This window comes from Hibiscus syriacus, unplaced genomic scaffold, assembly GCF_006381635.1.
Source record: "Hibiscus syriacus cultivar Baekdansim isolate YM2019G1 unplaced genomic scaffold, ASM638163v2 tig00110514_pilon, whole genome shotgun sequence".
NCBI lineage: Eukaryota > Viridiplantae > Streptophyta > Magnoliopsida > Malvales > Malvaceae > Hibiscus > Hibiscus syriacus.
The window spans coordinates 572,993-645,081 of record NW_024062768.1 but is presented as its reverse complement, the minus strand read 5'-3'; the positions used below and the strand labels follow the sequence as shown (position 1 = coordinate 645,081).

At 32.9% G+C, this 72,089-nt stretch overlaps 4 protein-coding genes across 5 annotated transcripts; 3 read left to right on the top strand and 1 right to left on the bottom strand.

Moving 5' to 3' along the window:
- The first annotated feature begins 13,978 nt into the window (after positions 1-13,978).
- LOC120130127 (homeobox protein knotted-1-like 2) lies at positions 13,979-17,909 on the top strand. Its single transcript, XM_039147451.1, is given in 6 exon segments — positions 13,979-14,481; positions 14,556-14,678; positions 14,838-14,973; positions 17,264-17,517; positions 17,600-17,663; positions 17,666-17,909. Coding segments are annotated over 6 exon segments (1,104 nt in total). The 5' UTR covers positions 13,979-14,091; the 3' UTR covers positions 17,803-17,909.
- A 2,518-nt stretch (positions 17,910-20,427) lies between these two features.
- On the top strand, positions 20,428-23,514 carry LOC120130130 (branched-chain-amino-acid aminotransferase 5, chloroplastic-like). Its single transcript, XM_039147452.1, has 8 exons — positions 20,428-20,493; positions 21,151-21,327; positions 21,383-21,514; positions 21,750-21,848; positions 22,477-22,593; positions 22,919-23,014; positions 23,284-23,398; positions 23,510-23,514. Exons 1-8 carry the CDS (start codon positions 20,428-20,430, stop codon positions 23,512-23,514), a joined length of 807 nt encoding a protein of 268 aa, XP_039003383.1.
- An 11,976-nt stretch (positions 23,515-35,490) lies between these two features.
- Positions 35,491-38,546, top strand: LOC120130134. Of its 2 annotated transcripts, XM_039147454.1 has the most exons (7): positions 35,491-35,785; positions 36,044-36,085; positions 36,601-36,720; positions 37,252-37,487; positions 37,598-37,634; positions 38,257-38,314; positions 38,418-38,546. In XM_039147454.1, exons 1-7 carry the CDS (start codon positions 35,645-35,647, stop codon positions 38,495-38,497), a joined length of 714 nt encoding a protein of 237 aa, XP_039003385.1. In that variant the 5' UTR covers positions 35,491-35,644; the 3' UTR covers positions 38,498-38,546. The 2 variants fall into 2 exon arrangements, with proteins under 2 accessions (XP_039003385.1, XP_039003386.1); XM_039147455.1 differs by lacking the exon at positions 36,044-36,085 and having other exon boundaries at positions 35,492-35,785.
- A 334-nt stretch (positions 38,547-38,880) lies between these two features.
- LOC120130132 (squalene monooxygenase SE1-like) lies at positions 38,881-42,507 on the bottom strand. The gene is made up of 8 exons (XM_039147453.1): positions 42,080-42,507; positions 41,132-41,243; positions 40,844-41,018; positions 40,526-40,694; positions 40,165-40,383; positions 39,774-40,049; positions 39,393-39,671; positions 38,881-39,130 (listed from the first exon to the last, which is right to left on the bottom strand). The coding sequence occupies exons 1-8, from the start codon at positions 42,317-42,319 to the stop codon at positions 39,023-39,025; spliced, it is 1,578 nt and encodes a 525-aa protein (XP_039003384.1). The 5' UTR covers positions 42,320-42,507; the 3' UTR covers positions 38,881-39,022.
- Positions 42,508-72,089: the final 29,582 nt, after the last annotated feature.

The following is a 72,089-nucleotide window of genomic DNA, read 5'->3' as shown; positions in this document are numbered from 1 at the left end:
GGACCATTCTCAACTGTTCTTCCATAGGCTGAATGTTTTCAGGATTCACCATCGGGATGTTATCATTTACTCAACCGCTTCTCCACTGCCGTACTCTTGAGATAACTCGAGATCATAAGTGAAAAGATTCACACGATGAGTTTGCTTCCAGGCCTCAGCAACCCCTTTAACTTTACCTTATACTATCTCCTTGAATGCAAAATCTGACCCTACTGTCTTGACCCATACTGTATGGAAACTAGTAGCGGTGCATACCCAAAAGAACCCCATATACCTGGCAAAGGAACCAATCTCGCTCTCCACATCGGTAAAGTATATCCGAAGAGACATTCCACGAAGCTCGCAACAAAATATCACCATCTTGATATCCTTGAAGATGACCATCCATTTTTCTTCGGTGAAACCCCAGGCCATTCTTTAGAAAGAAAAATCCTTCAAAGGCGAAAACCCATCAAGAAACATCGTCCTGGTGCCCTTTCAACATGTTTGAAATGACTGAATCCACTAGCAACAATGGTGCACACCCATAAAGCGTCCTTCTCCCTCGCACCTACAAGAACTCAAAGACGGAACGTCTAAGTTAAAATGGCTAGAACAGGATCCACGCGCTTGTCTAATCTTCAAACAGGTCAATGACTGATAAGTCTACATATCCTAGCACCTTTGGAAAAATAACGAGCCCATAAATCCCTAAAGCAAACAAGTCAGGCTTTCTCTTATCAGGGTGATGGTCAATACTTCTTTCAGAGCAGCCCAAGAGATGCACTCACTGTCTCCCTTTTTCTTAATGTTTCTGACTACCCAATCTTCACTCATTATGGTCATCAATAGTAATTTCTTCTTAAATGAAGAAGTGACTGGCAGCTTGGTATATATTATATCTATTTGGGACCGCGGACAACGGACCAAAGCTTGTATCTCTATTGTTGGTGTCAGATCCACTACCAAATGTGAAACAGCTATAAGCGGATTCCAGAACTGTACCAACTCTCTAAACAGATTTCGATCAAAGGAACATCCAGAAGATAAGGAATATCGCCATGCAACTGATAAAACATCTCTTTGTCGACTGCTTCCCATCTTCCCCAAACCTCTTTTAGTTCACTCAGATCATTCGACGTAGTGATGTGAGTGTAACCAAATAACTCCGATATATCCAGGCATCACTTGTCCCCATTGGTCAATTGGGATGTTTCGACCACCGTAGAACATCTGCATTATTCTCAACCTCTCTTGAACCATTCGTTCCATATTACTGGCCTTCTATAGGACATCGATCCCAAATCAACCATGTAATGGATATTGTAATGCAAAACAAAAGAAATAAAGCAAAGACAACAAAAGATCGGTTAATAAACATAAAGTAATTAAGTGGGGATAATAATTTGTTCAAGAATCCTACCCATACATGCTGGCTACCCAATCATGCTTTATCAGATCCTACCCAATATGATATCCCCATGCTTTGTTATTCACAAAAAGAAATCCTAACCGTATGATATCTAATTGCATGCTGTTCGAAAAATAAACATAACCGTATGATATCTAGTTCACATGCATTTATTCGAAAAACGAAAATAAATGACTCAAAAAAGCTTTTCCTGTGTACCCTCCTCACGGGATTCTTAAGGTTCGGGTTGGCTCAACCTAAGTTCAGGCTATATATTCACTATATGCTGGGTTCGGCTCTAAAGTAAGAGGTTCTCGAACTATCCTTGTCGGTGCCGTTGGGCTGTCAAACCCTCAATCCTAGCCCATCATAGGCTTTAGGGGATCGAGTTCAATTTTGAGGGAACACACTGTCCATGTGGAGGTGATTACCAACGAGGACCATAAACAGGAGCGATCCATCCCATGCAGAGGTGAAAACACACGAGGGCATAGTCTCTCACTCCTACTTAAATAGGATGGAGCGGGGTTTTAGCTGATGTTATGATAATACAGTTGTGCTGTGTGTGAGGAAAAGCGAAAAGGCACACAATAAAAACTCTCAAATTTCCTAAATTCACACAATCAGTTTGAAATCATTAGCAAACAAATTAGTAAAACTATTTAATTGTTAATCGAATTAAATAAAAAAATCAAAATACAAACAAAATTATTAAAAACAAAACAAGGATCGAAAACCAAATTAAAAAGAATTTATAATTTTCAATTGCAAAGACAATTAATTAATCGACTATCAGCTTGACTCTCTAAAAACAAAATCCCCAGCAGAGTTGCCAATTGTCGAAATGATTTTTTTCTTAAAAGTGAGAAAAGTGAGATTTTGAAAACCACATTAATTCTTAATTATCCTCTTTTTCATTCAAAAACAAATGCGATTTAAAGACCTCCTGTTTCAAAAAATTTTGGATTTCCTTTACGATCGAAAAAATACGGTTCGAAGGGTCGCCACCAATCTTTGATTAGGGTGTGATTGGGCACCCAAAAACGCTTTTTCATTTTAAATAAAAATTAATTTTAATCAAAACAACAAATTGAGGTCTGCGTTATAAAAAAATGAGTTCGGAATCGATTACGTGGGGAAGGATTAGCACCCCCACAACGCCCTAAATCAGTACCTAGTCGATTAATAACGTCTTTGCAATGAACTTTACAAATTCGAACTTAATTTAATTTTGATCCATAAAATAAAGATGTAAATTTAAAAACATTCAAAAGCACTCAAATAAATTAAATTTAAATTACCGAGTCGGTTTAGAAAGATAAAAATGTTCAATTATTTACAAATATCGAGACTAGATCTTAAAAGCTATAACAACCTTTTCTCGATAAATTTAAATACCCGAACATTTCTTTTTCTTCCATTCCCAAATTTAAAGTGATTGATCAATTTTAGGCGTCACTAATGGGATACACTTTTATTTTAAAATCATTAAAAGCGGATCTCAAATGCGTTATGACAACCCACTTAAAACAATTTTAAATTAAATTGTATTACCCTTAATCCAATTATAAATATGTCGAGTTATGCAAATGAAGATATCATACAAATTGTGCAAAAAGTATGTCATGCCAAAAATTAATTAAACAAAATTTAAAATATACAATGTGACATATAGAAAATTACATACATGCATCTAAAATTAAAAAACTATAAACCATGCATATTAACATATAATGTACACATGTAACCTAAATATAAAAATAAAAACATGTCATGCTAAACTACAAATTTTTAGAAAAACATGTATATACATATTTAAAAATAATATGACTAAATTTAAATAAATGTAAAATCAAATCTATAAAATCAAAAATAATTCAATGACCTAAAGATAAAATGCGCATAAACTAAGATCATATATGTAATTTCTCCTATTTAGTTTAAACTAAAATGAAATGTAAAATAACATAATAGTGCCTGCACATTCGAAAAAAAACAAAAAATTGAAACAAACAGGGGACTGCTCTGTAGAATGCGTCTAAATTGAAAGGGTCTAAACATAATTTACCCCTAAAGTCATGGTGGCTAAAAACTAATTAAACCAAATGTCTAAATATAAATCCTAAACTAAAATACCTAAGCTAAACTCAATTCACGTACACCCTGCCTCACGTTCACTCTTCTCTCAACCCCCTTTCATTTTCACACACACTGCAGACCAGAAAAGGAGACCAGCTGCCGTTCTCTCTCGCATGATCACCGGCCACTTTACACTCCCTTCTCCTTTCTCTCACAACGCCGTTCTCATGAATCAACAACTAAATACCACTGGCCACCGTTCTATGGTGAATCTAACCATTCAGTCGGTACTAAAACGAGCAGTGAACACAACCCAAAAATCTAAAGAATAAAAAAAATGACTCTATCCCTTCGATTAAGAGTCATGAATGCTCGACAACACCCCAATCGACCCCTAACTTCGAAAGTCAACAACTTAGACTCTAAACCCCACGCATTATAAGGTAAACTATCGAGACCATCTTTCTATTTATAATGAATCTATTTCCAACTAACACACCCTTTTATTTTAACAGTGTAGACTTGAACGACCAGGAGGCACAACGAGACAACTAAGGAAAGCGTTTAAACTAACTCCTTTATTTTGAATTGGTTTCGGTTCAAAGCATATGAACATACAAGAAAATAATGAAAGCAATTGAGAACTGAAATTGAAAATAAATACCCTTTTGATATTATGTGTTGCTTTGATTCAATGAAAAATGGAGTTCCACTGTTTCCCTTGATTTTTGAATAAGAGGAAAAAATCCCCTCCTTGTACAATGCTTTTTCTTCTCTGTAAAAAAGAACCAACAGGCCCCCTTTCTCTTTCGTTACAGTGGTTTTCTAGAAAACCTTTTTTTTCAAAAAAAACTCCCCCTTTCCTTAGTGGTTAATTGAAAATTAAAACCCCATTTACAGTTTCTAGGGTTAATTCCTGATAACTTTTTTTAGTTTTCCAGCACTTCAAGTGGGCTGCTCTGTCGGGTCATTGGTTTGGGCCTCCAACTGCTTGCTTCGGGTCTGATCGACCTACCCGGACAAATCGAGTATCTACAATAGTCTCATGAGGAACAAAATGTTCCATGGTACTGTAGGGCGTGGCGGAAAGAATATATTTGTCAGAAAAAACAGGATTCAGTCATTGAGATCTAGTAAGAAAAACTTGGGGTAAGTTGATACAAGTATTTTTTGCCAAAGGTCACTGCATTTGTGTAGTCTATTATGATGTGTATTGTGGTTTTCAGTGCAGCGTTGCATAGGGGGAAGGAAGGGTTGGCAGTGATCCTACGTTTAGATCTCTCTTGGTTTATCATAAGTCTTTATTTGGTTACAAGCTGATAGACAGCTGAATGCGTTGGGGGACTGGAGTGGTCTAGATGAGGTTTCATATTGGTCGTGTTGGGTCCCATTTTTCTCTAGTAAGTTTTCTATAGGCCTTTCCACGTTGAATTTAGGCTTATCAGTATCATTCCATGTACATCTGTTGCCTCCATGGTTTGGGTTTGCGGGCATTGGTCATCCTCGTTGGCATCTTGTGTGGTGACATTAGAGTTGTAAGTCTCTTACCGAAGTGTTAGATTATGCAAGGTTTTGGAGGGGCCTAGGGAGGGGAGCCATACGTCATCCCAAAATTTCATATCGGTGCCATCTAGGAAGCCATGGCAGATCGGCACGTAGAGTGTCCTAGGTGTTCACTAGGGCCTTTCACAAGGGGGTGCATGGTGGTCGGGTTATGGAGATAGGGCATAATTCTGTGAGCTTGTATTTTTGTCTCAATGTTTTGATCTAGTATGCGTTTGGTTGGGAGACTAAGGAGACGCCAATTTTAAGGAGGAATGTAGTATTGTGTTCGTATGAGTGGTGAATATCGAGGCCTCCTCTTAGGGTTGGTTGGCATACTGAGTCCTATTTGACGAGTGAAAGTTTGTCCCAATGAATTGTATGGTTATTTTGTCCACCTCTGAGCGAACTTGGGTTGGTAATCTCGTTATTTGCATGAAGTAGACTGAGGTTTCTATTAGCATTGATTTGGCAAGGGTTATGCGACCTACCAGGGATAGAATTTTGGTCGACCAATCCGTGAGCTTATTCCTTATTCTATCAAGTATGAACTCATAATCCAAGCATCAAAATTTTTGGTGGATTACAAGGGCTCCGAGGCATTTACTCAAGGTTTTAACTTGTTGAAACCCCATTGCAGAGCATATGGTGTCTCTATAGATAGTTCTTCGAGCTATTCACCTCGGTAGATTCCTTCAGAGGTGAATGGTCCAATTAAGGAGTTGTTCCGTTATATCTGCATTGATAAAGAGGTTATGCGATTCATTATAAGTCGGGTTATGCCCGGTAGAAATCTATTATCTCAAAGGTATCTTTGATGAATTTCCTCCAGAGTTTGTCAAAAGCTTTGTCTAAATCCACTTTTATTGCCATCCATCCTTGTTAGAGTCTTTTCTCTCTCATAGTATGGATGATTTATTAGTTTAATATACAGTTTTCTGTGATTGATTTGCCCATGATAAAATTGGTTTGGTTCATGTTAATTAGTATTGACATCAAATGTATTAGGCATTGAACAATGATTTTGGTGATGAGTTTGTAGAGAATGGAGCACATGTTTTTCACTCAAAAGTCCACGAATGTTTGAGGGATATCCACCTTTGGAATAGGACAAGTGATGTTCTTTATGTATGGTTCTATTAGGGCACCATTGAAGAATTTTTGATCATGAGGTACGTCTTTGCCAAGTTCCCATTATTTATGGAAAAATTCTGCATTAAGGCCATTGGGTCTCGGGTCATTAAGGGAGCCATATCAAGGAGGGATTTATGAATTTTAGTGTCTGTGGGGTTTATCTAGGAGTTGGGTGGCTAATTGTGGTAGTTTAAGAAAATAATATATTATAAGGTAGGTGCCTTGGGTTGGTTTTGAATTAACAAACAAGGATTTGAAGTAGGATATGACTTCATTTTGGAGTGTCTCATTGTCCATACACCAATCTCTGATTGGTAGTTTTAGCAATTTAACTTTGTTTTGTGCTTTCCTTTGGATGACTTTCTGGTGGAATTACTCTGTATTTCTATCTTCAAATAAAATCCAATTGATGAGAGATTTCTGCTGCCATAGGAGTTCCTCATGGTCTAGCAGTGCTTCTAATTCGATTTGGAGTTTCACTTTGAGCTCTCATAAGAACGTGGAGTGCTTGATTTTAAGCACATGTTGGGTCCAACTAAGTCTTGCCATGATCATTTTTTCTTTGTGGCGATATATTCAACAATCGTTTTGTTTCAAACTCTATGACTTTAGTGAATTTAAAGATTGTTTCAAAGAGGGTCAGTGATGGCTTCTAGTTATCTTGGGTCATCCTAGAAAATTCTTCATGGGAAGTCATCCTATGAAGTAATAGAATTGTTTGGACCATCTAGAGTTTAGAAGTTTACCCACGTAGATTATGAGAAGTTTGTGGTTAAATCTCATTCAAAAAAGGTGGAATACGGTTGAATCGGGGTATTGTTCATTCTAGTATGAGTTAAAAATAATATGATTGTGTCTGACATATGCTTTCCATGGTTTCAGGTGTACTCAGGCCCCTAGAAGCCCATGTAATGGAGGTCTTGGTCAATGATGAGTTGCTGAAAGTTTTTGCTTAATTTTGAGGTTGAGACATTCCTTTTATGTTTGATGATGTAGAGGGTAGCGTTAAAATCTCCTAGTAGGGTCCAAGGGTATAGATTATTTTGCAAGGGCATGCAGGTGTTGTTAGAGGGATTTTCTTTTATAGAGTTGGGGTTGTCATAGACAAGGGTGGCCAAAGAGGTGAACCTTTCATTAGAGTTTGTGATATGAAAGAGTAAGAAAGGGAAGTGGTTTAGGAGGATTTATAACTGAGTTTTACCAACATAGCCATATACCTCTACAGAAACAAGGGGATTCTATTATGAAAGAGCGAGGGAATTCAAGTGTTGTAATAACTTTTTCAGCTTTTTGTCCATTTAATCGTGATTATATTGAACTAGCTATATCGAGTTTGTTGTCTCTGTGAAATTGTTTAGCTATGGGTGTACAATTAAGGTTTCCATAACCTTATACATTACAATAGAAAAATTTAATCATCTTTAGGTAAGGGGTGAGCAGTCGATGTTAATCGGGCACTGACATTATTGTGTTTTACTAGGATAGGTAAGGTTGACAAAAGGGGTATGTGTCTTGTTAACTTTATCGAGTTGCATGGTTTGAGGTTGAGGTGATTGGTATTGAATTTCTACATCGGGGCCATGATATGTATGGTATCATGTGGGACTCCCACCATTGGATGAGGGTGGGTATAACAACCTTTGTTGATGTGAGGATGCACGCTTGGAAGCGATGTTACCGAGTATGTATATGATTGTTTTCCCAACCTTTGAATCCAAGTAAGCAATATCCTTGGTGATTCCCATTTTGGAAGAAATAATAATTTGGCAAGGGTAAAAGATGATAGGTGTATATGTTATGTTTGGAAGGTGGTGAAGGATTGGTGATAGAATGATGGTTTAAAGATGATAATGGTGATGGTGATGGTGATGTTGATAGAATGATTTAGGGTCAAGGAAGAACCAATGCTATAGAAAGTAAAGACCCGAACCTTATATGATCTTTAATCAAAAGGATTTGGACCCACTAGCTATGATACTAGGACCCACTAGCTATGATACTAGGAACCATAAGTATCAAATAAAAGGGTTGATACCACAAGAAATGCTGATAGGAGATGGCATCGGAGTGATGAACATTGCTCGTAGTTGAAGAATTAAGCCTAGGGGTCCAGACTCAATCAAAGAAATAAATGAATGATAGATTTGAGTGTTGTCACATTTTAAGGTTTTGAATGGGAATAAAGTTGCTAGAAAATTATGATGAGACACAAGAATTAGATTAAGACAATGAAGATTAAAATAATGTAGATAAACAAAAGATAAAGAAGAAAAAACAAAGACGATGAATGAGTAAAGGTAGGAATACTTAGCCAAAATTAGAGTTTTAGTGGTGATGGGCGATAATGAAGATTTTGATGATTTTGATGATGATGACAATGATGGTGATTGATATATAGTTGTCCTATGAACCTTCATAACTGTAATTGAATATGCAAACTCGATAATCGACTCTAACCAGCCCACCAAATAGCAATGAGAAGGAAAACTGGAATGTGAAGATCTCCCTCAGTAAGAACTTGACGAACTTAATAATGAAGAAAGCTTCTTAAGCACAAGGAAATCAAAACTTATAAAAATATCCTCACATGGTATTATTAATCCAAAGAAATCTGATTTACAATGGTGAATGGAGCCGCATTTACATAGGAGAGGAGTTCCAAAGTCCTTGGTAACTAATGAATAAAATAATAATAACTAGAGGTAATGTTTCATTCTAATTCATCATAAAATAAAAAATATAGTATTAAACTATAATACAACTTCCTATATTAAATTATATTAAATTATATTACAAATAATCAATAAAATATTGAAAATTTGTAATATTTACAAAATCATGTATTGATCACATATAGAAATTTCTGCATGTGTTTTCTTCACTAAAATGGACGTATCTTGAGTTTTCAACATTGGATTGACACATTCAAGTACCGTTGGAAATTTAAGAGATAGACGGTCATATCTCTAGGAGATATATCGACCAATAACACCTAGATACCATTCAAAAAGTTGTCACGAGTCTGTTCTTGTTCTAGTCTTCTTATCCTTGGACGTGTGGATATCAATTGGAAGAGTTAGTCCATCTTCTTTTGATGTGAGCCTTGAGGAGAATGTATCATCTTCTCTCTCTTTAAAAAGATTTGAACTCGAATCTAAAACATCAAAGAGAGAAACATTAGAACCTTTTAAGAATTCACTCACATTATACTTATAGAGTAAATATGCTTTGTATCTTCGAAACTTTGTTCTTTTAATAGGTTAAAGAAGAAACATAGCTCCAAAGAAGCATGCATTATCATTATGGACTCTAGATCATGTATCATTTCCCTCTCTTAAAAGGATTCATTCACAAATATGAAAATCCAAAAGAAAGAGAATTAGATGTGTTGGAAGGAATTTTTGTGAAACACTTACCCGAATCAATATGATGTGTATTTATGTGCTTTAGTAGAGGTTTCTTCCTTGTTGGAATTGATTTTTTGTTCTCTTAAAAAAAAATTTGCATACAAGTCTTGTAATCCAATATTTAGGCTGAAATTAAACATGACGCCAACCGTTGTTGCTGTTTATGATTGTTTCATATGTTCTCTCCCTAGTTTTACTCGTGTGTGACGAAAAGAAGTGTTTAAAAACCATATCAAGTGGTTAAAAAATCCATGAAGTCTCCTATGTGTGGTTCTTGAACTAAGAATTCTTGTAAGAAGCTTTGTGGAATGCATAACTTGTTTAGTTGAAAAATAAACCCATCTACAAAATAGAACTCATTAAAAACACTTTTAAAAATAATAAGTATATATATATATCAGAAATTTTTGAATTATCATGATACATCTTTTATTGTTTGATTCTTGAAATAGTAGTATACTTTTGAGAGATAATAATATAACTTCATGATAGTGCATCTTCTACTATGTTTTTTTACCTCAGTTTTTTAACCACTTAAAGGATTTGTGGTTAGTATAGATGAAAACTTCAAGTGCCTTAAACTGCACAAAATGAGTAACAACAAATTCACCTTTAGATTCTTGTAAATCGTGATTTATCACTAAGATGAATCAATGATTAAGGCTTTTTGATTGTAACCCGTCAGGTGGATCATCTAACATCATTCTACAACTCAGTCAAATATCAACAAAAATACTAAGCAAGCTAGTGTTATTATCAGAAATTGAAACTAGTGGTTATCTAAAGTGGACAAGAATGCAGGGCTCTTTGTGAAGAAAGTTCTCCTCAATTCTTTTGTGCTTATATATGTATTTTGAGTAACTCTTTTCTTCTCACAATTAGGTTCACTCACTTCTGTTGGTTAATTATTCTTTCGACTTTTGTAACTAGTGACCTCTTTTATTTTTGCCTTTTTTTCATTGTCTGTTTTTTTTTTTTTTGTGTTTCCCTATCATCCTCAAAATGTTATCATTTTACTTTCGAGTTTATTTTGTTTCCAATAGTGTAAAGATAAGTGTCTGAAGATTGATATATTCCATTACAATGCTACTGACATCTATTCATCCCTTTCATTGTCAGATTCATTATTTATGACTATATTGTTATATGGTCGGGATAATTTGTTTCCAATTTCGATGAATGAGCATCATCATCACATATAAGTGAATATCTCAAATTGGGAAATTTGAAACTAATATGACCATTTCCTTTGCATGTAAGGCAATGAATATATTGTTTTGGCCTTTTTAGGGTTTTCAGTCATATCATTTTTAGCCATTCGTGACTAGTATGACCATGTCCTAGGTGAAGGATAAGTAGTAAAAGGAAACATATACCTTTGAATCATTTAGCGGAGATGACTATTGGTCATTCAAGGTCAGCAATTGTAGCCATTAATTTGGTTCTTGGGTTGTCTTCGTTCCATATTAGTTGAATCTTTAGTTCTTTTTCTTTTTCCTATTGTTGATTTTCGATCGATGGCGATGACTTTTTGTAATGCATCCGTAAGGTTTATGTAGTCTTTTCTATTAAGTTCATCAAGGATCTTTAGATTGAAGCCTAACACGAACTTGGTTTAGATGACAACTTCATTCATATGGCTATTTGCTCGTCTTATTAAAGACTCCATCTCTTTTAAATAATCCTCCAAAAATCTACTACTTTTTTTGTTTTCCTCAATGTAAAAATTAAAAATAACCATTCTTTCATCTCGATTTGAGATCATCTCAGGAATTGAGTTGATATATTCTATACTGAAGTTGGTTTCGTTGGACTTGTATCTACCATATTAGTGCATAGTCTCTAAATTTCAATGCTATTAAAGGTAAATTTTCTTTTGGAGGGTAATTATAGTAGGAGAAAATTAAGTCAATTTTTCTTTCCCAGTGAATGTAGTCGTTTAGATCCTCGGAAAGGTGGAATTGTGATTTTTGGTTCCACTCTTTGTGTAATACGAAATATCTTGAGAAACACAACACTCAAGAAACATGTAAAGTGGGAAAAGAAAATCAAAGAAAATAAGAAACCTCACAAATCAAACCAATGAAGTAATACACCGAGAGGAAAGTTATTCGATCTTTTACTTTTAAAACTCTCTTACCAAGAAGTATTTCAATGTTCGTGTCAAATTTCAATCTCTAACAAAGACGAAGAAGAAACACTTAGTAGCTCTAAGAAGTGAAACAAAGGGTAAGAATCCAATTGAAAGAGCATCCACGGAAGCATAAATATGAAAACACTTTTGGTCCTACTAAAAAAAGAATAAAAATGTGTTAGATGATGTAAAGCAACAGGTATAAGAATAAAAAATAGGAAAACTAAACCTGTAAAACCTAGAAAACGTGTGATCAACTTGAGCAACATGTTGAATGGGTTGATGTTGTCTAAACGACCTGAAATTTTATGTGAAGTCTTTGGGTGTAGAAATAGCTTGTAAAAGTTCAGCTAAAAATACATTCATTAGTATCTTGGGTAAATACTTGAATAGATGAATCCTAATTTTGTTAATTATTTTTTATCAACAAGTTTGAAGGGGTTGTTGATGTCAAAATGGTATGATTTTTTACTGGAAACTATTCTTGTGATGAGTAATATTCTATAAAATTTCATATCAAAATTCTTTCATTATAAGTTTATGGAAATATTTCGATGAAGAACCCTAAATTTACCAAACAAATTTGAATAACGCTTTTGATAGATCTTTTGATGATCGATTAACCTAAATTTTTTACTAGATATCACTATTAGAATGAAGAATGTACTTGTAAAAATCATCTCCAAATTCCTTCGTTTTCTTTTTCTAGGATTTTATAAAAAAAAAATTGACTTTTATCCTTTTTTATTTTTATTTGTTTCTTTTATTTTTGATTTGAAACATCAAAATAAGAAGAAGGAATTGAAACAAAATTGAAAAATGCAAAAGAACAGAAATCAATCAATCATTGTGAACTAGCTCCGTTGGCATACCTTGGCGGTTTATGCATGCAAAAAAAAAAGCAATATTGCTTGATTCTCTTCAAGAATTGATCCAAATCTAATACCAATTAATAGGAGATGGAAGTTGAGTGATGAACATTGCTTGTAGTTGAAGAATCAAGCCTAGGAGTCTATACTCGATCAAGAATGAGACGGAAAATGGATTAGATTGTTGTCGCAATCTAGGATTTTGAATGGGAAATAAAGTTGCTAGAAAATTAAGATAAGACACAATCTTTAAGGGAAAATTGCACATTGTAGCCTCTCCACATGGAAGATGAAAGGTGTGTGTCTCAGGCCTCCACCTCTCAATCAATGCAGAAATTAGACAGATTCGAGTTTGCAACCGCCAATAATTGTTGCAATATACCCAAACCCAGCAGAAGACAAATATGGCAAAATACGTTGCGGTGTCGGTATACGTGAGTTTTTAATAAAAGTCTCTAAAATATGATCAGTTTCCTAAATAATATGCATTATAAAAATTTATAATTAATATAAATTCATGATAAATCTAAATTAAATAATAATAAATATTAACATTAATTATAAAAATATATCATATCACTAAAATGTCTGGAGATATGGTTTGCATCCAATCGCAGTAGCATTTCACTTTTATTATAACTGCAGACAAAAAATATAATTAGTTTAAAAATAATTAATTAATTAATTTAAATAAATAATAATTATATAAATATTATTTTAATAAAAAATAATATTTATATAATTATATTAATATAAAATATAAAAACTATTTAAAAAAATACTAACTTAAAAATAAATTTCTTACCAATAATAAAAATTTAAAACAAATAGTTGGAGAATTTGAGTTATATAAGATATGAGAATATGACTTTGGTGTGAAGAATAAGGGGGTTGAGGGGTTTATATAGGGGGAGGAGGGGTAGTTAGGGGAAACGGATTGAGTATTTATGGCATTTAATGGAAGACGCGTTCCGGGGATGCACCTTCCGTACATGACAGTTGAGTCATCAGAATTCCGTGAAAGCGCATCCTCGGAATGTGCTTTTGTGCCACTCAGCCAATAGGTGTTATTTCAGGAAATAATGGTCAACGAGTGTTAAATAGAGAATATTATGGACAAAATGTGTCAGTAAATGCGCCCCCGGATCCACCTTACTTTTTCTGCTCTCTTCTTCTTCGTCATAGTTCAACTCCTTCCGCAGTTCATCGCTGTTTTTCTTTTTATCTTCTACAGGTGCAATTTCCCCTTAAAGATCCCTTGGCTTAAAACTTCAGAGAATTTCAATAGTTTCCCATTTATCTGATGTTAAGTTATCTTCTATTGATACGAAATTGGACGACTTTGTTGCAGTAAACCATCAGTAGGTGTCCTAGCTATACGAAATTGGACGACTTTGTTGCAGTAAACCATCAGTAGGTGTCCTAGCTATACGAAATTATGGTTTCATTTTTCTCATATCACTTCTTTCTTTAGGGTTTATACGATATTCTTTTTCCTTGCTTGTTTGGCTTTGTTGATAACAAGGGAAGAAACTAATGGAAGAATACAATCAGATAAACGAAAATGGTACTCCTAGGGGAAATTTCTTGTACGCATCTCAAGTTCTTGCTTCAAATTCTTCCCCATATGGGAGAGCAAGCAGTGGCTCAAACGTGAGTGATCAGCAAACCCAAACACCTTTAACCTCTTTCCATCTTCAATCAAGTGAACGCTATCAATCTGAGGGACACCCAATTGTGAAAACTGAAGCTAGTACTTCACAACATGGCCAAAAATTTCACTACTCTTTGTTGAGAGGGCATCAAACAATTCATCAACAACAAGAAGGGAACCAAAGCTCCAATGAACTGGAAGCTATCAAATCGAAGATCATAACTCATCCTCAATACTCTAATCTCCTTGAAGCTTACATGGATTGCCAAAAGGTGAATCACCCGTGCAAAACAAAAACTTGCTTCAAACTCTAGAAATTTGATAAACTTAATACTATTTTATATAGGTAGGAGCTCCGCCCGAAGTGGTGGCACGGCTAGCAGCTGGTCGACAAGAGTTCGAGGCAAGGCAGCGATCTTCAGTGACATCAAAAGATAACTCAAAAGACCCGGAACTTGATCAGTTTATGGTATTGTGTTCTCTTTACGCTACTGGAAAATTTTTGTTCTTTTTGTTTTTCATCAACGTTCTTCTCTTTGGCTTCTTAGCAGTTTGGGGGTTTAATGGCGACCCTTTGTTTCGTTCAGTACTTTTCCTTTGACAAAAAGTTGTGCATCTGTAAACCCAGGAAGCTTACTATGACATGCTGGTGAAATATAGAGAGGAACTAACAAGGCCAATACAAGAAGCTTGGGATTTCATGCGGAGGATCGAAGCTCAACTTAACATGCTCGGCAATGGTCCCGTGCGGATCTTTAATCCTGGTACTTTCCCCCCTCCTTTCTTCGCATATTCAGCATGCTTTCGTGTATATTCGTGCTTTTCTTTTTCTTTTTGTTTTGCCAACGTCTAGGCCGGAAATTTGTGTCGATGTTTGCAGAGATGAGGTTAACTGTACCGTTTTCAACTGTCATAGAAACCTGATAGTCCAATTTGCTTGGATTCCTTTGGAAATTGTAGACTTGAGCCTCTCTTTCGTTCATTCATTAGTCATTGGTTCTCTTTCCTAATGAAGTAAAGAAAATGAGAACTTTGACCCAAATCACGTCTTCCAATAATGAATGAAAAACCCACAGAACATAAAATAAATCGTTATAAATGGAGAAGAAGGCCAACAGCTATGGTAAATGGTACGAAGTGTGTTTATCCTGCAAAACCCTAGCTAATCATGCATCTATTTGTAAATCTATTGCAGTGTCTTAGCAAAATATTACATTTGAAAAGAACGAGGGCAAAATGCACTTGGGGTTGCGGTTAAACAATAAAAACCACACGTTCTGGCTTTTCTGTAACGGGGGTTACCCTAGCGAATCATTCCTTATTTTAGGGTTTGTTTTGTTTTCCTTAACAAAACCTGGCTACTGTATTCTATTTAGCTCTGCTGAATCTAATTCTAGATATGTGTGTTTTTGTACATAAATATATATATATATATATACCTAGAGAGACGAATGGAATCATTAGTGCCGTCTTTTCCCTTCTTGCTCTTCGTTTAAAATAATAGTTTGCCTTGGTATTTTTTTACCGAGAAGTTTTATTTGGAATAAGAAATTTACAGAACATAGGATGCTGTTCAAATCAGTGCTACCCCATATAGCCTGTACGGCTTTGGCAGAAAATATAGTAATGTTGGCTGTATTGGTTCCTCTTTATAAATTTGCTTTCTGCTTTGTCAGAATCTGCTTTTCTAAGCTTTTAGGCTGCTTAAACTATGTAGGACTATCTGCTAAATCAGCTTCATTTCAAGTTTCTAGAGTGAAACTCCAGTAGGTTTTCTTTTGTAGCTTTTGTTGTTTGTAAAAGAATGGGGAAAGATTCTGATTTCTGGGGATGCATGTCAGAGCAATTTTGGCACATGACGTCTACGTTTATGGTAAATTCGTCTATGATCTATGATTATAGAAGCATTGGTAATTTGCCCTTGCATTCAGTTTGTGGTTATTAATTATTAAATATTAGTATCTGTCTGATGAGCTGAATCTGTATGGTACTGCTGTCATTCTGCATTCAAAGTGCATATTTTCTTCGTTAATCTTGTCGCCTCTTTTAGCTAATCTTATTGGATGGAGGCCTTGTTTTCTCTCTGGATAGCATTTGTGATCTTTCTTACATTTCAAAACTTATTTTCTTGAACTCATTTAATGGTCTCAGTGATTAAAGGGAGTATTGTTCTCTTTAGAGGTCACGGATTCGAGCAGTTGTGCCTGCGGAGTGTGTGTACTAACTTGTGTTCAAGCTCACGTAATGGAATTATACAAGTTCTTGCTATAAGATAGCTTTGAGCCTTCGACATCCTTGACTGCAGCAATTTGAATTTGGATGGTGATAATGGTATTAAAGCTTATATGGTTTTGAACAAGCTTTATATGAAGTGAATCATAGGAGGAGCAAAGTGTAATGCTTTTACTGATTGGTGTGAATATAAGCCTAGAATATGTGATTTTTGTTGGTTTAATTTGCTTTCACTTATGGAATATGAATTCACACTTATGGTTTAATTCAACATGATCTAGTTTGCACGAATCAAGTGATCTCGGCAGTTAAGGAATGGTTATTTCTAGAGGTCCCGAATTCAAACATGATGTATGCAAGGATGTTTGAGCACTCATTCTTAAATGGTTGAGTCTTGTAGACATATACTACCTAATCACCCCAAAGTAATAAGTAAAAACATGATATAGGTCTTTTGCTTTACACTACTCATAAACTAAACTCTTTTTCTTCTCATTGACAATATCAGATGGTTCATTTATTAAGTTCACTGTTGTAGCTATTTTGGACACAGTTTCACTCAACTATAAAAGTGTGCTTTAATCTTAGTTGTTCAACTTCAACTAAATTGATAACCGTTTCTTTTACTTTCTTTCCACTACCCTACAATCTGCCCAACTTATTTATGGCTCCTGCCCTTTGTGTAAATTGAGCAACTGTTAATTTACATGTTATATTTGAATTGGTCTCTATACTTATCCAAAGATCTTAGTTAAATGAAGTAACCATGAATTATTAACTTATGAAATTGAGCAAGTGAACTTCCTGTTAAAATTTGAACAGATGAGAAGTGTGAAGGTGTTGGTTCATCCGAGGAGGACCAAAACAACAGTGGCGGAGAAACCGAACTCCCCGAAATCGATCCATGCGCCGAAGATCGAGAAGTGAAGAATCACTTACTGAGGAAATATAGCGGTTACTTGAGTAGTCTCAAGCAAGAACTCACCAAGAAAAAGAAGAAAGGGAAACTACCCAAAGAAGCTAGACAAAAGTTGCTTAGCTGGTGGGAGTTGCATTATAAATGGCCATACCCTTCGGTATGCATCTTTAAATCCTCTTCAAGCTATAAATTGGTATTTTCCATTAGAGGAACCACTTGAACTTTTGCTAAATCAACAGGAGACTGAGAAGGTGGCATTGGCTGAATCAACTGGTTTAGACCAGAAACAAATCAACAACTGGTTCATAACCAAAGGAAGCGACATTGGAAGCCGTCCGAAGACATGCAATTCATGGTCATGGATGGTCTGCATCCACAGAGTGCAGCTCTGTACATGGATGGTCACTACATGGGTGATGGTCCCTATTGTTTAGGGCCATGATGATGTGAAATACAACATATATAATAATATATTTGTGTATGTGTTGTGTTTTTCTTAGCGAGTCGCATTGCAGTCATGGTGTTTGAAATCTATTAGTCCTTCAATATTTTATTTGAATAACAAACATACATACGGTTCTGTGCATGACGATCTTTGAGGATGGGGATTTTATTTGTCTGTCATGTCACCAGTTTAAGTAGTAGCTGTACCGGTGACTGCAAGTGTATATATATCTCGTAATTTATGGTATTTTCTTCTCTCATTTTTTTCCTTCATTCATAGAGATAGAAAAACTGGTTGAGGGGTCTTTGTTTTATTTACAATTAGGGTTTAAAATGAGACAAAACATGTTGCAACTTATTGAGTTTAATATGATCAAAGTTTGATCAACGAATTGAATAGACTCCACTTTATTTTTTAATGAATCAAAACGAGTTATTTAATATCCGAATCTAAAAATTCACAAGCAATTCGAAAATAAATATACTAAAATTTTGATTTTTTTAAATAAATTTATTAACTATATTAATATTTATATGTTAGTTTTTTAATACAATATAATATTTTCATGTACTTAAGATTTATGTTATAGCTTAAGTTTAAGCTCGGATTGAGCAAAGTCTGAGAATGTTTCGAGTTCAAGTTTTCTTGAACTTGAATCGAGTTTTAAATTTTAATTTCGAGCTCGATTTGAGGTCGATAATTTTAAATTTATAAACTTTTGAATCAAACTTGATTTTAAACTTTTCAAGTCGAGTTAAATTCAATAATTCTCAAACTCACTTCACTTATTTACAGCCCTACTTACAATCCATTTCTTTAATATCTTACGGCCTTCATAAAATGCGATGGTGCTTTGGGTCATGGAGGGAGGGTCGTTTGCTTTCTAATGATATAATTTGCTGGTGCTCACGGCATGTGTTACCTAAATATTTGTACTTAGGCACATATAGGACCTGTACGAGAATATGATATGTAAATATAAGGTATAAACATTAAAAGGGTAAATTACGTATTTAGTATTTAAACTATCAGTTTTGATCCGTTTTAATACCTAAATTTTTAATTTATTTCAAAACCACACCTAAAGTTTAGATACTGAAATGGATCAAAATTGATAGTTTATGTACTAAACGGATTAAGCTTTTAACGGTGGGTACTAAAATGAAACAAAAATTGAACTTTAGGTATAATTTTTAAAAATTAAAAGTTTAAATATTAAAATAAATCAAAGTTTATAATTGAGGTACTAAATACGTAGTTTATCCATATAAAAATTACACAAGACTTAATAGATGTACAACGTGAAACATTAGTTTTAAACTTCAGTAATTATGTATATTAAGTTTTAACTTTATTCATTTTTCATAAATCACTAAATTTGTTAAGGATATAACGACACTTTACATTTACATATTATAAGCACAAATAAATTGATTTTTTAAAATGTGTATAATTGAATAAAAACAAATTTAATTTCGTACAATTGAATTAAAATCAAAGGTCATAATACAATGAATATGAGTTTTGAGAGTTGGATGAACATCCATTTAAAGCTTTAATTTATATTACTCTCTTAGATGTTTATAAATAGAATGTCTTATAAAAGTTTTATTAGAGAACTTTTGTGAGCTCTGTAAATAATCATATTTTAATTTACATATCACGTCTCATTAAATTTTTTATTCGAAAAACTCAGCCAAACAATTGCTACATATAAATTTGTTCTGTGTGAAGGATAAAATAAAATATTATTTTTTAAAACTATCTTTAATCATTTTTAGTTTAATAAAAATAAAGTAAAAAGAATGGTCATGATGCCCTAGTGCCGTTGGAATGTGCCCAACCAGTCATTATCATATTTAAACTTGAGATTTCTAATTAAAATTAAATATTTATTTAAAATAATTTTAATTAATTGATAATTTACATATCATCTAAATGTAATTATTCTTTTTATCATTTGAGATCCTTTGATAAATTCTAAACTAAATTCGAAATTTATTAATATTTCACTAGCATCAATATTTAATTTATATTACTATTATTTTTCTTTGAAAGATAATATGCCTCCTTAAAAACCCTTCTTACCCAACACCAAATTATTGACCCATCGAGGGATAAATTAAACACAAAATTATTTTTAATTTAATTTGAGAATAAAAAAAATTAAGTACTCATTTATATATATTTATAAAGATGATATTAAATTATCTAAAAAATATAGTTATAATATAATATAAATTTTAAATTATTTAAAAGTAAATAAATAATTTATATATTTATGATATAGATGTAATATATATATATATATATATTAAAATGGATAGCAAAAATAAAAATAAAAGTATTAGGTGGGACTAAACAGATAGTTTCACATTTATTTAATTTGAATTGGTAGGAACCAATTTATTTTGATGGCAAAAAAAAGTATTATTATTTTTAAAAGTTATGAATTTAAATATTAATGATGATTGAATGTTTATTATTAAATAATTGATTCTATTTCGTAATCTTGAAGGGGCTGAAATCTGAACCAATTTATGGTGGGCTAACCTCATCGTGTTAACACCATCCCAAGACGGTAAACGATCATCTTTATGTAGTTATAGTGAGTGCATAGTGATGGCTCTCCATTTTCGGAGGAAATCATGTAGAAAGTTTTCATTCTTCCAACTTTTCCCAGGAAGGGTATGCTCAATGAAATATGATTTTTCTCTCGGAAAGTTTTACACAATGAAATAGAAATTGCAAGGAAAAAGAAGCTTTTTTTTCATCAAAAATCTGATTTTTTTTTTACTAGCAAATAAAATTACACATATTACGAAACCTTTGCGGATGTGGCAAGTTTAAAGTTGTCCAAGTGAAACAACAACCTTCATGGTACTCAATTAATTCACGATCAAACTGTGAAACTTGCCGGTATTCCGCAGCAAAAGAAAACAAAATCCAGAAACAGAGATGTTTAGTGTTCAACTGAGGTTTTTGGACGCTACAATCTTCCAATTCTCTTCTTTGATGGCACTCGCTTATTTTCTTTGCAGATTTAACACCAACAAAATCAATTCAATCGATTAGTTTCCTTAAACAAGAAGTTTGATTCTTTGCAGTTTCGCCGTCGGCCTCAATTGGCTTCTATATCTTCACATGTTTCTTAATCGTCCTCTTCTTCATTGCGCCAAGCGACTGCATCGGATGCTCATAGGTAATAAAAACGAGTCCTTTTCATTTCAATTATGCTGTTTGATTTTGGTGGTTCCATAATCCATTTCCTTTTTGAGAGTAGATTTTATTTTAAGGCACTGAAGTCTCTAATTGTTCTATTAATGATAACTCTTTTTCATCTAGGGGATTATTGAGGGTCTGAAAGCTTACAGGAAACAAAATGGATCTATTATACTTTTTGGTCCCGAGGAAAATGCATCGCGTTTGCAGATAGGTGCAGAGCGAATGTGCATGCCTGCACCGACTATTGAACAGTTTCTGGAAGCTGTAACAACTACTGTATTGGCGAATGAACGCTGGGTCAGTGTTGTTTGCATTTTATCACTCACCTCACGTGTTATATGTCGTGCTGCAGGTACCTCCTTCGGATAAAGGCTCTTTACACATTCGACCTCTACGTTTTGGGAATGGACCTGTTCTTAGTGTCACACCGGCACCTGAATTCACCTTTTTGATCTATGTTACACCAGTTGGGAGTTATTTTGAGGTATGCAGGATATCAAATTCAAGAAGCTTATTAGGATGAAAGGTCTTGTCTACCTCCAAGACAGAGCAGTTCCTTGTCATTTTCATGTGTAATCTGTTTAGAACTTGTAAAAGTATTTGCTCCCCATTTGAGCTTTTGTTTTCTCAAAACTTTAAGCGTCTTATTTTCCTTTTAAACAGACATAGCAGGTACCGCAATTCCTGCCATTGACATTATACGATTATTGTGATGACAGGGTGGTTTGAAACCAATTAATCTGGTGGTTGAAAATGTAATACACAGTGCAACCCCTGGAAGAGTTGGAGGCATAAAAGCTATAGGGAACTATGCTGGGGTAATCGAGTTCAGACGCTACATTTCTTGGTCAATTAGAAAGCAACTGTTTTTTTATATTTCCAGTTCAAAGTTATGCACCATGGCTTTATGTGCATTTTTCTAACAATGCAACCTATAATATGCATTTAGTTAGAAGTTGAAGAGGATATAGTGATTCTTCCCTTTTATCTAGTATTATAGCACTAAAACCATAGGAAATGTGCTATTTTTTTGCCGTACATTCTATCCCAAAAATGTTAATTCTTTGTTATTGGTCAATAGGCTTTAAATGCAAGAGTTCTTAAAATCTTTTACATTTCAAGTTACTGAAATTCTCTGTTAAGGTAAATATTTTTAAGGTCGGAATCTTAATGTACAATATACAAACTAATATGGTTGTCAGAAGTTCCGATCTATGGTATTTCGCTGTGGTTCATATGCATTTGGGTTTTAAATTTTCTCTGGGGAAGTATTGCTTGCATGCAAAGTTTGTTGAAACATAGTTCCAGGTTACTGCACTTTCCTACATCCTTGGCGTATGATAAATGAGCCCATTGATAAAATATTTTGTTTCTAGTCTATACCTTTCTGTGGTAATTTAATCTTTTTCATATATTTACATTGAAACTATAATTTCTTTTCCAAAGATTATGAAGGCACAGGCTGAAGCTAAAACTAGTGGTTTCTCTGATTTTCTGTATCTCGACTCTGTTCACAATAGATATGTTGAAGAGGTCTCTACCGCTAATGTTTTTGTTGTAAAGGTATGACAGTGTTTTGGCTTAATGGATGTTTGATAGCCAATTTCTTAGGCATATCGTACATTTAGACCATGAATTTATGGATATTTTATGACTAAAGAAGTATCGACATTAAAGATAAACGCTATTAGTTGAATGTGAGAGGCTTGAGATGTTTCAAGTGTGGAAGCGGCATTGATTCATCTGGCTAGAAATTCGGAATCATGCATCCATCTCCTAATGGTCAGACAAAAATTTGCCAATATATGATGCTGAAGTATCGGACAATTCAATAATTCCCCTAATACATGTATGTGTATATATTGTACTTTTTTATTTTGTATTGCAGGATAATACAATTTCCACTCCTGCTCTAGGAGGAACAATTCTTACCGGGATTACAAGAAAAAGTATTATTGAGATTGCTCAAAGCCAGGGATTCAAGGTATGCAGTTTGAAGTGGCAGTGTCTCTAATCTAGTGTTTACTGCATGTTTAATATCCTTTCTATGTGTATGGTAAGAATGTCCGGTATTTTTTAATTTCTCAGTTCTATTCTCTTTCAAAAGTGTCTTTTGAATTTAAAAGAAATCGATAATGTGCTCATTATGTCATATCATATCATATATAGATAGATAGCTTGGGCATTATCTGCATCACTCACATTGTATAAATTTGATCTAGGTCCTTTTTAATTATAAATACTTAAAAACAGGTTGAGGAGCGGCTTGTGTCAGTTGCGGAATTGATTGATGCTGATGAAGTCTTTTGTAGCGGGAATGCCGTTTGTGTAATGCCTGTTGGCAACATTAGTTTCATGGAAAGAAGGTGTATGTTCTTGAACTTTAATATCAAGCTGAAAGTTTTTAGAGAGAACCTCAAGGAGTGTTATGATTTTGCATTGTTTATTCGCTGCTTGATCGGGTTATTGCAGGGAGGAGTATGAAAGAGTGGATTTGTGGTGTCTTAGCAGCTCTACTCTGCACTAAAATATACAATTGGGTCTTACAGAAGATAAAATGAGTTGGACTAGGGTGTTAAACTAGTTAAAACATATGACCCAGTTCTCTTCTTGAGTATGTAACATTTACATTGTGGACCAAACTAGTGAAGCCTATTCTGCCCATAAATCTAAAAGTAAAATTTATACATCTGCCATGTTTATGCTTTTGTAATAAAGGGTTGATGTGCAAATGTAAAAGAGGTTATGTTTCAGTTTGTGTAATGCATCATCAAATGTATAAAATTAAAGAGAATAGAGCATGGAGGGTTTGATGAGTGAAATGAGGACCAAGATTGTCAAAAGAAAAAGATTGACAGTTCAAAGCTTGGAAATGTTGTAAGAAATTAAAGACAAGGTTAATGGTGACCTTCGTCCCATGTTTGGAAAAAATTAAGCCTTTTTTTTTTTTACGGAGGGTCTGCTGTGATGCGCCTAAAATAAGGTTAATAAACGGTGTGATCAATAAAAAAAGGTTACAGGTTAAAAGCGTTACCTAAAATGATATACGTTGGAATCGGAAAAATTATCGATCTGAGTAACATAACATGTTGCACTTAGAATGTACTTAGAATGTTATACGGGATAAGCAAATGAGTTATAAATTGTAAATGTTATGAATACTATTAACATTTTAGGTGTTACCTAAAATATCACTAGAGTTTAAGCTGACGGAGTCTTGTATTTTTATACAATAAGAAAATAAATTAAAAGCTAAAAATGTTATAAATATATACAAGAAATATGATTGCGTCATGGTTCACTAAGAAATAAATTGTGATCTGTACTGTTAATATTTTTATTAATAAAATAAGTTGAACTAAAAAATGTCATGGTTCACTGAAAAATAATGTTGCAATATGAAATCTTAATATTTTTAATAATAAAATGGATTGCGACTAAATGTTATCAAAGTTTAAGCTGATTGAATTTTGGATTTTCTCACGGTAAGAAAATAAGTTAATAGCTGAAAATGTTATGAATATATATATATATATAAGAAATACGGTTGTGTCTAATAATATTATGGTTCACAACCTATTTCTTAGTGAACCATGATATTCTTGAGGCAACCCATTTTATTAATAAAAAATTAGCATTCCAGATCTCAACCTATTTCTGAGTGAACCATGACATTCTTGGGTGTAACCTATTTTATTAATAAAAATATTAACACTAGATCGCAACATATTTCTTAGTGAACCATGACATTTTTTTGTGCAACTGTATTTCTTATATATGTTCATAAGATTTTCAGCTTCTAACTTATTTACTTATCGTGGAAAAATCCAAGGCTCCATTAACTTTAACTCTGAAAACATTTAGGTGCAACATAAAATGTCAATAGTATTCATAACATTTATAATTTATAGCTCATTTTCTTACCCTGTATAACATTTTAGGTGCAACCTGATATGTTACTACTTTGATAACTTTTGTGATTTCTCCTTATAATATTTTGTGTTCCACTTTTAACTTGTACGATAGGCTTTTTGATTACATCATTTTAAGTTATTTTAAAATAATTACAACCCAATATATTACCTATAGGTTAACATTTCTGATACCACTAAACCTATTTTGTTAAATTCCTTTTCAAATTCTGAATCATTGTTTTTTAACCTTTTATTACTTTGGTGTTCCTTAGAATCCCCTTTTTTACTTGCGACTTACTCGGTGATTAAAGCCATTTTTTCTCGGTTTAGAGTTATGCATTTTCTAACATCTGGTTGATTTTTTTACGGGAAATTAACATATATCCATGTGTTTCTCCCTTTACTAAATCCATGTGTAAACATGAATAAATTTATCTAAGAATTAAAGAAATTATTGTTGTTCATATATATATATATATTGCATTATAATCTTAGATTGCATTTTGTTCTCTTTTAGGGATGGGGACGGGCCTGAACCTAATGGTACCAACTTGATCCTATTGGGTCAAAATTAAAAAAAAATCGAGTTTGATTATCAGTTCGAGTTTGATCGGGTTCAAATATAGAGTGAAAAATATCTAGTCCAAAAAATAACGTATTACCTTATATATTTATGAATAATTGTAATATTATTTATCTTTATATTTTTTAATTAGATCTCTATTTTATCGAACAAAATTAAAATTTATATATATATATATATATATATATATATATATGTGTGTGTGTGTGTGTGTGTATCGGATTAGGATAGTCAAGTGTAGATTTTATCTAAAAAGACGAGTTTGATTTTGGGTCGAGTAAAATCACCCTAAATTCAGATCAAATCAGATTTTAGATAAAAAGTTATATTTTATCGAATTAGATTAATTAGAAACCTGACTGATACCCATCTTTACGATGAATATATTTGTTTGTATATAGCTTTGATAGTTATGTACAATATTAAATTTAATTTTTTTCATTAAATATTTTTGTGTAATTAATTATTTAGTCTTTTAAGGTGTTTATTTTTCTATTTTTTTTGGAATTAAGTGTATAAATTCTATTTTTCTTTTGTATAAGTTCTTTTTCTTTGTATACTTATGTATCTAACATTTTTTAATTATACATTATGATTAGTTCATATTTATAAAATTAATGTCGTCATGTGTTATATATTTTAAAAATAGGTATTGAAATTTTTTTCAAAAAATAAAAGTTTATTATTTAATTACATAAAAAATAAAAATTTAATATTCAAATTACACCATAAAAATTAAATACCTAAATCACTAAGAATATTAAATATTTGATTGTAAAAAGTAAATATTACATTAAATATAAATGTCATAATTCGGTAAAAAAGTTATGGGTAAATTACACAGATCATCACTGAACTTTACTCTCTCTCCTAATTAACTCATCGTACTTTCAATTTTTTTCAAATTGCTCACTGAACTTTATACATTGCACAAATTTGGTCACTCTACCGTTAACTGAGTAACAGCTGAATGATGTGGATTTTTTAATATTAAAAGGACCAAATAAGATTGGCCACATCAGATTTGGGTCAATATAAACAAACATTTGGGATTAAAATCCCTAACCCTAATGTGAAAATAAAAGAGGTTGAGGAAGGAGATGGAATCAATGTCTGAGTCTAACTCATTTCTGTTCTGCAGGTGTGGGATTCCGACGGCTTTGAAGACGGTGTGGTCGGATGACAACCCTGGAAGACGATTTCTCGGTTGTAGTAACTATAGAAATAAGTGGCGCAACTCTTGCAATTATTTTCAATGGTTTAATCCACCAATGTCTTAACGTGCGAAGATGGTTATGGTTGGTCTTCTCAGAAAAATTAGAGCACTTGAAAAGAAATGAGAGAATTCTTTGGATTTTTGCAGTGATATGTTCAATTTTACTTACTTGCATTTTATGTCGATGATTTTTGGATATTGAATTGGGTATTAAAGGTTGTTGATGATTTATGAAGTAGAAATGCAAGGTTGAATATGGTTTTTGGGTGACCATTTGAAGGTGTAGGTGATAATGAGATAATTTTGTAGATTTTGAAATGTGAAAGATAATTTTGTGAAGGATATTTGTAACTATTATGAAATATGATGAATATTTAGTATTATGAAATGTTAAGTTGTTAAGGTATGTATGGTATTATGAATATTAATTGATGCATTGTTAAGTTGTTAAGTATGTATTTTGATTGGTTTTAAAGAATAGCATTTATAAGAATGAATCAAAAAATGAATTCACATAGAACAGTTATTGAACAAAATAATTATGCTTACATTGAATAGTTTTGAAATGTTCATACATATTCAAGAACAAAAAATGGGAGAAGCTACTAAGCACATTCATATTGCAGCTTCTGCCATTTGAACTTACAACTTTGTGAGGTAATATTTGACAAAATACATCTCCTAAAACAAAATATAGCCAACCATTGGTTAATAGACAAAATATAATTTTGGCCTCTTTGACAAAATATACCAACCATGGTGGTTAAAAAATGCACAAAGTTGATAACAAAATATTTGGACTTCATCTTCATTTACACCTTGGCCTCTTTGAAGCAGGATCTCGAGGTTGAAGTTGAGGTTGTGTGGTAAAGCTATGTTGAGAGGGCATCATCCACCTGACTGTCATTGGTGAGCCTTGTGTACTTTGGCTCCCTAAATGACTCATAACCTACAAGTGGAAAAAAACTGGAAGTGGTTAAATCAATACAAGTACATGGATATGCATAAATTAAGATTACTAATTTTCTAACTGTATAGGCTGAGCCTTGTGTGTGTTGGTTTTCTTGTGTGTGTCTATGCTGGATCCCTTGATGGTTCTGGTTGGGACCTTCAATATTGGACCATATTGATCTCCTAATCTACAAAGTGAAAAAAATCATTACATAATATTGTACTCAAACATAATCCTTCCATATGAAACAAAACAAATAATTTTCTAACACTTACAGGAAGTTTAAGTCTGGCAATTTGTGTTTGTGGTTGAAGTTACGTGGTAGAGTTCTGATGTGAATTCATCATCCACCTGACTATGTTGCTTGAGCTTTGTCTATTCTGACTTTCTTTTGGATGTTGGGTTGGACCTGCTAGATTGGTTGATCTTGGTCTCATAAGCTACAAAATAAAATATAATATTTATTTAAATGTGTATTTTAAAACATTTATTAAATGTATATAATTGTATGATATGTTAACTTACATGATTTTGGTCTCCTCTGTTTGGTGGTGCAATAGGTGTGTTGCCACCAATTTGTTCCCTACAAGACCTCTTATTATGTCCTCTATGACCACAATTTGTACATGTCATTATAACCCTTTTTCCAGTCATTCTTCCAATTGATTGTAATGGTTCACCAGGCTCCTTTCTTTTGTTCTTTTGGGGTCTTCTATGAGGCCTTCTAAGTATAGGGGGTAAGATTGGTTCATTTGTATTGCATTGATCCAATTGCTTTGGACCTCTAACTGGTTTGACCATGTTAGCATATATCCTCAGTTGGGTTTCTTTGAAGTAGTAACTGCTAACATAAGACTCAGGCCTCTATTGATTCCTCAGGATAACAGATGCTACATGTATACAAGGAATACATGCATTTACATCAAGCATAAGTAACTTCTAAGTCCACAACTGCATAATTTTGGAACTGTATAATTTTACCTGTGAGATCCCACTTTCTACAACTGCATGATTGTGATTCTAAGTTGACAACATGTTGATCTTCATGTACGGCACAAACCTCCCACTTATATCCACCTGCATGCTTAGGAAAATACCTGATAATATGTATACCAAGACAATATAAATCATAAATTAATACATAGTAAACCAATATAATGGACTGCATAAATCAATAAAACAGTAAACATTGAAGATAATACACCAATATCAAAATCAGTAAACAATAAAATCATCTACAATAAAACAATAAACAATAAACATATAATCATATGCATACTAATTATTAACATATAATCATATGCATTCTAATTATTAACATATAATCAATAAAACAGTAAACCAATATCAAAATCAGTAAACAATAAAATCATTTCCAATAAAACAGTAAAACAGTAAAATGAATCAATAAACTAATAAAACAGTTAAACAGTAAACATATAATGTTGCACCTCTTCTAAATAATAAGCATTTATAAATCATGGACTGCATTATAACAACAAAACAGTCAAACATATATAAATTACCTCATGGACTGCATTATAACAGTGTTGACTTTCTTCTGAATTTTGGGACAAAGTGCACCAATAATCTTCTCAGCAGCAATTCTTTGCATGATCTTTGATCTAATCATCTCCATCATGGCGAGAATTGGTTTGTCCCTTACTTCTAAAATCATCTTAACAAATATAAACACAATTAATAGAGATTATCTTACAATTGTTAAAATAGAAAAAATAGTTACAAAAATTATATTACCTTGTTAAAGCTCACACAAGTTATTAAAGAGCATGTCAAACTTGCACATTTTTAAGAAATGAGACTTTGATCATTGTACATGTTCCTTGTAACATCCGCAATACCGGGTTAGTGACCAAATTGTAAAGTTTCAGAATTTGGTGACTAAAGTATAAGAATGAAATAGTTCAATGATTATTGAATATATATGATGAATGTTATTTAGTAATTATTAAAAGAAGTTAAAGGTTAAATGGTCATTTTACCAGAAAGATTTTTTATCTTTCTTTTAAAGGTGATATAAACGTGGGAAATGAGAAACATCCAGAGTTCTCTTCTCCTTTCTTCTTCTTCATACGTGGGAGAGCCAAGCTAAAGGTGAGTTTTCTTGTGGATCAAATTCTTGATGAATTTAAGGTTGCTTATTGATCCTTAGATAATAACTAAGCTTAAGGAAAGCTTAGATTATCTTAAAACCATAAGATGAGGAGTATATGAAGAATTAAAGAAAGGAAGTAGAAAAGTGAAATCTTGAAGTAGAGTTCATTTCTTAAATTGGAAGTTAAATTTGACTTGTCAATGGTTAAATTAAGAGATTTGGAGTGATAGAATTGGATTTAGAACATATAGAAAATTTGGTATGATTCTTGAATCTCATAAGTAATATAGGATTTTGAGGTTAAAGATGATTTACATGGATATAAGTTGGTTCAAGTAATGGTAGTTGAGTTTAATGTCATAATAGGGGCTTAAAATAGAAGAATTAAGGGAAGAGTTGATGATTTACGTGCTAAAATGTCAGTTCTGGGCAATGTGCATCGATGCACATTCATTGTGCACCGATGCATCGATGATAAATACCAGAAATTGTTTAAGGTGCATCGATGCACATGCAGTGCATCGATGCATTAATTTAAAAAGAAAACATCGAATAGGATTTATGCATCGATGCATAAGGAGTGCATCGATGCATCCCCATTAAATACAAACATCGAATAGGATTTATGCATCGATGCATGGTGTAGTGCATCGATGCATACCTTCATTAAAAGATAAAAATGACTCTTCTTTTAGCCCAAGAAATGATAGTTAGAATATATTAATTAGTATACTGATTAGTATCAATGAATTATTATGTAGATACAGAGCCTAAACAAGTTCCAGAACTTATCAAGTAAGATCGATCAAGGAAAGATAACAGATCGATATTGACTAGTGAGGCCAGGTGAGTGCGTACTATTAGAATATACGTATTGTATATGGAAATTTGACTTGCGACAAGTCTGTTTCCAATATGTTGAATATATGATTGTATGATTATGTTTGATATTACATGAATATGTTTAGTTGTATTACATGTTAGGTGGTATGAATTTATATGATATGTGTTATATGGCAATGATTTATGTATTATAGGAATTAGATGAGTTATATGAACCTGAGATATAAATTATAGGAGCATGAACTATGTAAAATAGCAATGATTTATATGATAACAAGAGAAAGGATATAAATTACATGAGTTAGATATATATATATATATATATACATATATATAGGAATTGTATAACCAACTTATGAGATTAGATGAAAAGTAGGATAAGTTAAATAACATTGATTTATAGGACAATATAAGAATAATATATAAATGATGAGACATTGACAGAAGTGATTATATGAACATGTAAATAAGTTATATGGAGAGGATATATGAGCTGAAATGAACATATAATACATGAGTCATATGGTAAAGATTTATGAATCTATAGGAAAATGTTATGGGAACTATGTGATGATAAGTTATGAGAAAATATTTATATAGGTAACAAGCTATGTGAAATTGAATTAAGTAATATATGAAACTAGAATATAATTAATGTGAAATAAGTGATTAGGTAAAACTGTGAGAAGTTATAGGGCATTGTTATTCGAAGTATATAAAAGTATGTATATGGATACCTGTATAAGTTTATAGGTTATACTATGTGCTATGTGATATACTTGATGTATGAGAATCATATGAGAATAAGAGATGACAATGAGTTACATGCCAGATGAACACAAGAGAAGTGTTATAAGCTACGTGACAGATGATTATGAAATCATATGAAAAGTGAAATGTACATGTGAATATGTGAAGTGATATGAATATAATGCCCATGTTATATGATACGAGAGCTATAGGTATAGTTGGCATGCCAAGAGTCGAGGGTTTTACCTATGTCTTTCGAGACATATGGACAGTATACCTATGTTCTAAGGAACATATGGACAGTATACCTATGTTCTAAGGAACATATGGACAGTTTACCTAGGTTCTTCGGGACCTATGGACAGTTACCGAGGATCTTTATGACCTCTGGATAGTTACCGAGGATCTTTATGACCTCTGGATAGGTCCTTCGGGACATTGATCGAGCTGTGGTGACAGCATATGTGTGCACAACCTCAATATACTCACATACCTCAAGTTCTCACTAGTGTACATGGGCTAATAAAGAGATTAAACAAACATACTGAATGTGATATGTATACGATGGGTTTATAGATGGTTATCAAAGGTAAATGGTTTGAAATATGTTACATGAACCATATGATGTTATGTATGTTTCTTAATGATAATGATAGAGATTATAATAATGATGGTATATGTTTATGTATGCTTTATGTTATATGAAATATTATATGTTTTATATGCCTCACTAAGTCAACGACTTAGCGTGTGATTGTTTCACACGTAGGTTACAGAAGTGAGAAGAGTAAGGAGCAACGTGGAGCAAGACAGGTCAGTTCTTCTTACCAAAAGTCAGATCAGAAGAAAGATAAATAATATGTATTTGAATACATAAAGTTTTAGTTGGCATGTATTCAAGATAATATATTGTATAAGCTCTGAATAGTTCGATAAAGGTTTTGAATAAGTTATATGTAATAATAAATTTTAAATTACTCACTATTTAATACAAGTAAAGGTTTTTGAAAAGTCCATGTGGCACTTCGGACTAGGATCCGGGTCGGATACGGGTTGGGGGTGTTACATTCCTTATTTTTCATCCAATCAAATGCATCTTCTGACATTGATCACATTTCATTTATTGCATCAATGAACTGTTTTTTGTTTGTAGCCTTTGCAGCCGTCCATAACACATCTTTTAATGCATTTCCTTGGTTGCACCTCTTGGACTTGAAGTTGGAATAGAAATGCCTAACACAAGTTCTGTGCTCTACATTGGGAAACAATTCTACAATTGCCTCTACTAAACCCTATAAGCACTAATTAATTTAAAATTAATAAATGACATACATAAATTTCAATTAAAATAAAATTTAATTAGTTACATTCTGCTTGTCTGACATGAATGTATATTGATGTGAGTTTGTAAGCTCCAGGTCTACTTCAATGATTTGTAAAAACCAAGACCAATAGGAAAGGTTCTTACTCTCAACTGCAACATAAGCTAAGGGATAGATGCAATCATTTGCATCAACCCCAACTATTGTCAATAGATAACCTTGATGATGGCCCTTAAGAAAACAACCATCAAGGCTAACGATTGGTCTATCCTAATTTCAAGCCATCATCGCAAGCTTGAAGACAAATGTACATCCTTACAAACATCTTATTATCTAGATGACATATGGTTGTTGTCCCAGGGTTTGTTCATCTCAATTCAGCAAGGTAATCATATATCATTGCATATTGGTCATCTTGATTTTCATGGATCATCTTCAAAGGTTCTTGTTTTTCTCTACTGCATTTTGATATTGGTACATCAAGGATGTGATCATTTCTCACATCCTATCTTAGGGAGCTAATGGAGTAGTTTGGGTCAACCCTAAATTTCTCAATGTATTCCCTAGCCAACCATTAATAGGTACAATTCTTATTCTTCATTTCTCTAATACATGTATGTTCTCCAACATATGTCTTAATCTGCCATGTTTTGTCCATTCTATCTTTGGGATTCACTCTTGATGCCCAAATCATCCATGGACAGTCAGACTAACATTCAACCTGAAGTCTTCTAGAATCATTTACCTTAAGCCTGACATTGTACCTATTTTTCACTCCATATTGTATCAATGCTGCTTTAATGAATTTTTTGTTAGAAAATAACATGTCTTTCCTAAACTGGGGATTTTCTAAGTCAATCCCAGTATTAAACTTAGGGCACATTCTCTTATGACCCTCTGTTTCAGAGTCACTTGCACTATGCAATGAATCTGAACCCTTACCATCATCTTCACTATTTATTCCCCACCTTCATTGCCTACAGTAAATCCAGGTATATCCCTATCAACTCCCACATGCACATCACAAATTTCATCATCACCATCACCTATGTCATTCCCACTATCCTCAAATAGACTTTCAGAAGTTTCACTCTCATAAGCTATATATTCTGAATTTTCATCCTCAGTCTCGAAAAAATATTCTCTAAAAGTTTCATCATCAACCGAGTCATTTTCACCATTAGTTTCAATTTCAAGATTTTATGAAATAGCAACAGTAGTTTCACTTTCAATTTTTGTATGACTCTCATGTCTATGTTCAATAGCTTCTTCAATGTAAACATGTACATACTTATTCCTGGGGGATATTACCTAACATACTCACCACATCAACATCAGTTTTCAATGGTTTTAGAGTTAATGCACCCCCGATTGTTGCCAATAAATTTCATGTGGATTAACATATCCTAATTGCTTAATCATATCACATATAACAAGCATAGACATAGATTCAATCTCACACATATCAAAGAAGTCAATCTTTTTACCAGTATATTCCACCATGAGGTGATTAACATTAACAACAAATCCACCATGGTGGACCACTATAGTGCAGTACTCTGAAGATGTTGTTGTGACATACATAAAAAATACATTAATTTAAAGATGTTGTGAATTAAATTAATAAATAAATTATGAATTAAAGTTAACTAACACAAATAATGTTCACTAACAATATAAAAACATAGATCATGTGGTCCTCACTAACAATTTTAACAATATAATAATTAAATAACATATATACATGTTTGCAAACTTTTAACCCATGTGGTCCTCACTATCATTAATATCCAACCAACAAAAAAGTGCCTTCTTTGATATCCAACCATGGTGGGGATAAGAAAAAAGGTATTAAACTATTGTCAAAACAATGTGGGGATCAGAAAAAGTGCCTATGTCATCCTCACTATCATTAATATCCAACCAACACATACTACCCAACAAACATATGGTAGACCACAACATATATCCAAAACAAACATAACATAACCACGGCAAAGCAATACAGAGTAAAAAAACGTATAAAAACCACAACAAAGCATAATCAAAATGAAATTCAACCCTAAACTATACAATCAAACATAAATTCCATATATTAACAGAAAATTTTAAAACCCCTAAAAGAAATACTAAAAAACCCTAAAATTTTTGTTTTAAAATTAAACCCTAATTGTTTTTGTGTTTCACAATCAACATATAATGAAGAATTTCTGAAACACTCATCGTATGTTATTTCAGCAATACGCCTCGAACGCAACACATGACTTCTCATCATTCGGAAATCATTTGGGTCACAATCTATCCCAAGCCCTGATCGTAGAAAATCCTATTTTAAACCATCATTAGACCTTAAACCTTTCAAATCCTATGAACAAAAGCTCTCAACTCAAATTAGGGTTGAACGATTTGGGAAATTTTTGGGAGAAATTTGGGAGAGTGTCGTGGGTAACTTTGTTTTACCCAAATTAATTTTTTTACTTCATTTATGAGTGCCATTTAACATGTTATTAAACGAATAAAATATTAGGGTAAAAATCCAAGTCAAAACGACGTGAGAAGATTAACGACAGAATGATCAAATTTGTGCAATGTATAAAGTTCAGTAAGCAAGTAAAAAAATTGAAGGTACGGTGAGTTAAATAGGAGATAGAGTGAAGTTTAGTGATGATCTGTGTAATTTACCCCAAAGGTTATATTTGCCACGAATTCTTTAATTACAGGAAAATTCAAATATTAAGAGAGAATGGTGAAGGAAAATAAAACAGATTTAATTTCCTTATTAAAATTGAAAAGAAAAAAAGAGACAACATTGAAGGGAAGAAGAATCCTTGCCATGCGATTAGGGTTTGATATTGAAATTGAATTGCAGCAAAGAGATTGTTGATAAATCGTAGGGGAAATTTGGGGAATCAAGAGAAATGGGAGGCGGTGGTGCTGACAGGGATAAGAGTAAGCAATGGTCGTCTCCGAGCAGGGATTATAAAGCGAAAGATGAAGACCCTAGCCTTTGGGGAATTTTCCTCTTTGGTTTAATTGGCGCCACTGCAACCACTTTCGCGGTAAGTGCTTCCGTTCACTCTCGCCCTTTTTAAAGTTTCAATCTTTTCCTTATTTTGTTGAAAATTTATATATCATTATAAGCTGAACTGTTTGGGTTTTTTTTCTTCTTTTTGATTTGAAATTGGGGCCATAAAAAAATTAGAACCAAGGTTAGGTTTTTGTCTTCTGAGGAACAATGTAAACAAATTGTATTAATAAATCAGTTTTGTTGGGAGCAGCTGTGTGTTATAATTTCCTTTGTAGTTACAATCCGGAAGGTTAGGCAGCTGAGGAGGTCCGTTGATTGGATATATACTCGGGTATACTAAAAACAAGTTCTTTCATCTATTCAGCTCTGAATGATTCTATTGTACTTTAGTTTAAATTTGGAATGGTTCGAGGAAATTACTCCCTTCTATGGTTAATCATCAGTATCTATCTTCATTGTTTTCTTAAAAATGAATGTTGGAAGGAATTTATTTTCTTATAAATTTAAACAAGGATTGTAATTTTTCGGTTGTTTTCCTGAAAGCATATTGTTAATAGGATGATAGAAATTTATCCTAAGTTAAGATTATATTTCAAGAAGAAGATTCATTTGATGGATCTTTTTTACATCAAAATTATTGCTTTGCCACCTTTGAGAGCTGCCTTAATGGGATAACATTTCTAAATTTAAGGATATGGTTGTGCTGTGTTATGTTCAAATGTTGCCTTGTTGAATTTTGTATATATTTATTACTTTTTCTTATATCTTACATTTTACTATAACATTTCTTATTTCTCTTTTATGTAATTTGACAATCTGATCATGTGTCTACTTGCACCATGAAAGTTAGTCAGGTCAAAATCATCACGGGGAGGAGGTTCTTTCCGAACATCCTTTCAGGAGGAAGCATGGAGAAGGTATAATCGCCGAATACAAGAAGAACATGAGGAAGAAATGGAAAGAGTGGTAAGCTTGTGATTTCTGTGAGCATTCTTTATATTTTGCTTTCTTTTTACTTCCTGCGGTTTTCCAACATGTTTTACAAAGTGTAAGTTTAGGATGTTTTAAATTGGGAATTGTTATTGTCAGTTATATATGATATTTGAAGGAATGATAAATTGTAATATTAATATTTAATGATGGTGAGAACTTGTGTCGAATTGTTGAATCTCTGGAAGATTTACCCAGCTTTATGCGGCTATTTCATTGCCATCTTATGGAAGTTATCTGTAATGGTATTTTCCTGAAATCATTTGTGATTTGGTAAGATGGGTGGACAGTAATTCTTATCTGCAATTATCTTCTTTTAACACCAGTTACATCACTTTGTTTTATGACTAAGTAATATTCTTAATCCTTAACATTTGGTATCAATTTTAGTAGTTGGATGGGGACTGCAATCATTCACCCCCAGCTTCATCCCTGCTCGTATTGATATATTCTTTAGTAGACCAGTTTGATATCATCATGTTAATTAATTTCTTCTTCTCTTTGTAGGAGAGAATAAGGCGCATGCAAAGTGTGTTTAACCGGGAGCGAAATAAAAACAAAAGGTGCTATGAGAGCTGGAAGGAAAATGGTCCTGGTGCTTACCATCAGCACTTCCAGCGAGATGATTGGTATTGGAAGGCGGATGCATCTTACAAAGATCAAAGAACCAATTACAGGCCACCTCAAAGAGATAGTGCACGCTATCCATTATCACATCACTATACTGTTTTAGGTCTTGACAGGTAATGCTGCTATTACATAGGGATAATAAATTCTTTTCTACCCTATTCATGTTGGCATAGTGAATAGCTTCAACACTGAAAATTGACACTTTCTTTACTTTTCTACTCAGAGCCAGAATGAAACCATATACAGAAGATGAGATTAAGGTATGCTGAATTATATTTGAAATGTTTTATGCTTGTATATCGCTGCTGTTGTTTTGAGTTATATTGGTTTATCATTTTCTAAATTGATACTGCTTTTTGATATATGTTTGTCGTTATGTTATTGGCCATATATCATAATATTTCTTGTATATCTTGATCAAAAGTTGACTTGGTATATCTCTATTCCGATATTAGATAACCAATTAATGAAATTAATCATTTGCTTGTCCTAGCTAATTGATACCCCAGTCTACTCAATTAGACTGATTGCTAGTTTATGCTAATGCTCATCGAATTGCCATTTTATCAGACTAGGAAGTCAGAGTGTCTAAATTTGTGCTCTTCTGTGATATATTACATTGTGAATGGAACCTCATCTGGTCAGCATATATCATATTTCAGTAGGTGGAAAACTAGTGAAAACCATTGTTTCAATACCATTCATTCTAGTGTTAGTTAATGCAATTTGTTCTGATCTCCGTTGTTATTACTTGATCATAATTGTTCGGCACTTTTATTCTTAAATTTATTTGGCTTGATGCATCAATCAAAGAACATAAGGAAAATGAACGGGAATTTTTATGGTTTCTTATAGTTACTGGTTTCTTATATCTGTATGCAGACAGCATTCAGGGCCAAAGCAAAAGAATTCCACCCAGATCAGAACCAGGATAATAAAGGTTAGATGTGTTGGGCAGTTATTACTACAAACCCCTAATCTTAAACCCTCCTAACAGCATTACTTTGGATTGTTTTTTCAAGTTAATTATGTGTGAATTTCAGAAGTCGCGGAGGCAAAATTTAAAGAGGTAATGACCTCATACGAGGCCATAAAGCAAGAAAGGAAGAACACGAGGGCATGAAAACCGTAAACGTAGCTATAATTCTACAGGAGTTGAGGCAGTTAAATGCAGACAATAGGGATGCAGAATACTTAAAACTCTATCCTTCCATGTTCCATCTCTGCTGTTGGATGGCTCAGCCCATTGCGTTTGTTTTTGTTTGGAGTTTTAACTGAGTTCATACTTCATGTTACATTTCTGAAAGATGAATAATTATTTTTCTTCCCTACGGGGACTGAATGATGAAGAAGATGAAGGGGTTTGTATTGTATTTATTACAAGGCATGATGCTATGCTTAATTCAGATTTCTCGGTGCATGTAAAGGAAAATAATGATTTTTCTTATACCGTAATTGTGTTTCAGAAGGTGAAATTCTTGTGGTAGTTTGATATTGGCAAAATATGATCCAACCAATGAGGTTTCGGATTGATGCAATTTCCCTTAAATTTTCTCCAAGACTTTGACAGGGAAGAATACAAACAATTGTCTTAACGAAAAAGCTAAATACTTGCTATAATTAATTCGATTCCTTTCAAATCGGGATCTCATTTAACAGGTGGGGCTCTTCTGTAATACGCAGGAACCGTCACCGGGAAGAACATTTGTCTAACCCCCTCTGCCTTTATAATAGGGAATATGATTCCTGATGCTCCCTGCAATTAAAATTAAAAATAATTTTATATTCACAGTTAATATTATATTCACAATTGGGTGAGCAAGTTGAATTGTTTTGGAGTTTGGTATATAATGTCGCATTCGGATTGTTATTATTTTAAAATTAAAGAGATTTTGAATTCTGGTCATTGTCGAGTTTGGATTAGACCAGATTTAGAGTCGAGATATCCGAAGTATACCTAAGTCAAAGTTGAAGTGTTGATGTCAAGTATAGCCAAAGGATAGAAAAGGAAACCATACCGAGATGAGTCTAGCTCCGATCCAGATTCGCTTGGGTGAGGGGAACGGCAACAGTAAACGACCTACTCCGTAGATTGCCACCGCAAAGAAATGCAGAACCAAGCTCAAAGGGCGGGGGTTCAAACCTGAGAGCAAAGATATCGGGCCTGCCGAAAATGCACCCCCAAGGCTTAGATAATCGAAGCAAGCCTGTCGCATTTCCTTTCTAGCTTGATCAGGTGATGCGCAGAACACTTTGTACAATGCACCTGCCAAGGTATTTATAGTGGATGCCACCGGCTGGAAAAAACCGTTATAAGTTAGAAATGAGTTCCACTGCCATAACATAAGTCAATATACCACAGAAACAGAGAAAATATCATAACAACAATATGGTTTTACCTTACGCAAAGTGTAAAATGACTCCAGGTACTTGCAGAGTGTTGGAGCATCATTGAGGTCACGCAGAGGCTTTAGTAGATCACGGATAACAACGATATCAGATAACGCTACAGTCATTCCTCCACCAGTTAACGGATGGCGCATGTTGAATGCGTCTCCCATTAATAGGGCTCCAGGAGTGGGATAAGGAGAAGCCGGCATGCTCCTGTTTGGCATTGTCCTAATATTTCCCTTTCCAATAGCTGCTACAAAAGAATCATAAATTTCTGGTGGAACCTGTTATAAACGTGGCCACATTGTCAACCCAGGAGAACATTAAATATAAAGTATAACATAAGTTCAGCATATTGTTAGTAGTAAACACCTATGAAATAAAAAAAAAAGCAAATACCTGAGGAGCAACAACAGTCTTCAGATGGTTAGCCATCTCCCCATTTGCGATAGAAGGAACCTTTTGACCAGGTACATCAACGAGGCAACGAACCTCTGTGCTGCTAATAGGATAGAACAAAATGGGGGAAGGATCTGCTAGTATAACATGCCCGTGATTCGAGTATGGAAGATAGCAATTCTCTAGTACCAATCCAACAAAACAAGAGGGTACTTCTACCTGTGGATTATATCATTAGGGTTTTTGAGTTAATTAAATTACACTGTTTATTTTAGAACATTAAAAGAGAAATAACAGGTAGATAATATGGGAATCTGTTTTTTCTTGACCTTCAAAACAAATGGTTGATGGATCAACTCACCTTAGGGTTGCAAAGAGAGCGGCGCAAATTAGAAAAACAACCATCACAAACAATGGTCAGAGGTGCAAATGAGGTCATTTGATGGCCCTCTTTAGTTTTGTACTGCACTCCTCTGATTGTCCCTTTTTCTTCAAGCAGAGAAGTAACCACCCCTTGCTCTAACCGTACACTGGTAAAAGATGGGAAGCATAAATACAATAACATATTTTTCAGCATGTTGCTTTAGGCAGTACAAAATTTTCATAATATTGAAGCATCAGCAAAAGGAGTTTGAGCAACGAATAAGAGGAACATAACAAAGTAACGAAATTATCATACTTAGGAAGAGAGGCTGCTTTCTCCCGCATCCTTTGTATGAAACGTCCGTTGTGAAAACTCCTACCAGATACGTCTTGGTGGAAATTTTCTAAGGGATAAGAAAGTCGGGTATGTTTTCCATCCTTGAAAATCGCATAACCAAATACCTGCTGAGCATCGATTTCCTCCACACAATCTGCAGTGAGAAAATCCATAAGGCTGACAGAATTCATTCCATTACAATATCAACAAATACATAATTGAACACCATGAACATCTACATATAGTCACGTTTCAGTATTCACCTACCTTCAAGTCCCAACTCAATTAACTTAAGATAGCCCCCTGGTTGCAACAGTTCCCCAACAATCCGGTCAGGCTCCGACAGATCTCTTTCAATCACATGCACTCGACGTCCATCCTGTGCTTTATACCCATTATTAAATTTAAAAGTAAGTTCCAATAAGAATCACTCTATTATCAGAGATCTTGCTTAATGTCGCACACAATCATCCCATTTAAACCCATGAAGCAAGTTAAAACCCAGGAAAACGGATGCTACATTTACAAATATCAATGGATTTTTATTAAGAAAAAATGCACAGTTAAACGATTTAAATCGGAATCATATACAAAAGGTGGACATCAGAACACAAACCAGAACAAAAAGGATGTGCACAGAGGTTAATTTGGCCTAAAGACTAAATATTTTTAAGGGCCCCTATTTGTTGGCTACATCAATATCTCAATGAGATCACAGATGATTATAGGTCTCAAGATTATAGATAAATTGATAGTGACTAATCATGTAGAAATTGAGGACCGTAAATAACAGATTGTTCAATTTCTTCAATTCCAGTTCGGTAGAAGCCTACAATCATACGATTTTGAAGAGGTAACAAATAAATACTGAATAATAATAGTAAAGCTCACAAATTACTCCCCGAATCATGGCGGACAATATCATTGGTTCCTTCTTTTTAATAACTTCGAGCATATATAAGTTGCAACATATTCAAAAAGAGATACATGAAAGAAGTAAAAGGATTTGTAAAATCATCTAAACAAATAGCATGAAAGGGAGAAAAATGTATAGAAGGAAAATGAGAACAAAGTGTATAGCCGAAGGTTTGAGAAAGTGCTGGCGTAGCATTAAAAAAATGAAAACGACAGCCTAAAAACACTGAAATGAAGAAATCATTGACTAGTTCGTGATTGGACACAGAATAAGTGCAAAGAAAGAAAAGGAAAAGACACCTTGCCAAGAGTGTGAGCGAGGGCGGCACCAGCAACGCCAGCTCCAACGATGATGACGTCAGCATCGCAGGCATCAGTGGATCTGCATTCTCCGTCAATAGTCGGGACGCTCTTCAGCGAGTCAGTCCCCGTCGAGGATACGATTCCGTTAACTTTCCGTCTCTTCGAAACGACGCCGCACAATGCCACAAGCGTCGTGATCGAGACCAAGATGAATCCCAACAGGTATAAATCCGCCATTCCTCTTCTCGTCCGAATGCTAAATCAGAGAACAAAAAAAAGGAAAGAGAAAATTGAATCTCTTTATCTGTTTGTTAAGGGTGTTCGGTCTGGGTTCTTTGAATCTGAAACAGCTTCAGCTTTTGCTTCGCTGGCTTTGGTCTTTAGTTTTCGAAACTATTCAAAAAGGAAACGGCACGGAAAAAATACAGGACGGTGGAGAGGGTTAGGATTTTATAGACTCCACAAAACGCAACGGTAATCAAAGTTTACAAGTTAACCCAGCCTCCTCTTGTTGCTAATTTGATAATTTGCTACTCCTATGAGGTTAGGAAAAAACGATTACGTTCAACAATCTTAATATAAGATTAAAAATATATTATTGGTTTTATTATTATTTAAATAAAAATAAATAAAATATTATTAAAAATATTAGTATTTTTATCGATTTTATTATTATCAAATATTTTACTGAAAACATTAAAAAATATTATTGTTTAAAAAAAATAATAATATTTTAAATAATTTTTATCAATTTTATTATTTAAATAATAAAAAAATTAATAATGTATACTTTAATTTTATATTAAAAGTGTCACACCTTAAAATTTGATGAGGTTAGACTAATATTGTGCATCCCCTCATTTTAATTTCCAAGTGGTCGGGGGCTGTCCTTGTGCCACGTTGGTGTATAATTTATATGTGGCCCCTAAATCTTGATTTTGTTGTAAATGAAATCTTTTTGTTAAATTAACTAAGCGATAATTGGACATGTTGTCACCTTTCAATTAATGTACGTATATGTTATATATTTTTGGCTTAATAAAAAATAATTGTGTAAATTATATTTTATTTATTTATTTTAAGTGTTTAAAATATATTTTGTTTAAAGTAGGTGTTTAATATTTTTAATATTATTTTAAGTATATTTATCAATGTTGATTGTCTCTTTTTGTTGTCATTGCAGTCAATCAATTATCCAATGGACGTCATTCCCCCAGTGACCAATTCGCCTCAATTCCTTAGATCTCTAAACTTAAATCCCTAAAATTCGATAAAATACATCTAACGTTTCTAGTTTGGGTTAAAAGACCCTCTCATTGGATGAAAATCGTTAATCAATTAACGCATAAAGATGATTAAATATGAAATTACAAAATTTACATTTAGTAGGTATTGTATCTAGGTTGCCAAGATTAAAGCCTTTGTGCATTACCACCAAACCAAGTCTGAATTTGATTTTCCTTTAAAAGATTTAATATTTATCTCATGTATTGTGTCTCTCACGCATTTCATCAAATACATTTTTCTTCATTGTAATTTTTAACACATTTCATCAACAAGTATGTATAGAATATTCAGTTTTTTTAAGGTAAGAGCATCTAAAATCATTTTTATGATTTAATGACAATAATTCATTACAATTTGGTTCATTTAATGAGAATCCAAATAAAAAACACATATGTTAAAAAAATCCCAAAAACATCAACATCAACAACACCCTGACATCAACGGCCTGGTTCGACACTGTCGAGACTCAGTCTAGAGCAGCTGGTTCTTTAGCTTTGTTGAGCTTTCTGGTGTAAACCTTATGTCCCACGGTTTTCTTATTGTATCTGGTGTGGAATTTCTTGATCTTTTGGACCACTGCACTCGACCGTGGTGCTTGATTCACAGCCTTGGGATCATAAAGATCCTAAGGCTTGGGCTTCAACTTATGAAGTACACCTGGCTCTTAGTCCTAACTCATGACTCCATCGAATCGACTCAACATTGTTGAGGATGTTGATGTGATTAGAAAACTACTTCAATCGAACCAATTGAGACAATTGGTTTTGGTAATAATATTCAGTTTAGTATTAGCATAAACGGTAATGTTTGTGTTTCCTTTATTTGTATTATTTCTTCTTATTTCACTCGTTTTGCAGTGTTGAACCTGTAACGTCCTAATCTAATATGATTCGAAGACCGATATATTAGTACGCTACACAGGACCACTAAAGTGGCTAACCTAATTTTTTTTAACAATGATAAAGATCAATTGAAAATAATCCATCTTAATTATAAAATAAGAATAATAGTATTTAGGTTTACAAATATAGGAGCCCCTAAAATACATCCAAACTGATTTAAAATAGAGTTTCAAAATAAAGTTATGACTTAAATACATAAGATCCATATACAGTACAAGCCCTTTAAAAATATACTCAAGACGTACTCAAAAGATGGTGTCGGTCTGGAATGTGGACTGCGAGATAAGCTACTTGAACACTCCTCCTAAGAGCTTGCACACAGAAACAAATTTTGAACACTGAGGTCACAAGCTTAGTGTCATACTAATAGCTAATCTATACTACATATGTCAACTACATGCACATGCTAGGTAACATAAATATTAGCAAGCAGAGATGCTAAGCTAAACATACATACAGAGGTAGGCATCATGGTATGGTCGGAGGGTTTCGCTACATCTCAGAGACATATACCCCTCTAGCTTATATAGGGTGAGATCTTGAATTTCTACATTGGAAATGGTCACCCAATCTACTTACTCCATATGAGTACTTGGGCCATCTATGCCTGGTCGACAAAGAAGTGCCTAATGCACTAATTGATACTTGTCTGAACATTCTACCACATAAACGTTTGCCTAGTTACTAGAGTAACCCGAGTGTCCTGATTGTTTCCTAAGCATCATACAAGGCTAGTTTTATGATTTCTTAATTTATATCGTTTCTAGATGTACTTATAATCATTAGTGTTGTTCTCACTTGAAATCTTATTTATGGAGTTTAGAAGACCTTTGCTCCCCTAAAAAAATACTTAAGATGTGATGGGTTCCTTACCTAAATCATGACAAAGGTACTGATACTCTTAATTAGAGTATTGATACTGTCATAGTAGGGTTTCGATATTACTCTAAGTATCGATACCTAATTTTGGTTTGATGTTTTAGAATCTCTCTTAGTATCGATACTCTTATATGAAGTATCAAAAGCTCTATATGAGAGTATTAATGCTTTCCCGAGTATCGATACTAAAAATAGCTTTAACATTTTGAAAAATTATCTTAGTATTGATACCCTACTAGGAGTATCGATACTCCCATTAGTACCGATACTAAAATTGCGTACTGGAATCTGCTAAGTGTTCTCGGTATCGATACTACTCTACGAGTATAGAAACCTAACCAGCAATATCAATACTCTATGGATGAGTATCAATACATACCCTTCCAAAACTCCCTTATTTCAAGCTAGCTGATGAACAGTATCGGTACTTTTCTTCTAGTACCGATACTCAAACCCAAAAATGCCTTATTTTGGGCATAAAAATACAACATAACTCTATCCATTTACCCCTTTAAGGCCATTAGTTAATGTTTAAGTCTTATGTAAGTGGATAAGGGTTTTGAGGAATCATTTTTCATGCTTAAAAATACTTCAAACTAGAATCTACCATGAACATGCTCATATGTTTCATAAACTAGTGCAAGTTAAGTAAATGTACATAGTGACCCACAAATGGTATAGGAAGGATAAAAATATGTTACCTTAGCCTCTAAGTTGATGAAAACATTTACAACTCAACCAAGATCTAACTTCTCTTTGCCCTTGGTTTTGGAACCTTCTTCAATCTCTCTCACTAATATAACAAGGGAAAAATGAGTTACTAACCTGATCAAGAGGCCATAATAAATATAAGAATACTTTTCTAAGCTCACCTTACTCTAAAAACGAGCTAGAATTCCTAAACCCCTACTGAACCCCCATATATGGCTATTATAACCAAACCTTGAGATTAAGAACTTAAATGAAAGCTTGAGGTAAGGGGATTACGATTCTTACCTTGGAATTTTTGAAATGAGCTTGTAGGGTTACCAATTTTTCACATTTACACTTTGCTCGAGGAAAAAAACTATAGAAATGAAGGGAAAGAATTTAGGGGACAAGGAATGATGAAGATAGGGTGAATAGTGGGAGTGGTTCAGCCATTTACATCATCCCCAATTAAAACAAATCAACTTTTAAAATAAAAATGGTCTAATATCCCTTTTGGTCATTCCTCTTTCACTCAACTAATAAAAATGCTCACTTTTCTATCATTTGGGCCTAACCCAATCCCAATTTCATATTTAACTTGGTCCAAGCTATTCTATAAGTCTAGTGGGCTTATTTAACCCTCTTAGGTTGGCCCGAAACTACTAATATGATATTTGAGGCATTATAACACTCCCCTTATAATAAGAAATTTTGTCCTCAAAATTTACTTGGATAGAGGAGATGTTGATACTGAAGTTGCATATCCTCTTCTATTTTCTATATTTTTTCCTTGAAACCATGATTCTTTCATAGAACCTTGACTAGGAGAATCTTGTTCTTTCTTAATTTATTCACGTCTCTTTTAATATCCTTATTGGCTCTTCATTGTAGGTCATGTCTTGGTTTACTTCAATTTGCTCTAACAATGTGATGTGGGAAGGGTTAGAACGATACCTCCTAAGCATAGACATGCGGAATACATTATGGATACACTCTAACTCTAGGGTAAGGCTAACTAATATGCCACGGGTCTAACCCTCTCAAGTATCTCATATGGCCCTATAAAGCGCGGGGTTAACTTCCTTTTATGTCCAAAACGAACCATTTTTTTCCATAGAGACAATTAAGGAACACTTTGTATCCCACAACAAACTTGATATCCTTGCGTTTCAAGTCTGTATACGATCTTTACCTGTCAGAAGCTTACTTCAACTGACTCTGAATCAATCAAATATTTTCTACAGTTTCCCTTATTGAATCATGGCCTATTATGTTTCTTTCATTGAGTCCTGTCCAACACAATGAAGCCCTACACTTACATCCATATAATGCCTCATATAGAGCCATTTGAATACTAGACTGATAGCTATTGTTATACGTGAACTCCACTAGTAGCAGATGATCTTCCCGATAATCTTTAAGGTCTATGATGGTGCACCTAAGTATGTATTATAGAATCTAAATAATATTCTTGGATTGGTCGTCTATCTAAGGATAGAAAATGATACTAAATTGTAATTTGACGCCTAGGGATTTATAAAGGGCTTTCTTGAATTGAGAATTGAAATAAGGGTCTCTATCGGATATGATCGAGGTCAAAAATCCATACAACCTCACTATCTCACGAATGTATAGCTACAGTAACCTCTCTAAGTTGTAATTCATTCAGAATAGGAGAAAGTGTGGTATTTTGGTTAACCAGTCAATTATAACCCACACAACATCGTGCTTTTGTCTAGTAATCGGTAACCCGGTCACGAAATCCATAGTCACTCTATCCCACTTCCATTGTGGTATCTGAATCGGTTAGAGTAAACCTGATGGAACCTAATGTTCAGTTTTAACTTTTTGACATACTAAGCACTTCGCAATGAATTCAGACATTTCCCTTTTTATACCTTACCACCAATACAATAGTCAAAGCTCTTGATACATCTTCTTACTACTCGGATGAACTTAGAGTGGACTATAATGTGCTTCATTGAGGATCTTACTACGCAATTTCTTGTCAGTAGGTATATATAAAAGACCTCTTAAGTAAAATACGCCTTCCTTGCGCAACATGAAACCTAGGGCCTTGCCTCAGTGGATTTACTCCACGCAAGCCCTTAAGCGATCATCTGAACTCTATAACCTCTTAAATTTGCCTAATAAATCGAGTTCTACAAAAAGTTTGGCCAATAACCCATCATCTCTATAATAACTCACGCATGGCAACAAGGCTCATAAATCTGACATCAACTTTCTATTCAAAATATCAATAACAACATTCACTTTTCTGAGGTGATAGTCGATTACGCAGTCATAATCCTTTAACAACTCGACCCATCTATGCTGCCTCAAATTTAACTCCTTCTACGTGAGTAGGTACTTAAGGTTGTTGTGGTTAGTAAAGATATGACATTTTTCACCAAACAAGTAATGTCTTCATATCTTAAACGCAAAACTAATATTGTAAGATCTAAATCGTGGGTGGGATAATTTCACTCGTGTGACTTAAGGTGATGGGATTCATAAGCTACTAATTTCCTTTCTTACATAAGGACACACCCAAGGCTATTAAGTGAGGCACCGTTAAACACTGTGAATTCTTTTTCTAACTCTTATTGGGTTAAAATGGGGGCTAAGATTAAGATGGTCTTTAACTATTCAAAGTTTTTTGTCGCTAATTATCCTATACAAATGGAACTCCCTTCTGAAGTAATTTAGTCATTGGGAAAATTATCATCGAGAAACCACTTACAAATCGACGATAATAACCAGTAAGACCCAAAAAACTATACACTCCATTCATGTTCTTTGGTGATTCTCACTCTAATATGGCCTAAATCTTCCGAAGATCAGCTCGGATACCATCTATTTCCACAATGTGACCCAGAAATAAAACCTTGGATAGCTATAATTCACACTTTCCAAACTTGGTGAATAACTTATAGTCTCGGAGAGTCTGAAGAACTATACAGAGATGTTTGTCATGTTCTTTCTTAGATATCGAGTACAAGAGGATGCCATCTATAAAGACCACCAAAAACTAATCTAAATATGAGTGAAAACTTGGTTCATTAGGTCTATAACTGTCTGTTGAGTCAATCGATCGGATGAATTAGCCAAGAGGGGGTGAATTGGCAATTAAAATTTTGTGGAAACTTTGACAGAAAATAAAAATATTTATGCATCGATTTAAAGTGGTTCGACTTTCTCAACCAAAGTCTATGTCCACTACCTTAGCTATCCACATTAAGGATTTTCCACAAATTCACTAATTTGTCTTTCTTTTGAGGACAAAGAGTAACCTTACAACTTCCTCAAGAATTATACCCCAAATTCTTGAGACACTCTCTTCTCAAAGAGAAAATTACAAACTTGCAAACTTAGAAGAAAAACCTCACAAGGTAAGATGTTTGCACAATTCTAGAGCAAAGAAAGAACACTAAAAAATGAATACAATTGAGCACAAATTGTGTTCTTGAAAGCAAAATGAATATTGAATGGATGTTGGGTTTGAATTGCTCAAACTTGTTATTTAAGGCTTTCTCTTTTGTTTTTTTATAGCTTCTCTTGTTTTCACCAATGGCTTCAAGGCTTGTTTAAATACTCCTCAGATAAATTCTAACCGTTGGGGATGGTCATGGAGTCAATAGAGCCGTTGTTATGTGAAATCCACTTGAAAAGTCTACTAGGAGCGTATGAGTATCGATACTCTTTCATAGGGGTATCGATACTACCTGTATAAAATTCAAAAATTTCAACCGTTGTAAAACCAACGTATCGATACCTATAAAGGAGTATCGATACTACTATGTAATGTAGTATCGATAACGATTATGATATCAGTACCCTATTAGCATTCTGTTATTTCTCGGAGTCAAAAACAAAGGAGTAGTATCGGTACCATTGACTAGGGTATCGATACTACTATAAATAAGGGTATCGATACCGTGTAGGGTATCGATACCTATTTTGCATTCGATGTTTGGGGGTATCAATAATGTTAAGGCAGTATCGGTACTACCCTATTTAAAACTCAATTTTGACTCGATTATGGTTCAAAATACTTTGTAAAAATTGTTTCAAATATATTTTAAGTGTAAATCTCAATTTTTTATTTTGTAAGGAGTAAAAATTGACATTTGAAAACTTGGAGTAATATTTGTAATATTCTAATAATTTAATCGAATATAATATTTAAATCGAATATAAAATCTTAAAATTAATACACTTTATTTGTTATATTGAAATATCAAAATGTTTTCAACAATCTCCCCTTTTTTGATATAATAAAACATTTTAGAAATTTTAAGATTTTCTTTTTGAAAAATCACTTTGAAAAAAAAATGTACTCCTCCCCCTTACTATAAGTTTTCTCCCCCTTTTTGTTAAATCAAAAAGACTCTATAAAAGATTAAACAAGATAGGCAAATGTATATATGTATATAGCTGCTAAGATCAAGCCAAGAGAAATATTAGCCATTAGTCCACATGATCAATATTCATAAACAATATGTAATTGGGATTGGTCATAATTGAACTAAGATGTAAAAGATGCATGAAATTAACATAAAAATTCTATTTAAGTTCAAAATACCAATAATTAAAACCAAACATTCAAAATATTCAAACATAAACATTCAAATCCAGAAAATAAAAAAATGTTAAGACAATGTCTAGGTTCAAAATACAAATCGACTAAAAGAAAACTAGCAAGAGTGGCCAATCATCCATAGGAGGATCGGGAGGAGATAGATGTGCTCGTATCACAACCACATCTCATGAAAGATCATTGATCCTAGCATTGAGTGCTTGATTTTCCCGTTGTTGCTCTAGGTGTTGAGCAGTGAGTTGGGACTCAATGGATGTAAACCTCAAGTCGAATGTCTCCATGAATGATAAAAAATATGAAGGCATCAGACTCTCTTGCCTGGCTGGCTCATCATCGGGTAGGTTGACGGGATCGTCGATATCCCGTAAGAGATCTTCAAGCTCTGGAGCCAGAGCATCTCGTGAAGAGCTCGTACCGGGAGTTTCTTCGTTGAGCGAACCCATTGGTCTTTTTCTCCATTCCATCATGATTTTTGAAGAGATTTGAGGTTTATTTCAGTTCCTAAAGGGATGGCCACATCAAGTTCTACCTTAAGACCGGCTCTCATGAACATATTACTATGTAGGCAACCATAAACTAAAGTCTCAACTCATTTTGAAGGGATGTTTACGGTTGTCTACTAGTTCCCCAAAGATAATTTGAGGGAGATTTATTTTCTTTTTATGTTCGATGCAATGGATCTGCCATAAGTCAAGAGCTCTAAACGTGGAGTATTTTCCTCCGGATGGTCTAAACCACCAAGAGATTATAAGATGAAGGAAACGTTCTTGGTACTCTAAAACACTTGCACTTGACTTAACTTCATAAGTAGAAGGCACTAAATCGCTCTCATTATCTACCCCTTGATTATCTAATCCAAAGGCTGAAGCTATGTAATCTGAGTCTATGGTTATGTATTGTCCCAAGAGATAGGACCGAATACTTTCAATGGCAGTTTGAGACTCGTTTTGTAGGCAAACTACATTTGAATAGAAAATGTGTACAAGTTGTTGATAGACAATTGGTTTAACTTTAAATAAGTTATCAAACTTCCACGATTTTAGGGTAGGGAGGTATTTGAATTTCATTTCTTCCATGGCCGGTAAAGACGGGATACGTTATTCCCTAATGTTGTATGGTTCAAAATAATTAACGTACCTAGTGTAGAGACCCCTACGATTAGGTTCGTTAAAGAAACAATTGAGAATAGTCATTTCGGGTTCATTAGGATTTGGATTTGGATTAGAAGGTTGGTTTGATCGACTAGACCTAGGATGTTTGTGGGACTGAGACATGGTTTAAATTGGAATATGATGGGATACCTGCAATTAAACAACATATCTATGCAACACAATTAATCCCAAAACTCGATATGAGTCATCAAATTCAAGGTTCTCTAACACTAGTGTCTAATGGGCAAATTTGAAAAACTATTTTTAAAACTAAGTTTAAAAAATTTATAATATGTATAGATTTCATTAAAATAATATAATTAAATCAAAAACAACAATTAAAATTTTAAAAAAATTAATAATTTCGAAATTTCAAAAAAATTGTGTTTTTGATAAAATTAGTTGTAGATTCTAGTGTAAAACTATAATCTACAAAATGTCCAATAACTAATTCTAACTAGAACTAACTAAAACTAGTCCTATGTTCAAAAATCAATAAAATAGTGTTTTAGAAAAATTTACCTTGAAAAATCGGATAAAGATGGAACGTGGTATTGTTTGCACTAATTTGATGATCTTGGCAGGATTAGAAGTTGAAGAACGAAAGATTTTTGACTTGAAACGTTGATTTTGAGCAATGTGGAGATTTGAGTAGAGAGAGTAGAGGAACGACGAGAGTGTTTGAAGAGAGGGTTTTTGGCAAATAATGAAGAATTTTTGGGATTTATAGCCTAAACACGACAGGGGGTATCAGTACTCCTCGAGGAGCATCGATACTTCAAGGCATATTTCGAGTAGTATCGATACTGGGGTATCAATACATATTCAAGAGGTATCAGTACTGTATGAACAGTATCGATACTATGATAGTAGTATCGATACCTAGTAAGAGAAGTATCGGTAATGGGTGACCAGTATCGATACCAAATGCACAAAATTGTCAAAAATCTGCATTTAAACACTTTGCATGCAAAATTAACCATCTCTAGTGGTATTGGCAACTCATATTACAAAAGTTAATTATGTTCAATCTATAAAATCAAACTTAAGCCTAATTTGAACACATTATTAATTTTCACTAAAGATAATAAACTCCCTCTAACTATTAGCATAGAAGGCATTCAAAAATGTTATTTTTACATGCATTTTTCCTTAATCATAAAAAGTACTAAAATTATTTTAAACACAAAATCAAGGTAGGTTAGTTAGACATAACTCTCTCTAAAGTGTCCAAAATCTATATTTATCCAAGGGTTTTGTAAAAATATCGGCTAATTAATGCAAAGTATCTACATATTCTAGAACTACATCCTCTTTTAAGACATGATCTCGAATGAAATGATGTCTAATTTCAATGTGCTTAGTTCTAGAGTATTGGATGTGATTTTTAGTGAGATAATAGCACTAGTATTGTCATACTTGATAGGAATGGTACCTACTTCAATTCTATAGTCTAAAAGTTGTTGTTTCATCCATAAAACTTGTGCCAACAACTACCGACTGAAATGTATTCCGCTTCAGTGGTAGATAGTGCAACACTATTTTGCTTCTTTGAAAACCAAGAAATCAACTTGTTTCCTAGGAATTGACAAGTACCGGAGGTGCTTTTCCTATCTATTTTGCATCCTCCATAATTTGCATATGAGAAGACATGCAAGCTAAAGCTAGAGTCTCTAGGATACTAAAGTCCTATACTAGGAGTGTCCTTAAGGTATCTAAAGATTCTCTTAATTGCTTGTAGATGTGATTTCTTAAGGCATGATTGAAATCTAGCACATAAGAAAACACTAAGCATAATGTCCGATCTACTGGCGGTTAGATAAAGCAAAGAGCCAATCATAGACCTATAGAGTTTAACATCAACACATTTACCTCCTTCATCTTTGTCAAGCTTTGTAGATGAACTCATCAGAGTGGCTTGGGGTTTTACATTCTCCAATCCAAACTTTTTGAGCATATCTTGAACGTACTTTGCTTGATTGATGAATATGTCATCTTTCCTTTGATTGATTTGGAGTCCCAAGAAAAATGAGAGCTCCCCTATCATGCTCATCTCAAATTCACCTTGCATTAGCTTAGAAAATTCTTCGCAAAGAGCATCATTAGTAGAACCAAATATTATATCATCAACCTAAATTTGAACTACTAATAAATCTTTACCTTTTCGTTTCAAAAACAATGTAGAGTCAACCTTTCCTTTTGAAAAACCTTTTTCAATTAAAAAATTTGACAACCTTTCATACCAAGCTCTAGGAGCTTGTTTTAAACCATATAGTGCTTTTGTCAATTTAAAAACATCATTTGGAAATTTTGAATCTTCAAAACCAGGAGGTTGTTCTACATACACTTCTTCTTTCATAAAACCATTTAAAAATGCACTTTTAACATCCATTTGATATAATTTAAATTCATTGAAACATGAAAATGCCAACAACATTCTAATTACTTCAATCCTTTCTGTGGGAGCATAAGTTTCATCAAAATCTATTCCTTTTTCTTAAGTATACCATTGAGCAACAAGTCTAGCCTTGTTCCTCACTATGTTACCACTTTCATCTAGATTATTCCTAAACACCCATTTAGTACCTATAGTAGATTTATTACTTGGCCTTTCAACTAATGTCCATACTTTACTTCTCTCAAATTGATTTAACTCTTCTAGCATAGCCATAATCCAATTTTCATTATTTAATGTTTCTTTAACATTTTTAGGCTCTATGCATGAGATAAATGCAACATAATTATAAATATTCTTAAGAGAAGATCGAGTAGTTACCTCTTTGGATGGATCACCTAAAATCTCACCATCCTTGACATAGTTGTACTCTCTTGGGTATGTGACTTCCCTTTCTTCAATGGTTAGATTCTTGAAGGCATTTTGAGTTTCCTCATCCTTCACTTCTTCCTTTGATGATGATTCTCCCACGTCATTTGTATTCAATATACCTACGTCATATTCAATATAAGAATCCTTCCTTGGAAGGGGATTATCATCAAAAACAACATGGATAGACTCTTCTACCACTAAAGTTCTTTTATTAAATACACGATAAGTTTTTGAATTTAAGGAATAACCAAAAAAAATTCTTCATCATTTTTAGCATCAAATTTGCCAAGATTGTCTTTACCGTTGTTTAAAACAAAACATTTGCATCCAAAAAGATGAAAATAACTAATGTTAGGCTTTTTATTTTCAAAAATTTCATATGGAGTTTTCTTTAAAATATGCCTAATCATTACTCGATTAATTACATAACAAGCAGTATTTGTGGCTTTCGCCCAAAGATATTTTGGCAAATTGTTTTCACAAAGCATGGTTCTAGTCATTTCCTCTAAAGTTCTATTTTTCCTCTCAACAACTCCATTTTGTTGAGGGGTTATAGGTGCTGAAAAATTATGGCTAATCCTATTTGAATTACAAAAATCAGTAAATCCAAGATTTTCAAATTCAGTACCATGATCACTCCTAACACTTGAAATAGAGTAACCTTTTTCATTTTGGATTACTTTTGAAAAAGTGATAAAATTTTCTAATGCTTCATCTTTAGTACTTAAAAATAGAACCCAAGTAAATATAGAATAGTCATCAACCAATACAAAAGCATAGAATAGTCATCAATTGTAATACTCTACTAGTTGATACATCAGTAATAGATTTAAAGGAAGCTTTCTTATGTTTTCCTTTTGCACATGCATCACATATTTTATCTTTATCAAATTTTAGCTTTGACAAACCTCTCACTAAATTACCTTGAATGAATCTTTGTAAAACACTCATACTACTATGTCCTAGTCTCTTTTTCCATAACCAACTATCATGTTCATCTTTGGCAACTAGGCATAAATTAGTCATATTGATAGAATCTAAATGCAACATGAAAATGTTCCCTATTCTATGACCAATAAGCATAATCCTATTAAATGCAATGTCAACAACTTTACAACCATTTGATTCAAACAAGACATTGTATCCTTTATCACACAATTGACTAATACTTAATAGATTTTGATTTAACCCATTCACATATAATACATTTTCTATTTTTATGGAAGAGGTATTACCTATAGTACCTATACCTTCAATGTAACCTTTTGAGTTGTCACATAAGGTTACTAGTCCTCTATTTTTGTCGTTAAGCTCTGTAAACCGGCTCTTATCTCCGGTCAAATGTCTTGAGCATCCACTATCAAGGTACCATGAATTTGAGATTGTATTTCGTGCCTTGAAGCAATGCTCATTTTCTTACAAACATAGATTATTTTTTTATTTTTGATACCCAAATTCTTTTGGGTCCAATTCATTAGTTTCTAAAAGCCTTGTCCCCTTAGGTATCCATTTGTTTAGGATACCCTTATCTTTAGTAGTATTGAGTCCTTTAGGAACCCATATACTCCTAATAATTTTACCATTTGAGGTTCTTTGGGGGCCTCTATGATTGTAAGTTTTAAAATTCTTGCTAATATAGTTGGATTTTGAACTTTCTCTTTTTTCAAAACGTTTTAATCCAACTCTATTGAAAGAGGTTTTAAGATCATCAATTTTCTTTTGATGATCATAATTAACTCTTAAAAGTAAATTTTGCAAATCAAAATTTTTCTTTTCAAAATCATCTTATTTGACTTGCAAGTCTTTAATCTTACTTTTGAGTTCATCATTGGTCTTGGATATGAGATCTTTTCATTTTTCAATTTTGAAGTATCTTTCTTGAATTTTGAAAATAACTTCTCATAATCCGAGGCCAAACCATTATATTCCTCTAATAACTCATTAAATGAATAATCTTCTAAATTAGATGAGTTAGAAGTTACTTGAGAATCCTCTCCGAAGGCCATTAAACACAAGTTTACTACTTCTTGTTCCTCTTCATCGGATGATTCATCATCGCTCCAAGTCATGTGTGCTTTATGCTTTTTCTTTAAAAGACCCTTGTTCTTCAATTGTGGGCAATCGTATTTAACATGCCTAGGCTTTTTGCACTCATGGCAAATGATTGGGTCCTTCTCTTTGGACTCATTTTTGAAGCCTTCATCGTTGGAATTTTCTTTCTCTATTTGGTTTCATTAATTTTCTGAGACTTTTAGAAAGCAATGCCATTTCTTCATCCTCGTCATCGTCAAAGTCACTCTCATTTTTGGTGGATTTGAGAGCAACGCCAACGTTCTTCGTTTTCTCAATTTCCTTCTTTGTATCGTCCTTCTTCTCATGATCTACCTCATCTTTAATCATCATTTCATGAGTGAGAAGAGAACTAATGAGCTTATCGAGAGTTAAAGACTTTAGGTCTTTAGCTTCAATAATTACAGTATTCTTCGATTACCAAGCTTTTGGAAGAGAATAAATTATCTTCCTCACAACTTTCTCATTAGAGATTATTTCTCTGAATCCCTTGAGACCATTGAAAATTACGGAAAATCTATTTGTCATAGCTTTGATGTCTTCATCTGGTTTCATCCTGAAATTTTCATAGCTATGATTAAGAAGACTAATTTTGGTTTCTTTTACCTCGTCGGTTCCTTCATGTGTGACTTGAAGTTTATCCCATATCTCCTTGATGGTTGAGCAAGATGATATTCTCCCGTATTCATTTGGTCCAATTGCATAAAATAAAATATATATTACTTTTGAGTTGAGCTGGAATAATCTCGTCTCTTCTTCACTCTACATTTCTGGTTCTATGATGGTTCAGAGTATCCTCTCATCATGATTTTCCATGCTCCCATGTCACTAGCTTGAATGAAGAACTTCATCCTATTCTTCCAATAGGCATAATTAGCTCCAATGAAGAAAGGAGACTTGTTGACGGGTTGAGAATCAAGAACGAAGTCAAAGTTTGATATAGAGGCCATGGATGACTTAGATAACGTTTGAACTCTTCCCAAATCTTCTCAAGAGGTGGTAAAACCTTCAAATAAGTATAGATCTGGTACCAATTGTTGAGTCAATCGATCAGCTGAATTAGCCAAGAGGGGGTGAATTGGTAATTAAAATGTTGGTGGAAACTTTGACAGAAAATAAAAATATTTGTGCAACGATTTAGAGTGGTTCAACTTTCTCAACCTAAGTCTACGTCCACTACCTTAGCTATCCACACTAAGGATTTTCCACAAATTCACTAATTTATCTTTCTTTTGAGGACAAAGAGTACCTTACAACTCCCTCAAGAATTATACCCCAAATTCTTGAGACACTCTATTCTCAAAGAGAAAATTACAAACTTGCAAACTTAGAAAAAAACCTCACAAGGTAAGATGTTTGCACAATTCTAGAGCAAAGAAAGAACACTAAAAAATGAATACAATTTAGCACAAATTGTGTTCTTGAAAGAAAAATGAATATTGAATGGATGTTGGCTTTGAATTGCTTAAACTTGTTGTTTAAGGCTTTCTCTTTTGTTTTTATAGCTTCTCTTGTTTTCACCAATAGCTTCAAGACTTGTTTAAATACTCCTCAGATAAATTCTAACCGTTGGGGATGATCATGGAGTCAATAGAGCCATTGTTGTGTGAAATCCACTTGAAAAGTCTACTGGAGTATCGATACTACCTATATAAAATTCAAATATTTCGACCATTGAAAAACCAACGGTATCGATACCTTTAAAGGAGTATCGATACTACTATGTAAAGTAGTATCGATACCGGTCATGGTATCGGTACCCTATTTGCATTCTATTATTTCTCGGAGTCAAAAACAAAGGAGTAGTATCGGTACCATTGGCTAGGGTATCGGTACTACTATATATAAGGGTATCGATACCATGTAGGGTATCGATACCATGTAGGGTATCGATACCTCTTTTGGATTTGATGTTTGGTGGGTATCGATACTGTTAAGGCAGTATCGGTACTACCCTATTTAAAACTCATTTTTGACTCGATTATGGTTCGAAATACTTTGTAAAAATTGTTTCAAATATATTTAAAGTGTAAATCTCAATTTATCATTTAGTAAGGAGTAAAAATTGACATTTGAAAACTTGGAGTAATATTTGTAATATTCGAATAATTTAATCGAATATAATATTTGAATCGAATATAAAATCTTAAAATTAATTAACACTTTATTTGTTATATCAAAATGTCAAAATGTTTTCAACACTGTCTCCAGGGCATTGGTGAGTCGAAACGACTTCACAAGAAACTCATAATGACCATATCTCTTCCTAAACGTTGTTTTTGCTATATTAGCCTACTTAAACTTCAACTAGTAGTACCCTGACCTTAGATATATCTTAGAGAACACACACACCTTTAAGCTAGTCGAAGAGGTCATCTATCTTAGGGAATGGATATCAATTCTTAAAAGTCAACTTGTTCAACTTTCGATAGTCGATATATAACCTCATCGACCCATCATTCATCTTCAAAAAAAGAACCAGAGATCCCATAGGAGAAATGCTTGGTCGGATGAAACCCTTCTCTAACAACTCTTGGAGTTGTACTTTTAGCTCATTGAGCTTTTTTGGTGCCACGTGGTAAGGCACAATAGACACCGGAGAAAAAACCCAGTAACACCTCAATGCCAAATTATAATTCTCTGTCTGATGGCAATCATAATAATTCTCTTAAAAATACATCAAGGAAGTGTAGAATGGTCTAAATATCCTTGAAAGTGGGGAAATATTTGTGTATCGATCACATGAGATAAAAAGGTTTCACAACCTCGATTGATCATCCTTTATAACTTTATAATCAAAACAATCCTTGAGCACCCAATTTCTCACCAAACATCACCATTTTGGTTCCATTATCTTTCTTGAGTGTGAGTTATGTAGCCTTACACCTCAAGCTAGCATCATGCTCTGAAAGTCAATCCATGCCCAAGATCAAATGGATATCTCTAAACGAAAACTTCATTAGATCAGTTGGAAAAATCTGTCCTTGAATTTTAATTGAACAATGTTGGTAGATCTGGTTGAATAGAACTAGAAACTCTAACTTCTATCTTTAATTCCCCGGTTGAAGGGTTTCTTTCTTGGACTAAGTCATAACATATGTAGGAGTGTATGGTCCCTAGGTCTACTAATGATGTAATTGAAGTAGAAAACATGGTAAAAATACCTGAGATCATGTTAGCTTCATCACACTTATCCTGGGCTCGAATGACATACCGGCGTGAGGCTACCCGAGGCTCTGAACTGGCCACAAATCTAGTAGTGCCTCTACTATGCTATCTAGAAATGAAACTCTCATCCCTTGAGGGTCTCGACCCCTCTAAACTAACTTCTGGGTCGATGTTACAGTCATACTCTATGCCTTGGGTAGATTAGTACACTACATGAGACCACTAAAGTGTCTAAGATAATTTTTTTTTATTTTTTAACAATGATAAAGATCAATTGAAAAGGATTTATCATAATTATAAAATAAAATAATAGTATTTATGTCTACAAATACAAGATCCCCTAAAATATATCCAAACTGATTTAAAAGAGTATTTTAAAATAAATTACTACTCAAATACAGAAGGTCCATATGCAGTACATGTACTCTAAATATGTACTCAAGACGTACTCAAAAGATGGTGTAGGTCTGGAACACGGACTTCAAGATAAGCTACTCGAACGATCCTCTTAAGAACCTGCACATGGAAACAAATTCTGAAAACTAAGGTCACAAGCTCAGTGTCACACTAATAACTAATCTATACTACATATGCCCACTACATGCACATGCTATGCAATGTAAATATTAGCATGCAAAGATGCTAAGCTAAACATGCATACAGAGGTTGTAACGTCCTAAAGTCGGGTCTGGTAGTTAGGGTCGATTTCGGGTCGATTTCTGAATTTTCGATAAAAAGGAAGAATAATTTTTTAAAAAAATCATATTTTGTTTTTAAAAATATTTTGGAAAGGTTTTAAGTGATATATGATTAATTTTAAATATGGAAGTTTAATTAAATGATTTGGTGACTGAATTGAAAGAATTAGAAATTATAATTTTGGTGATCATTTTGTAATTTTCACAATGTCAAAAGTTTATGAAGCAATTATACCAAGGCTTATGTTTAGAGTTTTTCCTTTTAAATTAATTTTTTTTTAATTTTCCTTTTTTTACCATTTTCCATCTAGATTCATTTTAATCTAAATTACATTTGTTTGTTTTTTTCATGTGCTTTTCATTTCCTTTTCATTTTACATTTTAGTAACTTCTCTTAACTTCCTCCATTTTCTCTCATTTTTTCTAAAACAATATGATCTATTCTTTCCCTTTTTCTTCTTGATTTCTAAATTCACCCGTCTCAATTTTGATTTTAATTCTCAAGTTTCTTTTATCTTCTCTTTCTTATTTTTAAAGCTTGATCATAATGGAGTTCCATTGATGATTTCAATTTCAATCTATTTTCCATCAAGGTAAGGATCATTTTCTTGGTTTTCTTTCAAGCTTCGAGAGCAAGTGATTAAGTGTTAATGATTTTTATTGAATTGTTGATTTAATTGAAAGGATTTCTAAGATTTCAAATGATTTTCAGAGCTAATAAATGTGTGGGTTTCTTGAATTGTTTTGAGTTTTTCTTAATGAAATTGAGTTTTTTTGGACTGGTTATAATAATTTTAAATAAGTTTTTTGATTGCAAATGATTTAATATTGATTTCTTGAAAATAATGTCAATTTTTGGTATTTTTGGGAATCCGAGAATTTAGGTTTGTAGATGTTAATTTGTGCGGTTCTAGCTGAGTTAGATGTTGATTATAGTTATTTTTTATCATCTTTTAGTGTGGAGATTCTTGTGTTTCAGTTTAGAGCTTCTGGAGTGATGTTTCTGTAAGGTTTTTTGTGTTTTCGACGTTTGTGCTTTGTTTTAGTAATAGAGAATTTTTCTTTGTTTTAGATTAGATTTTGATGTATTAATTTATTTTTGCAAGGTTTTATTGTGTTGTTAGTTGAGGAAACTTGGTGCTTTGAGTTTGGTGAACGTTGAGGTAATGTTTGGAAGGGTTTTTGGTTCCCGGACAGTAATGTGAGTAGCTCTCATTTTTAAGAAATGAACATGATTCAAGGTTGAGGTTTATGTAGTGTTGCATTTGTAATTCTGATATATTGTGTTATTTGGTTAATTATGATGATGGAATATGAGTTATTTTTTATTTACATATGATGACACTTATGTCGAAAATGGGAATGTGAATTATGAATGTGATGTGCTGTAAATGATGCATTGGATTTTGGAAATGGTTTAAGAAAATCTGTATATATTCTAAATGTGAATTGGATAAGCTGAACTTTCTCACTGTCCAAATATGTGGGTTGATCATGACAACCATATGTAAGTGTGTTTCAAAATGTGTTTAAATCAATATGTGAAAACTATGCATCATTGACAACCGTTCTTGGTGAATTGGATTAATTGGCTAATGTTCTTAATAGGACCTTTGGATATGAAAGGAATGCCTAAGAAAGAGTAATCTATGTGTTGTGTATTAGTGTGTGATTCAGGATTATACGGGGTTCGATTGGTACATTGAGCTTTGTTTCGAGAAGATACGAGGTAAGGTTGGGCGTTGAGTTTGCTCTGTAATTCATGGTTTTGGACCAATGTGAGTCTGAAAGAAAAAAAAAGAGTTGTATGGAGTTCGTTTATCTAATGAGTGAGTTGTGTTTCGAAAAAGTCGTTGATATTAAAATTAAAAAATTTGTGTGATTAGCCAAGGAAGGTAATTATGCATGTGTTCTTGTGACTGTTTTTGAACAATATGGTCCTTGATGTTTGTTTAATATGGAAATCAAGTGATTTGGAAAACATTAGTTGATTATTCAAGCATGAGATGTTGAATTATATTTTCAGAGTAAAGAACAAGTTACGTATGAATATATAGGATTGATCTTTATCTAGGTTATGTGCATTGATTTGATTGTTAGTTGTTCACTGGGATTTATAAGCTTACACTCATTTTTAACATTTTTTAGAGTATTAGAGTCGAGTTTGGAGGCAAGGAGCTTGGCATCGGTGTGACCAAGCAAGACTAAGGTATAAAGCTATACGTATGTAGTTTTTGAAAATGTTGTGTGGTAATTTGGGGACGTCTAGGACTTAGATCTATTATTCACTTTGTTAGACTTATAATGCGGATTTTGGTTTGTAAAAAGTGGGTTTATGTTTGGGATTTGATGTTTGTTTGATTCGTTCAATTTGGATTTATAATTATGAACATGTTGTTTGAAGCATGAGATTACTCAAATATTGTTTTAAACCCTAAAAAAGCATTTAGAGTGTTTCGTTAAGTGTAACTTGGTAAACAAAACGTGTTAGACTCTTAGGTTGCATGAAACGACCTTAAATGCCAAAAATGATTAGGTGACTTGTGCTTGGAATGAACTTTTATGCAATTTTTGACTTTTGGTGTCAAATACTTGATTAATGTGTTGACTTTTGTTATAAAGCATGTTTCGTTTTGACATGTATGAAGTAGTTGAATAGTGTTCAAGTATGTTCCTAGTCTATGATTAGTTTTATGTGGGTGATTAGTTGACCAAATATGTATGTTCTTGATAAATCTGCAGTTTTTCAGAAAACGGATCGATCCCTTAGGAGAAAGGATAGATCCCAAAGTTTTTGTTGCAAAGAATCGATCTCTTGTGAAAAATGATCGATCCCTTCGCTATTTTTCTCAATGGAAAAAGGTAAAATTGCATTCACTAAAGGTCTGAAGTGTCCTTAAATTCTAATTTGACCCATGAATGATTATGTGAGTTCAATTTAACCCAGAAATTGATTTGTTTAATTACTTAAACTCTTAAATTGGAAAGTTGATGAGATTTGGGTGATCACTTCTTAAACACACTTAATTACATGATGGAACCCTCAATTGTGTTACTAGTTGGTATATAAGTTTTGCATATTTACTTTCAGGTCCCTAATCTTGTATGATCGATTGAGTGATTGTCTGATGTCCGATTGGTTTGAAATTTTGAGTGTTTCTTCCTTATGACAATGTTTAACATGAGGAAACCTTAATTGGGTGATTTTAATTGTGAATTTATTATATGATGTTAAATGTTTAAAATACCCTTAAACGTTTAAATGTAATGTTTGCATGTTTAATTGATATTCAATTACATGTTAGTTACATTGAACGTTATGTGTGATGAGTATTAAGAAATTTAATTTGTTTGCTTTCATGAAATGTGTACTTACGTATTCGGCTCGGACTCCTGGACCGAGTATGAGGCGTTACTGAGGTAGGCATCATGGTATGGTTGGAGGGTTTCGCTACATCTCAGAGACACACACCCCTCTAGATTATCTAGGGTGAGATTTTGAATTTTTATATCATAAATGTTCACCCAACCAACCTAATCCATATGAGTAGTTGGGACATTTATGCTCGGTCGATAAAGAAGTACCTTATACACTAATTGAGACTTGTTCGGACATTCTACCACAGAAACATTTACCTAGCTACTTGCGTAACATTGTTTCCTGATTGTTTCCCAAGCATCAACAAGGCTAGTTTTATGATTTCCTAATTTATATCATTTTTAGATGTAATTATAGTCATTAGTGTTCTTCTCACTTGAAATCTTATTTATGGAGTTTAGATGGCCTTTGATCCCCTAACAAAATTTATTTAAGACGATATGGGTTCCTTACCTAAATCATGACGAGGGTACCAATACTCTTAATTGGAGTATCGGTACTAGCATACTAGGGTTTCGATACTACTTCGAGTATTGATAACAAATTTTGGTTCGATGTTTTAGAATCTTCCTTAATATCAATACTCCTATCTGAAGTATCGAAACCTCTATATGAGAGTATTGATGCTTCCCTGAGTATCGATACTAAAAATAAATTCAATATTTTGAACAATTGTCTTAGTATCTATACCCCTAGTAGGAGTATCGATACTCCCATGAGTATCGATACTAAAATTACCTATTGATATGCTAAGTGTGCTCGGTATCGATACTACTCTACGAGTATCAAAACCTGACCAAAAATATCGATACTCTATGGATGAGTATCAATACTTACCCTTCAAAAACTCTCTTATTTCAAGCTAGCTGATGAACAATATCAATATTTTTCTTTTAGTACTGATACTCGAACCAAAAATACCCTATTTTGGGCACAAAAATACAACCTAACTCTACCCATTTGCCCTCTTAAGGCCATTAGTTAATGTTTAAGTTTTATGTAAATGGATAAGGGTCTCATGCTTAAAAACATTTCAAACTAGAATATACCATGAACGTGCTCATATGTTTCATAAACTAGTGCAAGTTAAGAAAATGCACTTAGTAACCCAAAAACGGTATAGGAATGCTAGAAATGTGTTACCTTAGCCTTTAAGCTGATGAAAACATAAACAACCCAACCAAGAGTTAACTTCTCCTTACCCTTAGTTTTGGAACCTTCTTCAATCTCTCTCACTAACATAACATGGGAAAAAGAAGTTACTAACTTCATTATAAGGCAAAAATAAATTTAAGAACACTTTCTTAAGCTCACCTTACTCTAAGAACGAGCTAGAATTCCTAAATTCCTAAACCCCCATCTATGGCTATTATGACCAAACATTGAGATTGATAGCTTGAATAAAAGCTTGAGGTGGGGAATCATGATTCTTACCTTGGAAATTTCAAAATGAGATTGTAGGGTTACTAAGTTTTTACCTTTATACTTTGCTTGGGGAAAGAAAACTATTGAAATAAAGGATAAGAAGGTAGAGGACAAGAAAAGAAGAAAATGGGGTGAATAGGGGAGTGGTTCAAACACTTACATCATCCCTAATTAAAACAAATCAACTTTTGAAATAAAAATGGTCTAATATCCCTTTTGGTCCTTTTCCACTCAACTAATAAAAATGTCTCATTTTTTATAATTTGGGCTTAACTCATGCCTAATTTCATATTTAACTTGGTCCAAGCTATTCTATAAGTTTAGTAGGCTTATTTAACCCCTATCAGGTTGATCCAAAACTACTAACCCATGGTTTGGGACGTTACAAAACCTCTTCATTTTCTTTAATCTCTTTTACATTCACCACTATCAAATCTATCACTTTCTCACATTTTCCTTTCCTTCGCCACCAAAACCCTTCTTCGATTTCCTGCAACTTTCCCCCCAATTATGGATGGAAATAACGATGTCCATTAATATTAGACATTTAAAACTAAATTATTGATATTTATTAAGTTTAGATTTTTGATTCATTATTTATTTTTTAACTCAGTTTTTCTTGATTGTTGTAGTTGTGTAATAACCTAGTTATTTATAGTTGATTTGTTTTATAAAATGGATATTTTATTCTTTTTTTACATTTCTACAGGATATTTCTTTCTGCAAAACAATTTTGTTTTTGGATATTTTTGTTGTTTTTCCAAGGGTATAGTTTGGCTCACCATCTATTTGTTGATTTGTTTATGTTGAAAATTATAACGAAGAAGAAGGTGTTTGATGCAATGCGTGAGAGACACAATACATGGGATAAATATTAAATCTTGCAAGGGAAAACCAAGTTTCAGACATGACTTGGTGGTAACGCGGAAAAGCTTTAATCTTGCTAAGTTGGGTTTAATGCCTACAAAATGCAAATTTTGCAATTGTACAATTATTAAAAAATTATATATATTTACTTTAAGAAAAAAATTAATTTTTATTGATATGACATTTTCCACGTCATCACCTTTGCATATGTGGAACTGCCAAGTCAGTGTGTGATGTTATGTAAGTTTGTTATTTCATCTTCATTCGTTGATCATTAGTTGACTAACAGTTTTCATCCAATGAGGGGCCTTTTTACCCAAACTGAAACATTATGGGGTAATATGCTCCAAAAAATAATAGGGGTCAAATTAACATTATTGTCAAATGTTAGGGGTACTTTTTTGCACTATACCAATCCACAATACATAAATCCCTAATTTTATACTCACATCCATTCTCATTGCTATCACCAGCCATTATAGTCATTGTTAGTTATGTCCAACCATTACTACCACCAGCAAACGATAAAAATAACAATTACTCTTGTCATTGCTCTAATCTCATAAATCCTTAAAATCTCCAATGCCCAAATTCATAATTCTCTATTTATATCCACTGTCGTCAACTATAGCCAATGTCTTATCGTTAATCATTACTATCACCGTCGAATAACATTAACAATAACAACAAACACTTAAACCCATCTCATAGATCTATAACCATTGTTCTTTGTGTTCGAAGATAAAGATGATAAGAGATGGAAATGGTAATGATAAGAGAAAATGAGATTAGGGTTACAGATTTAAGTTTTTTTGGTCATTTTAAAGAAAATATAGTTTTTAAGGAAATATAATTTTAAGTTATTTTTAAAATAAAGAATTTATATATATATTTATGTATATATATAGTATGTGTCAAATAATGATTTTTTCATGATCATTATGATGTAAGCACTCAAAAGAGTAATGAAGAAAATGTTAAATACCTTTATTGAACGAAAAATACTTCAAACATTTAAATTGAACAAATGAAAAGAATTTAATCACTTATATATAGTTAATTGCATCACGTGTCTTTAAAGTATGATTCTTATATTAAATTAGTCCCTAAAATTTTAAATATTCTAATTTCATCCCTAAGCTATGATTATCATTATAAATTAGTCCTTAAACTTTTGAATATTTTATTTTCATCCTCAAACTATAACCTTCATTCTAAATTGATCCCTAAATGTTTTGAACATTTCAATTTCATCATAAACTATACGTATATGTTGATCACATCCTTTGTTAATAAAAACGTTAGGCCAAGTTATATTATTATATGTTTGAAATAAATAAAATTTTGGTTAAACTATGCTTGAAACTAACTACATATTTGGATATATTTGGTGAAGAAATTGAAAGATTCAAAAGTTTAGAAGCCAATTTAAAATATGAGTCATAGTTTTAGGATGAAATTGAAATGTTTAAAAGTTTAAGGATTAATTTAGAATAAAATCATAGTTTGGGGATGAAATTAGTATATTTAAAAGTTTAATATCAATTTAAGATGGGATCATAGTTTTGGAGACGTGATACAATTAACGTTTTTTTTATTAAGCAAGTAGCTCGTGGGTGGGAGTTGACCAACATGTCAAGGACTTACCCACCGATATCAAAATAAATAAAATAATGGAAGTAGTAGTAAGTGGGTAAATAACGTGGTCTTTGGTAGTTCATTAAGCACGAAAGTCAAGCATTCATGCATGCCCTAAGAATAAGATTAATTTCAGACGTTTATCGTTTATATCAACATGAGAAATGAAGCCCAAAGTCAAGAGGCGGAAAGGAGCTACTTACACAATTCAAATAAAAAAACACTTGCGTAAGGTTAGTTCATTTGAAGAAAATGAAAAAGTATATTTATTTTGCGATTCTACCTTACTCACCAACCTACATTTTCAACTTTATATATTGGATCCCTCCCCATATAGATACTTTATTATATTTTTTTGTATGAATATTTGTTATATTTACATTACCGGTAAAAAATATATTTTATGTCAAAATCTATATTTTTTAAAAATCAAATTAATAAATGATTATATAATAGAGCAATAAAAAATACACATTATAATATTATTTACCATACATTAAAATAGTGATACTTTAGTTATTTTTAATTGAGTTAAATAAATTCAATCATATTTGATTTTTTTTAAATATAACTTAGACTTATTAATTATGACTCAAACTCAGAAGCTCAATCTAATTTAATTACTAAAGTGATTAACTAGAACTTAAAATGATTTAAAATCAATAGTAAATCAAATTGTTTCAATAAATTAAAATAAATTTAACCCTCAAATCAGATTGTGTCATGTGTCACTGGAACTTACCATTAGCGTGTAAACTTCTTTGATTCTATTTTTGTGCCAATTTGAAATATGTAACTTATATTAATTTTGGAATCTAAAATTGATTCAATAAGTTTATCCAAAAAATTATAAAACAATTAATAGGATTATAACTTGAATTAGCTATATTTGTAGGAATCATGGAACTTTTCCGGCATATCTCTGGACATTTTTTTATTACAGTAATTTCAATTGAATTAAAGTAAATTTTAAAATATTAAATTAAGTTTGAAAACGTGTAAATCAATTAAACGAATAAATGAAATATCAAAATGATATAAATGAAGTTGAATATTGTGTTTTAAATATTGTGTTCGTGTATGATTTTGTCAAGATTGTGATAAATATTGTGAGCAAATTGAGTTGAAAGCAAAGGATCAATTACGAGAATAACAGGTTCACTAGTGAGGCATTATCAGGTGAGTGCACTTTATTTATTTAATTATTCTGATTGAGAAAGATTTGCAATAAGTCAACCTCATATGATTTATTTAAAAGTATGTTTTAATTCTAATTATGGAATATTTCCATAATGTTTATATAAAAGTTTTATGAATAATATTTAAAACATACGTTAGTATTGTACTAACATAATCTAAATCCAATACTAAAATCCACAAATTACATTCGATACTTGTTTGATATAAAAATCACTTTATTATTCAATAACAACTTCAATATTTCCAAAATAAATTCTCAAATTCTTTATATTATCATCTTCATCACTAATCCACTTAACTTTCACAAACTTTACATTTTAACCACAACTTATGAATTCTTTTAGAATTCATTCAAACTTTTCCAATTAACTCAAAATGGTCCTTCACCATTTTGTTCAATTCAAACCAATTATTAAAATTTTCAGCATTGAAATAACATATTCAATCTAGTACTTCTACTTTTGCAAACTTGCAATTAAATCCCAAACTTCTTAACCTATTTGAATTAGCTACTAAAATTTCCCAAACTTGCAAATTTGATCCAAAACAATATTCAAACTTAAAATTTAGCATCCAACTATTAATTTCTAGCATTGAGCATTAATAATTGCACTTTTACACATCAATGTCCCATAATTCCAAAAACTTGCAAAATGGTCCTTTTACTATCACAATGTTCCAAATTAATCCAAATCAAATTCCAAATCATGTAAAATTCCTCTAATATCAATTATAGACTATAGGAAATTTTTGAATATTTTCCCCTTATTTTTCTTCACATGGCTGAACCTATTTAGTGTAATAGGGCTTGATTTTTTATTCAATTTTCAAGCATGAATTCAACTTCTTATGACCAAATTCATGCTATTCTAATCATCCTAACCTCAAATTCAATCCAAATTTAATCATCCTAACCTCAAATTTGATCAACCTTTAGTGTTTGGATATGGATTATACAGGGACATAGATGTACCTAATTAGTAGGGTATGGTTGGATCAACATGTACTGTTAGGATATGGATTACACAGGAATATAATTGTAACATCCCAAAGAGCGGGCTAATAACTAAAATGTAAGTTTTTGAAATTTTATGGTCATTTCCAAAAATTAAAAAGTTTAGGGACTTAATTGGAATATCTTTGAGCATGATTGAATAACAAAGTTTAAAAGATGAAAGGGTATAATAGTCATTTGATAAGAAATGAATTAAAAATTCATTTGGGTGTCTATATATCCATGTGGAGAATGAGGAGGAAAAAGGGAAAGAAATATCTGGAAACTTTGGCTCAGCTCTCTTATTCTTCTCTCCCCGTTACGCCATTGGTAAGGTAAGATGATTTCAAGTTAAAGTTTCCTTTAATTTTTAAGTTGATTTTGATTCTTGAAATGTTAGGAAAGCTTAAGAAAGTTTAAAGAGAAGTAAAAACTAAAAGATTTGCAAGTTATGGGAGATTGAAATTAAGGGGTTTTAAGTGAATTATTGAGAGAGAATTTGTAAATGGATTTTTAAGTCATATTTGACTTGTCATCAGTCAAAATAAGAGATTTAAGAGGTTTGAGAGAGTTAATAACCAAATTGAATATTTGGTAAGATTTTTAGTTTCAAGTGCTCTAGTTAAATATTTGATGCTAAGATGAGTTAAAATGATATAAGATGGTTTGAGTGAGTATAGTTGAGTTTGAAGTACTGAGAGGAGTTCAAGGTATAGAGTTTATATAAGTTTTGATAAATTTTTGGGTTAAATTAGTGTATTCTGGGTATGGGGTATCGGTACTAGATGAACAATATCGATACTTCAAAGTAAAAATATGTGAAAATTGGGTCTAGATATCGATAATGGATGAACAATATCGATATCATAAGGTAAAAGTGGATTAAATTTTTAAGAAGTATCGATACCGAAAGAGTAGTATCGATACCAATGTTTAAGTATCGATACCATTTTGAGAGATGAATTCCAATATGTAAATAGGGTATCGATATTGAAGTATAATATCGATACCACAGTAAGAAACTATCGATACTGTACCTTGGGTATCGATACTACTAGTATGGAAATCGTGAATTAAGTAATTTGTATAACTTATGTTTTATACGATTGATTAATAGTAATTCAAATTAAGACATTCATATCGATTATATGTATCGTGTAGATATCGAATGGAAGTAGGTGTCTGATGAGTTAACAAGATAAGATCGATCAATTAAGGGATAAGAGTTATAAGTGTTGTTGTGACTAGTGAGGCCAAGGTGAGTGCATACTATTAGATATATGATGTTTTATGGAAATAAGACTTGCGACGAGTCTATTTCCCATATTAGAGTGCATATATCCATGAATATAATCATGTGCTTGATATGATTCTTATGTATGCATGAGTACATGAATATGAATATACGTGTCTTATATTATTGCATATACTACATGATCTATGTGAACACATGTCTGTGTGGTAACCATGTGAAATGATATAAATGATCTATGAGATTAAATGAAAAAGTGAAATAAGCTTAATAACATTGATCTATATGACTATATGAGAAATAATATAGGTTATGTGATTCTGAATTATATAAATATGATATAAGTGAATATTTGCCTATGTGACAAGCTATATGAAACTAGGTACATAAGTATATACAGAATTTAGTGTGTTATATGTATCATTATACATAAGCTTTGTGTTATATATTATGATATATGATATATGATCTACGTGATTATATGAACATAATATATAAACTATGTGACATAATCTACGTGATCACTTGCCTACGTGAAATAAGATATAACAAATAAAATAAATGGTAAAGCCCATAGTATGTGTTATGAGAGCTAAGGGTATAATTGGCATGCCAAGAGTCAAGGGTTCTACCCGGTCCTTCGGGACATCTATGTGGTCCTTCGGGATAATTCTACGTGGTCCTTGGGGGCATTTCTACGCGGTTCTTCGGGACATCTATGTGGTCCTTCGGGACATTATATGTGGTACTTTGGTGCAATTTATACGACCTGTGGTGATAGCATTTGTGCACAACCTCAATGCAATCGCATACCTTAAGTTCTCAGAAATGTACCATGGGATATTAAAAGAGATAATATAAATAAACTGTATGTGATGTTGTGTGTTTTGGTTTGTGATGTTTATGAATGTTAAGTACTAGGTTATATGATAAAAGGGACTAATGATAATGATAGTTGTGTTGTGGATGATGATCTGTAT

Coding starts and splice junctions, on each gene's coding strand:
- LOC120130130 (XM_039147452.1), top strand. CDS start 20,428: ATGGCTCTCCATTTTCGGAGGAAATCATGTAGAAAGTTTTCATTCTTC. Junction 21,515..21,749: donor CAGTTGGGAGTTATTTTGAG/GTATGCAGGATA, acceptor TTGTGATGACAG/GGTGGTTTGAAACCAATTAA. Junction 21,849..22,476: donor CTATAGGGAACTATGCTGGG/GTAATCGAGTTC, acceptor TCTTTTCCAAAG/ATTATGAAGGCACAGGCTGA.
- LOC120130134 (XM_039147454.1), top strand. CDS start 35,645: ATGGGAGGCGGTGGTGCTGACAGGGATAAGAGTAAGCAATGGTCGTCT. Junction 36,086..36,600: donor TTGATTGGATATATACTCGG/GTATACTAAAAA, acceptor GCACCATGAAAG/TTAGTCAGGTCAAAATCATC. Junction 36,721..37,251: donor AGGAAGAAATGGAAAGAGTG/GTAAGCTTGTGA, acceptor TTCTCTTTGTAG/GAGAGAATAAGGCGCATGCA.
- LOC120130132 (XM_039147453.1), bottom strand. CDS start 42,319: ATGGCGGATTTATACCTGTTGGGATTCATCTTGGTCTCGATCACGACG. Junction 41,019..41,131: donor AATTGAGTTGGGACTTGAAG/GTAGGTGAATAC, acceptor TTCTCACTGCAG/ATTGTGTGGAGGAAATCGAT. Junction 39,131..39,392: donor TCGGAGCTAGACTCATCTCG/GTATGGTTTCCT, acceptor TTTTAATTGCAG/GGAGCATCAGGAATCATATT.